The sequence below is a fragment of the Spermophilus citellus genome (genome assembly GCF_964194105.1).
Source record: "Spermophilus citellus genome assembly, chromosome: 9".
Taxonomy (NCBI): domain Eukaryota; kingdom Metazoa; phylum Chordata; class Mammalia; order Rodentia; family Sciuridae; genus Spermophilus; species Spermophilus citellus.
The window spans coordinates 25891303-25963391 of NC_138191.1; the positions used below are offsets into that span (position 1 = coordinate 25891303).

At 33.9% G+C, this 72089-nt stretch overlaps 1 protein-coding gene across 1 annotated transcript; it reads left to right on the plus strand.

Moving 5' to 3' along the window:
• The first annotated feature begins 27716 nt into the window (after positions 1-27716).
• Positions 27717-30672, plus strand: LOC308655717 (septin-11-like). The gene has a single exon (XM_081305898.1). The coding sequence runs from the start codon at positions 27905-27907 to the stop codon at positions 29021-29023; it is 1119 nt and encodes a 372-aa protein (XP_081162024.1). The 5' UTR covers positions 27717-27904; the 3' UTR covers positions 29024-30672.
• Positions 30673-72089: the final 41417 nt, after the last annotated feature.

Below are 72089 nucleotides of genomic sequence, written 5' to 3' on the forward strand. Positions count from 1 at the left end.
CTTATTAACATTTTCACAGGCTGTGAAATGTTGGTCGTGTAGTTATAAAATTATATTTAAATATATGTATATCAATAAATAGAATGATTGATAGGTTTTTTAAAACTTGGCTTGGCCAGTCTTTAAAAGTTTTTTTTCCTTTTTCCCCTGTATTCTCAATTACTATTTCATGCATATAGTTCTTTATAAAGTCCACTTAAAGTACTTGAGGATAAATAAGTTTCAGTAACACAGCTGATATTTTTCATCTCTTTAAAGATTACAATTATAGTCACATATAAAATGATCCAAGAAAGTCTTTAGTAAATAAATTTAAACTTTGCATTCTGTTGTTTTCCAGACACTAAATTATTTTACTAAATTTATTTTTGGAATTTCTTTTTTTTTTTAAAGAGAGAGTGAGAGAGGGTGAGAGAGTGAGAGAGAGAGAGAATTTTTAATATTTATTTTTTAGTTCTCGGCGGACACAACATCTTTGTTGGTATGTGGTGCTGAGGATCGAACCCAGGCCGCACGCATGCGAGGCGAGCGCGCTACCGCTTGAGCCACATCCCCAGCCCTATTTTTGTAATTTCTTATCAAATACTTCCAATTTAGTGTCCGACAATGCTAAGGAATTTTAAAAAGGCACATGTATACACACTACAATTTCTTTTTATTATTCACATCAGAGAATTTTAAAAAATTATATTGTTGGGTAACAGTGGTACCCCTATAGTGAACCACAGATAAATTATCACAACAACAATACATGGTATTTTAACATGGGGATATAAAGGCAGCTAAGTTAAATATTATTTAATAGTTTTTTGCAAATTGGAAATAATACCTGGCAGCAGGATTTGTCAAGAAGTTATTTCAAGATATTGTTGGCAACACCATGACTTAGTCGGCATGGTGTTGCTTTGAAGGAAAACATTGACCCATATATTTGATGTCAACTAACATTCCAATGTTTGGTAGAAATATGGGTCTCCATTGAGTTGATTGAGCAAGGAGCATCTTTCAAAGGAAAGAAATTCTTAAATCTTATTAAATTTTGAATTATTTCATTTAAAGTATACATCTGAATATGGCTATTAAATATTTCCACCTTCTGTTAGGAATTCATTGTTTGTCTTCTCCTGCTGTGATGTAACTTAAAAAGAGTGAACTATTTTTTTCTGTGTTTTGTTCAAAACTCTAACCTTAGTATGTAGACTATGCCTAGCTAATAATTGACTTGCAATAAATACCTGCTGAAACAGTGAATTTTATATAAATTAACAATTTTTATAGCCCTTGAATATTTTCAGTTCTTTTTTCTAACTCTTTCTATTCTCCCTTTTCCAAATTGAATCCCTTTCAGACTTGATATATCCAGTGAACTGTAAACTTAAGCCAAGATTTCTGAAACTATTGTCTGAAATCACCTATATAAAATCACCAGAAAGATTCATTTAAAAGTGCATGCTTCTGGCTGTTGCACCATACCTACTAAATTAGACTCTCTGGTGTTCAGGAATCTATGAAAAGTATATCAAGGGGCTGGGATTGTGGCTCAGTGGTAGAGCACTCCCCTAGCACAGGCGGGACCCAGGTTCGATTCTCAGCACCACATAAAAATAAAGGCATTGTGTTGTGTCCATCTACAAAAAAGATTCATATTCTCTCTCTCTCTCTCTCTCTCTCTCTCTCTATATATATATATATATATATATATATATATATATACCTTTTTTAAAAAAAGTATCACAAGTGATACTTATACCATAAATAATTTGAGAATTACCACCCTATCAACAGGGTTCAGAGGAATTTTACTTAAGTGTGTCTCCCATTTTCCTTCCCATGAACTGGGTTCCTGTATACTTAATATAGGCTTTTAGAGGAATATAAGGAATGTTGACCACTTAGGTCACACTCAGCAAATATTGATTGAGAAACTAGCTGTGAATAAAAATTAGAATCCTAGATAACTTTCATTAAAATCTGATTTTAGCATATTTTTTTATTAAAATTATCAAAAATATTAATATTTTTATATAGTATGAAGACATGTATAAAAATTGTTCATGCAGCATACACTCAAACTCTTATTGCTTCATATTATGATTAAATTTGAAGTAGTTAGAAATATTTTCATTGGTCTGTGAATATGTCTATCAGCAATGAAGTCACTAGAAAAGATTGACTCATGTCTTGAGACAAATCTGCATTTATGTCTTTTCCTATAGTTTTATAATTTTGATTTTCATTGCATGAACATTTATGCACAATTTGGACAGTGGAAACAAGGAAAGAGCTTGATATTCCTCTATTATATCCTACCAAAGGGGTGTTATTTGAAGTTCAGATTTTTGTCATCTGAAGGTGGGATCTTCATCTTCAGTGCTATTAATATTTGGGGCCAGAAAATTCATTCATTGTTGCAAAGGTGTAGGAGACTCTTCTGCATAAAGCAGATGTTTACCAGAGTCTCATACCTCTACTGACTTTGTACCAATAGCATCCACAAGTTGTAGCAATCCAAAATGTCTTTAGATAATGACAATGTACTCTGTAGTAAAAGTTATCCTGTTGAGAATCAGTGATCTACAGGATTTGATGAGACTTTATTATTCCTGGGACATCAACTGAACTTACATTACAAGACATGTTGTGAGCTTAGGTCTCCTTACAGGCATAAAATAGATACACTGAGGCCAAATTATTTGTGCATGAAGTTGAAACACTAAAATTAAATACGATTTATTTGATTCTACTTATTAAGAAAAATGAGATCCAAGGCCATGTATTTGTATTATAGAGTTAACTAGAAAGGAGGTAGTTATCCAACCATCAAAATTTGTATTGTTAGCCAAATCAGATAACACTGTAAGAGCCAGGGTTATTCATCATCATTATAAACATTAAAATGATCTGAATTACACTACCCACACATTAATTCTATCTAATTATGTGATGATTGGCAAAGGTAGTACAGGCAATGGCTCTGAGTCATTAGGCTCTTGAGGAACTGGAATTTTCACTGTGTGATCAAGTTGGCCCAATACCAGAGGTTTACAGAATAATGGTAGAAGGTTTTCAGATTAATGGTAGGTGCAGATTTATATTACCTTGATGTAGGAGCCACCATTAAATAGAATTGAATTGCAAATAATACCAGTCACAAGATTCAGGGACGAAGTCATGATATCAAATTGAAGCTACGATTGTCCTTATAAATACATCCAAAGGCTATGTGCATAATGATTATGGCAGTATATTTTAATACATTGCCAAATAGTAAACTCAAGTATGAAATCAATGTGTTTCATAGTATCTTTATGAAATGAGGCCCAGCACTGAAATACTGGGAAAGACAAAGCACTCAAATCTGATTTCTGACAACTGACTGGTTATTTACTCTTCTCTGAGTATAAATAATATCAGACTGAAATTATCACTGTAACAAAAATCAATATTTGACAAAAGGAACAATCATTGCTAATCGTATGTTGGTCTCTTTATGCATATGAATAAAATTAAAGGTCACTGGAGCAACAGCCTAAAATTAGATCAAAATATGAACAATATCAATATATACATATATGTTTATAAATAGATATGTGTGTGTGTATACACACACACACACACACACACACGTTTTTACAACTAAATTTTTAAACTAAAAAGATTTTTCAAGGTCTTTATTGAGCATCAATCTTTATAGAAATTTACATCATTACTGAAAAGTCACCTCAAAGTAAAAATTACTCACTTCAATAGCATAATCAAATGTTTATATAGAATTTGTTTTTTTGTCTGGTTTCCTTCTTCAAAATATTATTTTCAAAACTTCTTTGGATAATTATATGAAGTTATTGACATTTATTATTACAATGTTGGGAGAGCAGGAGAAAGATCCGAATGTAACAACAGAAGCATGAAATTTAAATTTAGAAAGTGAGACACAAATTTTTATTCCATTCCACTATTTAAAGATCTAATTTGTGTCAATTTTCTGAACTTTATTTCTTCATTTGTAAAATTAATTTTTGGAAGAAGTAAGTAGCATGATGAATGTAAAACACATACTCCAAAATTGAATGTATCCTAAATACACATTTTAAATAAGACAATGCAGTTCTAATTTACCCACCATGCTTTATTTTGCTGGCATGAAAATAGATGTGGCAAGAGCTCTATGAGAGGCATAAGGACCTAACACTATATTGACACAGTAGATATTCAATAACTAAGATCAGCTAACACATACTGGGAACAAGACAACATTTATTAAGCAGAATTAGTGTTCACAGATATAAGAAATGTAACAATTACAATAAATTATTGCATTCAAATTATATGCCAGAAATGTTCTAAATTCTTTGAAAAGGTTACTATATTGTAGAGATTTGTTTTTTAATTCCCTTTTCACAGACGAAGAATCTGTGACAAAATCTTCCCTAGCCAGGTGCAGTGGCACACACGCCTGTAATCTCAGCAGCTCTGGAGGCTGCGGCAGGAGGATCATGAGTTCAAAGCCAGCCTCCACAATGGTGAGGTGCTCAGCAACTCAGTGAGAACCTGTTTCTAAATAAAATACAAAAATAGGGCTGGGGATGTGGCTCAGTGGTTGAATGCCCCTGGGTTCAATCTCTAATATCAAAAAAAAATCAAACTTCTCTAATATCTTATGTTTTATATAAAGGAGTCGCAGAGTTAATACTAAATAGAATTCATACAGTTATTTACCATTGTATAATTTTGTTTTTTTAAAACTTTTAAAAGTTACAATTCCTCCTAGTATTGATTAAAGAGCATTCCAAACACTTTTATTAGAATAAGTTATTCTCCATGTATGTACATTTAACACCACTCTACTGTTGTATATATCTAAAAAGAATGAAGAAAAACAAAAGAAATTGTGTTATATATACATAATGTAATATTACTCATCCGAAAAGAAGAATGACTTCATGACTTTGCTTGTAAATGAATGGATCTGGAGAAGACTATCCTGCTAAGTTAGACTAGTCAATCCCAAAACAACCAAAGGTTGAATGTTGTCTCTAATATGTGGATATTAACACACAACAAGGTGGGGAATGGGAAGAATAGAAGTTTAGTGAATTACGTGAGGGAAATGAAGGGAAGGGAAGGTGAGGGGATTAGAAATGGGAAAGACAGCAGAATTTGTATGGACATAACTTTCCTATGTACATATAAATATGCCACAGTTAATCTCACTATCATGTATATCCAAAAGACTGGGGCCCTAATTAGAATAATATAAATTCCAACCTCATATAAATATATCAAAATGGTTTCCACTATCAAATATAACTAAACAAAACCCAATAATTCACTTTTTAAAAATATAGGCAGAGGGGCTGGGGATGTGGCTCAAGTGGTAGCGCGCTTGCCTGGCATGCGTGCGGCCTGGGTTCGATCCTCAGCACCACATACAAAACAAAGATGTTGTGTCCACTGAAAATGAAAAAATAAATATTAAAATTCTCTCTCTCTCTCTCTTTAAAAAAAATATAGGCAGAAAATGAGACAGTTCATTAAGAGTACATTAGAATATATGGTACTATTTTGGACAGACACCAACAAAAAGGAAAAAATAAACTTTTAGTATTTAGAATACATATATTGTACAATCCATTAATTGAAGAATATTTTTCCACAGTATAAAGTATCTTTAAATATTTTAGTAACTTATAATATTTCATTATTATTAAAATGTATTAATTAGTAAGTACTCCAAAAGTAGATATATGAGAAAAAAATATGCAAATACAAAATAACTCACTTTTCCATGTGAAATTAAAAACACAAAGGATAATCAGGAAATGAATGGACCAGAATAAAAATTCGCATCAATTTATTAGTCCACAAAAATAAAGATCTGATTGCTAAGCTAAAGACTACATGGTATTCAAAGAATTGTATATCTTTATAAAAAAAATGCACACTGTAATTTTTCTTTTATGTCTGTTGGAGTTTATTTCCTTAGTGTGTTAAAGCTTAATAGCTGGTATAGCTGCTAAACAATAGTTCCTAAAGATGTGGAATCCCATGTTGGCACTCAGAAATTTTGATTGTGTAAATCTATAGAAGACTTTTGGAGCAAATAAAAAAGATTATTGGACTGTATTACTTTTGTCCATAAAGGCAAGTAGTATTTTCCTCTTTTTTAATTTTTGCAAAAGATACTTACAATTAGTATACATATTCCATGTTGCTTTTGGAACAAACAAAAAATAGAAAACCAAACATACAAATTTTTTTTTTAAGTTTTACAGAATCTGGACCCTGAGGGATAGTTTTTTTTTTTTCTTAAGTGCATTCATTACACCTCTGGACACATGGATTCTTTAGACTATATATAAATGTCTAAATGTCTACAAACATTTAGATTTTTTAAAATCAGGGGCTCTTTTGTTTGTTTGTTTGCCTTACTGTAAAAATTCTTAGAGAAGTGAATGTTTCTTCAAGTTGAAAATGTTCTTGTACCTGTCTGATAGAATTGGCAAAACCCACACATGAAACCGCGAAGAATGAAGGGCTATTAGAGTTCAGAAACTTTTCCATGTAAGTTTTCCTGTGGGATATTCCCTTACTTTTATTAAGAAGAGGACAGAAGTATTTTTCTAATATATTCCATGATGTATGCTGATATTTTTGCCTGCCTATTTAACTTTATTGTCTTCAAATCTTGGTTATAAAGAACAAAGTTTAGGGGTCCTACCCTAATACAACTAAAACTTCAGATAAACATGTTGCATATGATACACCTCAGTATCTTATGAAAAATTGGTTTTAATCTAATTATTTTTAGGGAAATTAATTCTGATTATGACACATATGCTATATAATACTCACATCATTGCTTTTTCTATTGCTATTTGAAATGTGAATATACAATGAGATAATCATAGATGTATCAGAGAAGTAATAGACTATAAACCCATTCCTACAGGAGGATTATTTGTCATGAGCATTATGTCTCTCAGAGCAAAACAATTTCATAAGAATTAGATATATATTGTCTAATTTGATTTTCATAGTTGACTCCATTTTATAAATGGCATAGTCGCCATGCATTTTTTCTGAAATATTGGCTGAAAGGAGTGCAGAAGAAAATAAATATTTGAATGTTACAGATCAGCATCACATAAAACTTAAAATTGGACAGTATGACCCTCTCAATTGCTTCATTTACTCACCAATCCTCTGCTGGAGCACTATACACTGATTCCACCCCTTCTCCTCCAGGCCTCCAAGTGGATATATATATATATATATATATATATATATATATATATATATATATATAAAATTTGTTTTAATATTGGGTACTGAAACTAGGGCTTTGCATACACTATGCAGGTATGCAGGTGCACTACACTGAGCCGCATCCCTAGTTTAGCAAACTATCTCCTACATTTTGTTCTGCTTTGAAATGTATTTTTTAACTAAGATATGTATGTAATTTTAAAGACACAATCAGGTAGATTCTTAAAATAGTTTACCAAATAGTGTATGTATTTTTAAAATATCCCTCCAAATTAACCTATACAGTTTTCAATCTTTATATAAAAGCTTAACATCTTCCCATTTTTCTAATTCTGACTAATTACAAATCAAGTAATTTTTACCATCACCTCTTCTTATGGTAAAGATAGTTAGTGGAAACCTATCCACAAGCCCTTTAGAGCACATATTTTTTCATTATTTTTTCATCTTTAGACTAACATTTAAAATGCAATATAAACTCTTTAATCATAATAACTCTCATGTTAGTTATTAATTTCTGTGTAACAAATTACTCCACAATTCAAAACTTAAAAGCACGTATATCTATCATTTCACATTTTCTGAGGGCCTGGATGTGTGAGCAACTTAGTTGGTTATTTCTCTCAAAGGGTTTCTTACAAATTGTGGTCAAGGTACAACCTGCAGGGGCTGTAGTGATCCAAAGTCTTGACTTGGCTTGACTTACAGTCACCTCCATGGTGAATCACTCATGTGGCCGTCCCCAGGGAACTCAGGTGCTGACTGACTTGTGTTGGGAATGCAGAGACTTTTACCACCTGGACCTGTCCTGAGGCCCTTTGGAGTGTCCTCGCAATGTAGCAACCAACTTCCTCAGAGTGAATGATGCCACAGAGTAAGACAGATGTGTCAATGTCTGCTATGACCCACTTTTAGAAGCCACCGTCATTTTCACCATTCTGCTTGTCAGAACAAGTCACCCAGTAACAGCCCACACTAAACTGGAGGTGAATTAGGTATGTCAAAGCCTTCATGGCCATATTTTAAGACCTTCATAGAACATATTACCTATAATACTCCAGTCAATCCTCTAAGGTTTATAACCGAGAACTTATTTAATTCTCATTGCAACTTTATGTTGCATTATGATTAATCTACATCCTTATTCATAAGGAAATTGAGCACAAGATTGTTTTACATTTCGATCTTGGGTTCATTGGTTCTAGAAGGTGTGCTCATCTGCTCTATAGTGACTCTTAACAGTTATGTTTGACATAATCAAAATGGGCCTATTTAAGTTACAGGAGCTTTTTTCTTTTTTATTCTAAATCACAATCCCTTAATTTTCAATTACTTAGAAATTTTATCATTAAGAGCTTATAGAAAGATAACAAGGGTAAACTTTTTGAACTTAAGACAAATATTCTTTTATTCAATATAGTCACCTTAATTAATTATAATTTCAATTACTTATTTCTTCATTCAGATATACCCTGCTCTAAAACTTAGGATCTATGGTGGAATGCACAAAGTCATAGAAATTCACCTGTGCTATGTGACTTACATAAATAGAAGTGTTGATCTCATAAGTAAAACAAATGTTAAAGCCATTCCAATATGATTCCAGAAAGCATCAGTTCCTTTGATTCCTAAATATACATAAATAATTTTCCTTATTAACTAAGAAAAATTCAATTAATACTGGCAGAAATATAAACCAGTACATCTATACCAGGGACTAACTCAATATTATTAGCTTATTAAAAGGAATAAATTATAAAACATTCAATGAAGATACTCCTTATGTCATATTCAAATAAAATTAAGAAATTGAGAAAACGATGTATAAGTTAAATATTCAACACTGAAAGCATATATAAACTATTTAAAATTTACTATTTTATGGGAAAGTAATTATTCCAGGGGAATGGTCTTGCTTTTATAGCTTAAAGTGCTCTGGAGTGGTAAATGGGGTAAAGGAGACCACTAGTGAGCTCTGTGTCCTGGGAATGTGAGGTGAGAGGTGTTTTCCACTGATTATTGTTTGGAGCTTGAGGAAGCAATCATCTGTGTGATTTTGTCCTCCAGCCTCATTCATGTGCATTAGTGTTGACAGAAAAGAGGGAAAAAATTAATTTTCTTTATCACCTGGTAGACTATTCTCAACACAAAATGTCAGTCCACTTAAACAAAATGTTAAATGTCATCAAACACCAGACCCACTGGTCTAGCAGATCCCAAAAGGAGGACTCAGCTTTATTGGTCCAGAACTATTTTTCTTGATAAATGAAAACTATTGATTTATTCTTCCTCCTGGTGTTTGTCTCTCTCCTGCCTCATACTGAAGTGAAAGCCAGTCTGAATGAGAAAAGAAATTCCGCTCCTCTCTAGCTGGGATGTCACACATTCACAATATAAAAATAAATTGTTCACAAACCTCTATTTCTGTTGGTTAGAAATTGAATTTTGATACCTTTTTTCCTGAGAAAATTTGATATAGCTAAATAACTTCTGTTCTTCTCTGTATTATTTCAGTCATTGCCATTTATTGATGTGATTGAAGTTAATAAATAACTATGCTTTGCTGAAAATTGAATTCTATTTCTATTTTAGGATTTTCTGAATATCTAAATAATTCAAAGCATACAAGTTATATAATTATTTACTATTTTTCTGATTGGCTTTTGTCATTGACCAGTATAAAATATTCTTTGCATCTTGAAAACATTTAGTGAAAAAAGGCACTAACTTTAGGATTGATGCTGTAAGCCTGTTTTTACCCCTAGCCACATATTGCCCTTTGGTTTTACTTTAAAACTATTAAATTAAATAAAAACATAGTTTCTTAATATCATTGGTGCTCAGTAGGCACACCTGGCTAATGGCTTGCCATCCTAAAAAATACAATGTAGTAAACATTTCCATCATCCCAGAAAGTTAAAATGCATAGTGCTGTTTTCTCCATTTACATCTGAAGTCCTAATGATTTAGAAAGAGTAATTCTAGTTCCTTGAAAAATATTACATTTTATTCTATTTTCCTCCCTGTTGAAATAAATCCCTAGTTTGAATTTATCATGTCAAAGAGTTAAAAGCTAAACTTAAAAATGCATGCTAATTTCTGTCTGATTTTTTCTGAAATGTTTGTTAACATTATTAAATATTTAATTACCTTTTGTTGTTGTTGTTCTTAACAGAGCACAATACCAGTGGGAAGAGAAAGTAAATATCTGGCTCATTTTATAATTTCTTAAGAAGATTTTACTTAGATGCAACAAACCATTGCTTATGTCGAATATAGCAAACTATATTTGCCTAGATATATAAAGTGTCCCATTGGAGCTGGGAATGGTAGTTCAAACCTATAGTACTAGCTACCTGGGAGGCTGAGGCAGGAGGATTGCTAAAACTCTGGGGTTCAAGATCAACTTGTGCTACATAGTAAGACTTTGTCTCAAAAAAGAAAGGTGTTCAGTTGATAAATACTACCTATTGAACTAATACAAATATTTTGGAGATAAAATTAACTGACTTTTTATTATCTCATAATAGCAAGTTTGCATTCTCATCCAGAGATTAGTATATTAATAAAACATATGTATATAATACTTCTTAATAGGTACAGTATATGTGTGCCTACTTTCTTATCCCAGTTCTGACACTTCATAACTACAAGACCTGAAAACAATTACTTGTCTCTCTAAACTTTATTTTTCAAAACAATAAATGGGAAAAATATTACTTCCAAACAATATCAGACAGTGTCTGTAAAACACTATCACTGTGTCATATAATAATAATTATTTTTATCAAGAGTAGTAGTATTATCACAATACTTAAAAATAAATTTAAGTAAAATTCTTAATCACATTAAGAATATTCTTTATGGTATTATAAAATTATGCAAATATCCTAGACTTTATGAAACATTTACTTAAGACAAATTTGGAAATGAATATATATCTATAGATTTTGTATAGAAGATTAGTTTAACATATTTACTAATATATAATGAGTAGAAAATGATTAAATTAATAGCCTCATGAAAAACCTTCCCATCTCATGGATATTATAGCAAAGCCATTCAGTCAAAAGTTCAGTCAACAAATATATCATTCGTTTTTTGTGTTTTTAATCCTTTAATTCTGTCTTTATCTTCTTTCTTCAAATATATTTTCACTTCTCACATTGGTCTTTTCTTTTCTATATAGTTAAAACATTGTGAATTTTATAGACATTTCATACTGTAAGTACATATTTTCATATTTATCTTTCTACCCATGCAATACTTAGTTTAGTGCTTTCCTGATAATACTTCTTCAATAGACACATTTTAAATGGGTCAACACATTAAAAAGGCACCATATTAATTAGCTTTTTTTCCCATAACACTAAAATTCATTATTGGAAAAAAAAACTTTTTTTTTTCCTCATACCTTTAGTGGTCAGCTGAATTCCGTATGTATCTGTGGAGAGTCGTGACTTCCATGGGTATATTATTGATCTTGACTGAGCTTACTCATCTGACCTGAGTCTGGTTTGGAACAACTAAGCTCATTTAGCTTTGGCCTACAAGTCTGTCACCATCTATCTGGTTAGTGTGTGTTTGAATTCATGATGGCTGAGCAAGGAACCAAGGCATCAAAAACAAGGGTGAGAAGCCTCTTGAAACTTAGGCTCAGAAATGGCCCAATGTCATTAGGTATTCCATTTGGGAATAAAAAAAAAGGCACAAACGCCATCCTTTCTGATGCAACATACTGCAAAGCCATATTGAAACCATTGGGTAGCCAAACACAGTGGTCCACATGTGTAATTCTAGTGAGGCAGGAGAATCCCAGGTTTGAGGCAAGCCTCAGTAACATAGTGAGACTGCCTCAAAAATACAAAATAAAGAAAACTGGGGCATGTAGCTCAGTGTTAAAGCACCCCTGGATTCAAGCCTCAATTCACACACAGAAAATAAAAAGAAAAAAAAAAAGAACAATAATGTCAAAAAAAAAAAAAGCACATGATTACAGGGAGTAGGGTAAATAAAGCCATTTTTGGAGATCATATACTGAAGGAAGATGCACTCTGTACTCCTCTCTGACCCACTCTTTCCCCAGGAAGCTGAAGTTATAAAATCCATTGAGGGAATCGTAACCCACTGGATGAAAAATTCACTGCTCTCATATCTTCATAAATACTTCCTCTATTTAACTTTCTCCAATTATCTCATGCTAAAACCCTGAGTGTTACAGGTGCCATACAGCTTTTGAATCAAAGTTAAAATATTTGTTGCCTTCTGTTGTGATACCTTTATTTTAAGGAAGGAATACTAAGTAATAAAAAAAAGTCTAGATTTTTAAATGCATTCACAAAGGCACATACATACATGTTTATGTATTGTAATACTCAAAAATTTAATAAGTGACAAGAAATACTTAAAAGTGTTGCTTAAATTTGAATTTTGGGTAGTATGCTCATTGTTCAAATAATTTAAGAAAATTTAGTTTCTTGGATTCAGATGTCAGTTCCTCCCCTTGATTTGTGAGTACTGGAAAAGTCAGTTTTCTTTATCTCTGAAGTGGTAGCAATAAGATTACTTATCTTAAGAGCCTAGCATAAGAAATATTTGAAATAACAGGTATAAATTATTTAGAAGAATTCTGAAAAATTTTAAGTATTTAACCTATTATGTCCCAGGTTTTTACTTCTGTAAATATTTCAATTAAATTGACATGGGTACAATAAAATTGGTTGGAAATAATAATCTAGTGTTAATATGTTATTATATTAATGTAATTAATATTGTTGCATTATAATATATTAATACTGTCGCATAGAATATATTACACATTAATTTTATATATAATAAGAGTATGTATTTTCTATTATATGTTACCTATTCTATTTTATATGCTACATTCAAGTTTTTATAAGTTTTCCATATGTGGAATGATGGAACAAAATGGGTTAATAAAGAGTCCATACTAATAGGTGTGAAGTAGCCATTGTAGTGGAAGTCAAAAATAGGAGTACATCCTGAGAGCTTCCATTTGAGTATATATAGAGATTATAATAAATGTATATGTGTGTATAGAAAGAGAATACTTAATATTATTTAAGAGCTAATGCATTTATCAATTTGTAGTCAGAATTTAATCATTCCATTACTATATTTTAGGCATTCCTGAAAGAAAATCATTGCAATTTTTAGAATATAAATATGTATGTATGTTTCTATATGTATGTTCCTTTACTTTTATCTTTCTGTTTAAAGCTTTGTGACTAAACAACAAAGGGCCTCATTTTCTAAAGCATTGTGGTTAGTCTTATACAAGTCTTTGCTAATTTTATAAGTAAGAGAACATGCCTTGTGTTGCCTATGTGCTGCAGGGAGATGGTTTGAACTAGGTACACCCCAAGTTCCTAGAAGAAGCTTCTTTAATTGTTTTTTAATTTGATGCAAAACATTTTTCCACATATTTATTAAGTAGCTGTATTGTCTCTATGTTGAAGACTGCTTACATCATTTGCCTCTTTGGGTGTTATATCAAATGTCTGTAGCATTTGAACTAATTCTTACTTTCACCTTGATGCTTTCATACAGTCATTTTCTGACTTTGATGCTAGCCCTACCTTCTGCAACTCATGCATACCTCACTAAGCCTCACTGAACCTGAAAGGTCCTTTTAGAAGCCCTGCTCTCTTCATCATTACCACATTGCTATGTAAACATCAGTGACAGCCTGCTGTTTTATTCCTTGAATTGTGCTGATATCATTATTTTCTTTCTGGGACATTGTGTTTGAAGTTCATGGCAAGAGGAAATGTGTTTTCCTTTATACCTTCTCATTTCAAATATGTAGCATCTTTGCTATTTGAAGAACCAAACTGTATTTATAACTCCTTTAGTTAAAGAGGAAATCCAGTTGTATAACTAAAAGAAAATTTGGCTTCTTTGATTATTTTTTTAAAACATACATCTCTAGAATCCACACCTCTCCTGCCCTCCAGTTTTATTGAGGGGGTTTCAGGGAGGTTGGCAGAGAGTTGCACCCAGTTTCTTGACTTTTCAGTGACAGAAAGATTACATCAGACTTTCAGCTCCCCACTGCACATTATAGTAGTAAATTGCCATTCCCATGCTGATCAGTCTTAATAAACCCTGTTTTGACAGATTTTTAAGGTTAGGGAGATTTATCCTTATCTCCCCAAGTTCTGGGATCTAGTCTGTGTAAGGGTCACAAAATTACCCAACTCTGGGGTAACTTGTGCACTTCTTATAGTCATTTCAGTTCTGCATTTCTCCTGACAGAAAACAGGTAGTTTGTTGAAGAATGTGACACATTCTGTCCATTTAAACCAGTCAGGGATTCAGGTAAATTGCTTTTTAAAAGATAAAGCATATGGGAGTCAGCACAGTGGGAACAATTTATAGAATTATCTTCTTAGCCCCATGAACCCATTGCTCTAGTATGTCTGTTCCCTATCATTTCTTATAAGTTTTCTCTACACAAAGACCAAAAGGGACACTCTATATTCAGACTAAGAGATTTGTCTGTCTTCGGGGTTAACTCACAAGTTGACATTCAACAGCACCTCCACCCAGTCCTGCAGATACTGCCAGTGTTTCCAATAGCTAAATGGGAATCTATCATTATATCATAAGATGAAAATGCCTCGTAGGTCTAAAGGTGTAATTAATGTTTATTATGCCCTCACTATTTGCTAATGTTGGGCCAGGCTTTCACTTACTGTATTTAATTTACAACCTCCCTTTAAGGAACACACATATTCAGCAGATAAGGAAATGAGCATGAGAAGGATTGATTATCATTCTAAAAACAATGAATGCAAAATTCAAATTTGTCTTATTCCAAAATTTACTTTTTTCTTACTAATGCACATGTCCTAAAAGTAAGATACTGTATAGAAACTTAGATACTTGTAACAAATTATCCCACAATATTGGGATAAGTACACACATACACACACACACACACACACACACACACACACACACTGGAGATTAAACTCAGGGGCATTTGACTACTAAGACACATCCCCAGTCCTATTTTGTATTTTATTTAGAAACAGGGTCTCACTGAGTTGCTCAGCACTTCAAGGTTGCTGAGGCTGGCATTGAACTTACGTTTCTCCTGCCTCAGCCTCCAAAGCCACTAAGATTACAGGCATGTGCCACTGCACTAGGCAATACTGTGTTCTTGAAAGCAAATTTGGTACGAAATAAAAGAATTGTTGACTATCTTAAAAATGATGGTAATGATCATAACCATGATGAACTACAATATTAAATACTGCCCTGACATAGGTTCTGTTGTATATGCTTCATAATCTTGTCCACATATCACAAAAACACTGCTATGCCCACATTACAAGCTGAGGAGACAAGCATTTACGTGTCTTGCTCAAAGTCAGGTAGCTGGTAAATACCTCAACAGAAATTAAGAAGTAGGATGTAATGACCATTGTGTAGTATAATTCCATATAGTAATTTATATTAAATGTGTTACTCAAATGCATCAAAAAGGCACATCCCGAGCCATAAAGCATATCACACTCATGTTCTTCACCCAGTTTAGTGTCTTATTCTTTCAATATTTCCCACAATGCTTTTTCTTCTCTCATTTAGTTGAACCTATTGCACTGTCTACTTTGCATTTGTTAATGAGTTGTTTCTATCCTCACAAAAATCAGAAGTAAAATCTGCACCAAAGTACATATGTGTCTCAGCCAGTGAACCTCAGTGTGCTGATTGGCTAAGACATTTTCGGGTTCTCCTTAGAAAACTGGCTTACTGAAAATGCCCACCAGAGGAAAAACAGTTGGAACTTGCTGTACTGCACTGAATTCTAAGGCAGACTAATCAATCTAATTCCGTCTAAACCTATTTACCCTGTCCAGGAGATCCACTAATGAGGAATGCCAGTAACTCTACTTCTTGACACTGCTTTCCAAAAGTGAGTTAATGAACCAATTTAAAGGGACATGCTTGACATTTGCAAATTAGTTTAACTTGCTTGTTGGGTCAGCTTTGAACAGCTCTGAACTGATATGGTTGTCATTCTATCATTCTGTCATGTGAGATTTTTATACTCCAGTAAACTTTAAAAAAAATCTTAATAATTTAATTGGCTCATATTAGCATCTAGTATTTTGAAAATTTCTTGATAATTTATCATGCTGAAGTTTAGAAATTTGAATGTTATTTCTTCAGTCTCTATAAAAATATTGTCCAATTTAGTGATTTTGCTAATTTCCAATTAATAGGAGCACCATTTTTGCTCACAAGTGTATATTGTCAGTGATTATAGGTAGTTCCATTGCTTTCACCAAAACTTGCAGACAGTGGGGTCTGATGTTTTTAGTGTTGATCTCATAGGGAAAAAGATGTGACACATTTTTAGGTTTCTAGGCAACATAATATGTCTGTTCTTTAAAATCTACCAAGAAGAGTCAAAAACAGCAAATCAGGTTATTTTTGAAAAGGTAATATAGTTAATTATAAAATAAATATGTTCATTTGAAATATAGGCAACATCTACTAAGAAATTTATGCATTTACAAACAGAATGTAAATCGATCTATTTTACGCAGCAGGCTAAACACTGGCTATATAAATGTGAAAGATAAAAACAGGATACTTTCCTTCTGGTGCTTATTTTAAATTGAAGAAAAGGACCCTCAAAAAATTAAGTGTGGGGCTTGGAATGTAGCTCAGTGATACAGCACTTGCCTAGCATACACAAAGTCCTGGTTTCAGTTCCCAGGACAACACACACACACACACACACACACAGTATAATAAGCAAAATTTCAAAAATTTTCACATGCATGAAATAAACTATATATAGTAGAGAATAATAATGAGAGACAAAAGAATTCTATTATTACTAATCTACTTAAATTAAATTGGTGTATAATACCAAAACAGTGAACCAAGGGATCATAGAAGACAAGGTTTGGGGTCTGCCATAGATATGGAGGTGAAACTGAATTCCATGTAAAGAGTGGAAACTAAAAGGATACATATTTTGTAGAAGGCTTTACTGGAAAACAAAAGGAAGACAACATGGATATGTGTCTGTTAACTTGGCCTCTAAGTAGAAAGACAAATAAAAAACAAAGCCATTACCCTGAGATTGTATATACATAGATCCGCTTCCTGATGGCTTTGTGTCTCTCTCATTTTTACACTATTTTTGTAATCCAAGAAAATTTCAAGCTGTTAAATTGACTTAAAAGTGAGATGATGGATTGTCTGTGGATGAATGTACCTTCAATTCAGCCTCCACAAAATTTCCACTTATGAATGATATGAATTCAGTTATAAGTCCACAATCTAAAATGAATAATCCTCTTTTAAATGCCAGGAAATAATGATTATATCATGATTTCAACAGAAATAATATCTGAATTAGCTCAAGTAATGAGTACATATTAATAATTTATTATATAAACTATTTAAAAATATGTAATCAAGGAAATAAAAAAGGATAAGGAATAGGCAGATGTGAAACATAATCAAATAGAATTTCTAGTCAGTCATAAAAATTGAAGACTCAAACCAATATACAAGGCCCTGAATTTCATCCCTAGCACTAAGGAAAACAAAAATAAGTCAACAGATGGATTGTTCCCTAGATTCACAACCAAGGAATATAATACAAAAACAAGATAAATTTAAAGATATAATCAGAATAAGAACAAATGAAAAGGAAATGAGGAAATGTAAATAATAGGTTAGAAGACAATTGCTAGAATTAATACATAATAATTAAGAAATTGGTGCAGCCAATTTGGAAAGCAGTATGGAGATTTCTTGGCAATCTAGAAATGGAAACACCATTTGACCCAGCTATTTCTCTTCTTGGACTATACCCAAAGAACTTAAAAACAGCATACTACAGGGACACAGCCACATCAATGATTATAGCAGCACAATTCACAATAGCTAAACTGTGGAGCCAACCTAGATGTCCTTCAGTGGATGAATGGATTAAAAAATGTGGCATTTATACACATAGATTATTACTCAGCATTAAAAAAAGAACAAAATCATGGCATTTGCAGGTAAATGGATGTACTTGGAGAAGATAATGCTAAGTGAAGTTAGACAATCCCATAAAAACAAATGCCAAATGTTTTCTCTGATATAAAGGAGTGACTCATAGTGGGGTAGGGGGGCAAACGGGAGGATTAGATTAATTCTAGATAGGGAAGAGAGTTGGAAGGGAAAGGGAGGGCAAAGGGGATTAGCAAGGATGGTGGAATATGATGGTCATCATTATCCAAAGTACATATATGAAGATTTGAATTGGGTGTCAACATACTTTATACACAAACAGAGATATGAAAAATTGTGGTATATATATGTGTATTAAGAATTTTAATGCAAAAAAGGTACATGTATATTGGCATAAATTGATGTGAACACACTTTATATGCAGAGATATGAAAATTTGTGCTCTATATGAGTAATAAAGATTGTAATGCATTCCATTGTTTTAGTGTGTTAAAAAAATTAAAAATAAATAAATAACTGAAAAAAAATCAAAATAATGGAGAAAAGATGAGTTGTTGCATGATTTTTAAATATATACATCTGATTTTAATGCTAAAAAAATCTGCTTAAAATGGGCCCAACTCCTGGCCTACAATCAGTGTTCAAAAAATGTGAATTGAAATAAATTGCATTCTATAAACAAACAAACATACAAAAAATGAATTCAGAATGAAGACAGTTATAGTTGCTTAAAGTGATGGTGGCCAGGTGAGGTAGAGCATGTCTGTAATCCTAGCACCTCTGGAGGCTGAAGCAGGAGGATCACAAATTCAAATCCAATTTCAGCAATTTAGCAAGGTCCTAAGCAACTTGGTGAAAATTTCTCAAAATAAAAACAAAAACAAAACAAAAATTAAAAAAAAAGTGGCTGGGGATATACCTCTGTGGTTAAGTGCCCCTGATTTCAATATCTGGCACCAAAAAAAGAAAAAAGGTGGCTAGACTTCTAGAAAGACTCAAGTTTTCATATTTGGGAAGTACAAATTCCAACCAAGAATTTTGAAAAATCTACATATAATTATAATGAAACAAAATTTCAAGACAGCAATGAAAATGAGTAAATCCTAAAAGATGTTCAGTGAAGCAGGGACAGGACTAGAATAAGGAAAGACAGACACTCAGGGCTCACAGTTTCAAAAGGCACTCACTGTCACACCTTGAAAATGCAGAACTGACTGTGGTGGGTGCTTTCTCCAGTGTGCCTTTACCAACCCAATAAGGTGGCATTCACCCTCAGGTCCTAGGTGACTCTACTTGTGTAAGACCTCAGAATAAGTGCATCCTTAACTGTTCCTTTTGGCCAGGGCTGATTCCATCTGCTTTGTTTTATGAAACCTGCTGTCTTTATAGTTTCTTTGTCATCCGTAACTTATTACTATTTACCGATTGTTTCATTTTTGCTTTACTTCGATATTTAATTAATATTTATAGTAAGATACTAAATTTTTCCCTCAGTACTTTTTGCCTCCTATAAATAGTGTTTTAGTTAGAATTATTTTAAGACTTTTGGTATTAAAATATCTTTGTTTCCCTTATCCATAAAAATGTAGGCCATTCCTATGCTTTGATTAAAAATAAAGTATTATCTTGCATGGAAATTTTAAAGTGGACTTTGAGGCTCTGGTTCTATGATCTCCTATATAAGACCAAAATTTTCTTACATGAAACATTTTTATTTGTATCAACCTATAGGCAATATATTTATGCTTCAAGAATGACTTCTTATTTTTGACTGAACGTGGAAGTATAGAAGATTGATTCTGGGGAAAATAGGCACCTGTTAGAATTGTAAACAGTTATGTTCCACTCTCGTGTTTATAACTAGGAAATCTGATTCATGGTCTGAAAAAAACCCTGCATAATCTCAGCAAATTTTTTCATATAAGGATGGAGCTCTTTTATCCTATTCTGTGGAAAATAGACAAGAAAATCTACATTTACTAAGCAAGTGTTAAAACACAAACGTGGATTAGAAACTGTTAGGACAGAGAGAGAGTAGGTAATATTCTAAATAGCTGATAGAAGAAGATAATAGTGGATCATAAATAACTCTTTGTGGGATCACAGGCTTCTTAGAGTTTCTTGGAAGGAAAAGTGGTATTTGATTTACTTTCTAAAATTAAAAAGAAAACTCAGGAAGGAATCTTCAATGTACCATGCAGAGAAACATGAGCACCTATACATGGACTTAATATTCCAAAGGAATCTTTGGAAAATGGGAAAGCAGAAATGAGGAAACTTGATTCAGGAGGAGTAGAGGAAATGGTCACAGCACAAGTTAAGGATAAGGGATAATGCAACTTTATATTACATTAGAACAACTTTTTAAACTTCGTAATCTATCAACTAAGATTCATGCAAGTTAAGGTTATGAAGAAATCACTTTCATTAATGAAACTTTTTTTATTTTGTATTTTGTTTTCACCTTGAAATTATAATCTAAGTACATCAGAAGAGAACAACATAATTATTAATACTGAAATGTATTTGCAGTCATGAAAGAATTTAAAAATCTTTGTTTTACTTTTTAAAAATACTAAAACAGCTGAATTTTATTGCTATTGATATTAAACATTAAGTAGTCACATTTTTAAAAAATAGAAAATAGGATAAAATTTAAATTCATTTAATAAGAGCTATACTAAATACCTTTTTATAGTACTTTTAATGTACATTCAAATTTTTATGTGTTAGATATTCTAACTGGATTTTAGTTATGAATAAAAATTAAGTTCCAACCTTGTGCCAGAAGTCTTTACGACCTGGGAATAAGGAACTGAAAATGACCCAGGTTTAAATTATAGTGAAGGGAAGAAAATAGTAACCAAAGAAATAAACAAGAAATATTTAGATCTATACAGATCATAAAATATTTGATAGTGAACGATGTGAGGGGTTTTGTATTTTCTGAATAAAGGAATAAATAAGATATAACTACAAAACCGTACTCATGAAGAAAATTTCAAAGAAAGAACTCAAAGTACCTCCTTAAAAGATGGCAAGATGACCACTGTCTCTGGAAAACTGCAAGAAAAAGAAAAAGTATTGAGAGATATCCTCAGAGATAGAAAGTGTAATAGATCCTATGGAACTTAATGAATCTTAAGAAAATGCATTATAAGGTGTGGATAATGTTAGACCTTTAAGCAGCTAACTTTATTTAATACAGAAACACACAGGGGTACACCTGCTTACACATTCAGCTGATCAGTAGAGGTAAGGAGTAAGCTGAAGGGTGATAACTGTAGAAAGGACACAGCTAGAAGGCTCTTACTGTAGGTGAGTTAAAGTGAACTGTAACTTTTGCTATGGTGATTTCTCTGGAGACAAAGTCGGGAAGTAGTTATATGTAGTTTTTGTGTATTTGTATTTGCTACTGTGAAAACACTGATGCAAATCAATTTGGGGAAGTTGTTGAGTATCATAGAGAAAATCAGATAAAAAAAATGAACAAACTTGAAAACACAAATTAAAAAAGAAGGACGAAACATAGTGCAATCTTATTTTCTCTTTATCTTAGTTGTGACAATTAACTTTGGGCTCTCATTTCAAATAAGATTTTAAAAATGTGTCATATGAAAGATGTCAAATAGAGTTCCTAAGTATCCAATTGAACTCTACTGAATTTTGTTGGAGCCTAAATATTTAATGTCAACTTTGTCCTTACTATTAAGATAATAGACTTTTCTATAAAATTCTAAGTTGTTCCTATTGTGGTGAAAATTATTTGCATTTGTTTTCAAAGATCTTTCTTGTAATTTAGATGCTAAATTTACAAATAAAGATAAATACATGCAATATTCATATTTAAAACTTCACAAAATTATTATGATCCTTTTTTTTTTCTTAATAGCAGGGATTGAAGCCAGGGTCACTCAGCCACATGCCACATCCCCAGGCCTTTTTAAGGTTTATTTTGAACAGGGTCTTGTTAAGTTGCTTAGGATCTTGCTAAATTACTAAGGCTGGCTTTGAACTTTCAATTGTTCTTCCTCATTCTCCTGAGCTTCTAGGATTACAATATGCACCAACACATGCAGTATAAGTGCCTTTGTTTATTTAAAGTGTGTATCTACCCTCCAATAAACATATAATTATTTTTGTTTACCAATTTAGTAAATGTTATACAATTGCTGAAATAACTAAGTCTGTTATTGAGTGAAAACTGGTAACATTAATTTATAATATGCAACCACTGGCATCATTGTTAATATCTATTTGGTGCATCAGTGTTCTAGGTACCTGCAAACACCTACAAAAGTTAAATATCCATGCTTTGTACACTTTGGCATATAATTAAATACCCTGCCTTTCTAAATCCTACATTTGATAATAAAACATCATATCTATCAGCTATTTGTTTGTTTTGGTCTCAATTTCTGGTATCTTATACTTAGAAATAATGAAAAAGTCATATATGTTTGTGTGCCTAGGCATGTGCAAGCACACACCTATGTGTACATTGGCATATCTTGGAGACACTGTCCTTTAATTCCAGAAAAGGGTATAAAGTCAGTATCACAAGAGTTGTATGTATATTTTGTATTCCAAGAGAATATACATTCATATTAATCTATTCAATGTGCTATTACTATGTCCAAGAAAAAAAAAGTGTGTTCCTTAATTAAGAATATTTTATTGATTTGAAATTTAATCAATCATCTGAAATTTAATTAGCCATATCTTTACTGCTGAAGGTCTTTACCTCAAATTTTAATGGCTGCTGACTGCTATAAGTTTGGGTGGTTTTGACAATTTCTTAAAATGAACAAATAATATTTGCTACCTTAATTGGCTCTTCCTCCACAAAAGATATGTTTCACATACACTGCAGATTCATATAATTTCAGATATAGTAGAATTTATTTCTAATTTGGAGTTGATCCTCTAAAACCATTACCACTTCTTTATTAAATCCTTTGTTGTTATTTCTGCAAAATTTATATCATCATTAACAGAAGTAGATTTTATCTCATGAAAGAAATTTTTTAGTTCATTCATAAGGAACAACTCTGCATTTTTTATTTTATCATAAGATTGCATAAAGTTAAATGACATCTTTAGGCTTATTTATAATTCCAGTTTTTCTGCAACTTCTACCTTGTCTGTAATTATTTCCTCCCATGAAATCCTGAACTCCTCATAGTAATCCAATGAAAGTTGGAATCAACTACTTCCAAACTCCTGTTAATATAGATAGTTTTACCTCTTCCCATAAATTACAAATGCTCTTAGTGGCATCTAGAAGGGTGAATCCTTTCTGGAGGTTTTCAATTTACTTTCCCAGATCCATCAGAGAAAACACTATCTATGGCAGCTAAAGCCTTAAGGTTATGGTCTGGATATGAAGTGTCCTCCAAAAGTTCATCTTAAGCCATGGAGCAATGTTCAGAGATGAAATGATTAAATTTTGAGAGCTGTAAGGTAATGAGAGGCTCAATCCATGTGATGGATTAATAATTGGGAAATATTACTATACTGGGTGGTAATGGCAAGTAGGACGAAGGTTGAAGAAGCGGGTCACTGGGAGCAATGCCCTTGGAGTTATATTTAGTCTCCAGCTCTCACACCCTCCTCTTCACTCCCTCACTGCTTCCTGCATGTCATAAGCTGAGTATCATTCCTCTGCAGCACCTTTCTTTCATGATGTTCTCCCTCACCTCAGGCCTAGAGCAATGGGGTTAGCTGACCATGAATTGAACCTCTGAAAATGTGAGACCAAAATAAAATTTTCTTCCTCTGAGTTGTTCTTCTCAGGTTCTTTTGTCATGAAAGGAAAGCTGACTAACACTGCTGAAACATAAAAGTATAAGACTTCAAAGTCAAAATTACTCCTTGATCCATGGGTGATAGAATGGATATTGTGTTATCAGGCATAAAAACAGCACCCATCTCATTGTACATGTCCATCAGACTCTTAGGTGACAAGGTGCATTATCATTTAGTAATATTTTGAAAGAAATCTTTCTTTCTTAGCAGTAGATCTTAACAGTGGGCTTGAAATATTTAGTAAATCATGTTGTAAGCAAATGTGCTGTCTTCAAAGCTTTGTCAATCCATTTATGGAAAACATGAAGACTAGCTTTTTTGTATTCTTTACATACCCTGGAGATTAGTGCTCTATCTGATGTGTGAGGGGTAAAAAATTGCTCCCCAACTCAAAAAGCTAAACACCAAAAATACAAACAACCCAATCAACAAATGGGCCAAGGACCTGAACAGACACTTCTCAGAAGAGGATATACAATCAATCAACAAATATATGAAAAAATGCTCATCATCTCTAGCAATCAGTGGAATGCATATCAAAACTACTCTAAGATATCATCTCACTCCAGTCAGAATGGCAGCTATTATGAAGACAAAAAATAAGTGTTGGCGAGGATGTGGGGACAAGGCACACTCATACATTGCTGTTGGGATTGCAAATTGGTGCAAGCCAACATGGAAAGCAGTATGGAGATTCCTTGTAAATCCGGGAATGGGACTACCATTTGACCCAGCTACTCTCCTCAGACTATACCCAAAGGAATTAAAAACGGCATACTACAGGGACACAGTCATATCAATGGATATAGCAGCACAATTCACAATAGCTAAACTGTGGAGCCAACCTAAATGCCCTTCAGTGGATGAATGGATTAAAAAATGTGCATATATACACAATGGAATATTACTCAGCATTAAAAGAAAATAAAGTCATGGCATGTGCACATAAATGGATGACATTGGAGAAATAATGCTAAACCAAATGCCCAATGTTTTTTCTGATATAAAGAGGCTGATTCATAATTGGGTGGTGAATGGAGCATGAGAAGATTAGATGAATTCTAGATAGGGAAGAGGGGTGGGAGGGAAAAGGAGGTGGCAGGGGATTAGCAAGGGCGGTGGAATGTGATAGACATCATTATCCAAAGTACATGTATGAATTGGGTGTCAACATATTTTATATACAAACAGAGATATGAAAAATTGTGGTATATATGTGTATTAAGAATTGTAATGCATTCTGCTGTCATTTTTTTAAAAAAATCAATATAAAGAGATATCAAGAAGACTAGATTTAGTATAATTCTTATGGGCCCTCAGATTTTCAGAATTGTTCAGTTAGTTTTGTTTTTTTTTTCCCCTGCTGTGAACAAAAGACCTGAGAAGAACAATTAGAAGAGGAAAAAAAAAGAGGAAAAGTTTATCTGCAGGCTTACAGTTTCAGAGGTCCCAGTCCATAGACAGCCAACTCCATTCCATACCACAAGAAGCTTGTGGTAGAGAAAAACAGCTTAGAACATGGCACCCAGCAAGCAGAGAGATTAGGTTCAGCCACTGAGTGTGTACTTTAAGGAATGAGCATAGGGACCCACCTGCTCCAGCCACACCCTACTTGCCTACAGTTACCACTCAGTTAATCCCTTTCAGGGAATTAATTAACTGATTGGATTAAGCTTTCATCACCTTTAAAATTTCTTGCATTGTCTCACATGTGAGCTTTTGAGGGAAACTTCACATCCAAATCACAACAAGTATGGGAAAGGACCATTGACTTCAATGTAATGTCACCAGCTGCAGTAGTTCCTTACAAGATTCAGCTGCCCCTTGAAGATTTGAAGTCAGGCAGCATTGACTTGTCTCTACATATGAAAGATCTAGATAACATCTTCTTCTAATATAAGGCCATCAGATATATTTGAAATGTATTGTGTGGATACTTGCTGTTTCAACCTGTACCTTTATATTGTGGAAATGGCTTTTTCCTCTAAAGCTCATGAACCAACATGTGCTAGATTTGAACTTTTCTTCTACAGCTTCCTCACCTCTCTCTGGCACCACTGAATTGAAGAAACTAAGTAGGCCCTTTCTCTGAATTAGATTTTTTTGTTAAGGGCTGGTTTGATCTATTGAGACCAATAACAGAATTGCCACATTAGGAATAATTCTGTTTTTCTTTCAAGTCCTTAATGTATTCACAGGTATAGCACTTCTTTTTTTAAATATTTTTTAGTTGTCAATGGGCTTTCATTTTATTTATTCACATGTGGTTCTGAGAATCAACCCCAGTGCCTCACACATGTGCCAGGCAAGTGCTCTCCCACTAAGCCACCACCCTAGCCCCAAGGTGCAGCACTTCTGAATTTCCTTCAATAACTTCTCTGTTTTTTGCATTGCAACCTGAGGCCTAGCTTTAGGCCAGTCAAGGTTTTTAAAATACCTTCTTCACTAAACTTAAACATTTCTGATTTTTGACTTGAGGCGAAAGATGTAGGATTCTTACTTTCCTTGAAAACTTAGAGACCATTGTAGGATTATGAGTTAGGCTCATTTCAATATTGTGTCTTTGGAAATAGGGAAACCCACAAAGAGGGAGAATGATGGGGGAACATGTGGTAAATCAGGCAGAAAATATGCAATAGTTGAGTTCATTGTTTCGTATAGGTATAGTTCATGGCACCCTAAAAGCAATTACATTAGTAACATCTAATTGATCAGAGATGACTTTGAAACAGTTACAACAGTTAGCAACTAACTTATAACAGATACAATAATATTGAACAAGCTTGAACCATTGTGAGGATTAACAAAAATGTGAACAGAGATGTGAAGTGAAAAAACACTGTTGAAAAAATGGTGCCAAAATACAAAATACTTAGAGCAGGGTTGCTTGGAACCTGAAGCACAACACAGAACACAATAAAGCAAGGTATGCTTGTATGTAAAATATGCCATTCACGCTTCCGTGGATTCTATTATACTTTTCCTTCTGAAGATTCTTTGTTTTGAACTTGTACTTATTTTTATCAAAGCCCCTCAGACACTTCCTTTGTGAATAAATTACCTGATGCTTTTGCCTTGTCCCATCTACAGATCTAAAAGCCATTTGTGCTTTTTCCTCTCTCCACAAGATATTGTAACTTTTTATTTACATTTGCTTCTTTGCTTCTTTATTATATTATGGCTTCATTAAAAGCAGAGTTTTTTCCTCAGATTTCAGATAAAAGACATAATATGAATGAAAATTTATTGAAACAAATTATTCTATAAAAACATTATTTTAGGAATAGTACTTCGTGTATATCTGAGTTTAAAATTGTGTAGTTTATCTCTTCCTTCACAATAGAAATTTCTTCAGGTACTGTATATGAAAATGGTCTACTAAAATAAGTGGAATGTATTAAGTGATGGGAAAATACTTATTATCTATTGCAGAAACAGGTATTCAATCAGTCCAAAAAAGTTATTTGTCAATATGTAATGTTAAGTTTCAGTTAATTGGAGCAGATGCCGCTGGCTGCGAGCGGGAGCCGAGTGCAAGCAGAGCGCAGCCGCGAGGGAGGCGCGGGGGAGGCGAGCCCAGGCGCTAGCAGCAGCATTGAGTGTCCGTCCGGAGCACCCAACCGGAGCCGGAGCCGCAGCCGCGATGGCCGTGGCGGTGGGGAGACAGTCTAATGAAGAGCTTCGAAACTTGTCCCTTTCTGGCCATGTTGGATTTGACAGTCTCCCAGACCAATTGGTCAACAAGTCTACTTCTTAAGGATTCTGTTTCAACATCCTCTGTGTTGGTGAGACAGGCATTGGCAAATCCACATTAATGGATACTTTATTCAACACCAAATTTGAAAGTGACCCAGCTACACACAACGAACCAGGTGTCCGGTTAAAAGCCAGAAGTTATGAGCTTCAGGAAAGCAATGTACGGCTGAAGCTAACCATTGTTGACACCGTGGGATTTGGAGACCAGATAAATAAAGATGACAGCTATAAGCCAATAGTGGAATATATCGACGCCCAATTTGAGGCCTATTTGCAAGAGGAACTGAAGATTAAACGTTCTCTCTTCAACTACCACGACACGAGGATTCACGCCTGCCTCTACTTTATGGCCCCCACGGGACATTCACTGAAGTCTCTGGACCTGGTCACCATGAAGAAGCTGGACAGTAAGGTGAACATTATTCCAATAATTGCAAAAGCAGACACGATTGCCAAGAATGAACTGCACAAATTTAAAAGTAAGATCATGAGTGAACTAGTCAGCAATGGCGTCCAGATATATCAGTTCCCTACAGATGAAGAAACGGTGGCAGAGATTAATGCCACGATGAGTGTCCACCTCCCGTTCGCAGTGGTTGGCAGCACCGAAGAGGTGAAGATTGGCAACAAGATGGCAAAGGCCAGGCAGTACCCCTGGGGCGTGGTACAGGTTGAGAATGAAAACCATTGTGATTTTGTGAAGCTACGGGAGATGCTGATTCGAGTGAACATGGAAGACTTGAGAGAACAGACACACACCCGCCATTATGAGTTGTACGGGCGCTGTAAGCTTGAGGAGATGGGATTCAAGGACACTGATCCTGACAGCAAACCCTTCAGTCTTCAGGAGACCTATGAAGCAAAAAGGAATGAATTCCTGGGAGAATTGCAGAAGAAAGAAGAAGAGATGAGACAGATGTTTGTTATGAGAGTGAAGGAGAAAGAGGCTGAACTTAAAGAGGCAGAGAAAGAGCTCCACGAGAAGTTTGACCTTCTAAAGCGGACACACCAAGAAGAGAAGAAGAAAGTGGAAGACAAGAAGAAGGAGCTCGAGGACGAGGTGAACAATTTCCAGAAGAAGAAAGCAGCAGAGCAGCTACTACAGTCCCAGGCCCAGCAGTCTGGGGCCCAGCAAACCAAGAAAGACAAGGATAAGAAAAATGCAAGCTTCACATAAAGCCTGGCAAGCCAAGGATGTTCCCGCATTCACCTGCTTTTGCAGTAATAGTGTATCTCTGCCATCTGTGTCCTTGTTTTATTTTGTTTTGCCCTTCCCCAAACACCAATAACTCTTAACTCATTTTGCTGAATGTTGTCGGGTGGTGGAAAACCATAGAACAAGGGAATAACAGCAAAGGCTCTGTGCAGCTGGACTTTTGTTTCCGGAAATTAAATGATTTGCCCTTTATGCCTGTTCCGAATGGCAGCGGGAAGCATGCCTGTTACTTGTATGTCGCTTTGGATCGAGGAAAGTGGGTAAAATGCTGCCTGTACATCTGATGTGAAAACTTCTCACCGCCTCAGCAGCTGAACTAAAACCCTGAATAGCCATGACAACAACTTGCATTTTCTTGATTGTTCATCTCCATGATTGCACAATCCCGAACTCCCTGTTTTTTTTTTTTTTTTCCACACCAGCCCCAAACTAAGATAGATTTGAACGTAGGCAGAAAGGTGGGTGAGCATCATAGATGACTTTTACATTTGCATGAATTTTTGTCTTAATGGCTAACATTATTGGCTTGAGCTTGTGGTCTGTTCCAACTGTCTCCCCTCAGGGGTTGAGACTGCATCTGAACACCCACTCAAAGCCTGGCCGAGTTGGCACCGACTGGTGTAAGGAAATGATGATCATGTTCACGTTGGCCAGTGTGTTTTTCATCCTCCCTCCGATCAAGATCTCAAAGGTCAGGTCCTATATCACTGATTGTAAAAGAATCTTCCACTGAGGAGGATGGGCTTCCCACAATCTATTTACAGTGAGGACCCTTTCCTACACTTGCTCTCAGCAGGCTGAGGCACTGGACATTGGTACTTGTAATAAAACCATTCACTAAGCACGAGAGAAAGTTTCACAAATACTTCACATAAGAAATTTGCTATAAATTGTGTGTGTCATCTGTAGCACAAAGTTGAAAGGACATCATCAATTTAAGGTAAAACTGAGAAGGCAGGCAACAAAACCCATGAGTCCAAAAAATAAAAAGGAAAGAAAAGAAGTTCAACTTCACTGCCAGTTTCCTTGCTGATGTTTCAGATCCAATTGTCTTGAATGAAATTTCCACACTTGTCCCCTCACCATGACTGACTCTACCTGCCCTTGGTGTCTCAGGCCCACCGTCTCATCCAGGGTTGGGACTAACTCATATGCCAGGACATATACTACCTTCCTGATTGGTATGGAGAAGGGCATATCTGATCTCTTTTCTGTGCCAGTCCTTTCGCATGCTTATCTTTGTATATGCTTGTTCCCCTGATCCCAACAAGATCCTCCCAGCTTTCTAACCCTGTCCTCTCCTACTTCTTACTTAAAAGGATAACATTTCTCATGAACCCAACACTTTACCTCTAGGTTTCCTCTCTGACCATCGCTAGTTGCATATTAAGTTAAACAAGATAGAATATGCTGCACCTCCCTTCCCCTGACACACACTTTGTTTTTAAAGTAATAAGTATTTGATTACAACAAAGATCCCCCCCAACCTTCTCTTTGTCCCCAGTCATACTGAGGGGAAAGAAGGGACACTCTCCCATGAACCTGATGTAGGCTTAATTAGGCAAAGTAAGGAAATGAGTTTCACTGGAATGCAAACTAAGCTGGAAAAGACCCTGCCAACTAGACCAGCAGCAGTTATGGTCTTCACAGGTTGAGAAGCTACTAGACCATCATTATTGTCTTAGCTTTTGTTTGTATAGCAGTTCTGAAGCTGGCTGTCCAGCACTAGACAGCATGCCGACTCTAACCATGGGCTGCGTTTGCTCCTATGCTGAGCACTACACAAAAGCTTGAATCTTTGTGTCATATGCTTGTTCCAACCACTGCTTGTGTGAGCATTTTTGTGCCTTGTAACCAGAAAACATACTTTTCAATTCTATTTCTCACATCCCTGAAAGCTTTTAAATATGAGCCTAGCATGAAAAGCATCCTGCTGACTTTTTGATTCCAAGATGATTGATTGGATTGATTCTTTTTTTTTTTTTTGCATTAAAATTTACACAGCAAAATGAATCAGATGGAGAGTCAGGGAATAAAAAGTCAAAAGAAACATATAGAAGCTTTTTTCAAAAAAATGTGTTGCTTCTGAACTTTTTTCTACCACTGCTCCCCAGCCCTGTTTAGTTTGTTATTGCTGCTCTTTTTCTTTCTGTATCTGTGCCTTTTTTCACAGTAGTCCTTGGCTCTGCACGGAATAAATGATATCCTCAAATCTAATTGGATGTGCTTTCGCCTTTGCATGTAAGTATAGTAGTGAGAAACCTTCCAGATCTTTCTAACGCTTTAAAATTAGAGAAAACAAATGGGATGGATGGATTTTCTTTTTCCTTTTTTTTTTTTTTTTTTTGAGGGGGTAGGGAGAGAATGGTCTGAGTAACTTTTCTTCTAAACAAATTAAAAATATCTAAAGTGGCCATGTTTCCCCCCCCAACAATGTACATGTTTTTCAACTCCTTGATTTCAATGTGGAAATCGGAAATCCTGATCCCAGCCTCTGTTCTGCACAGTATCATGGGCATCATTGGATGTTACACAGAGTCCTTGACTATGTATAATATATATTAGATATATATATATATACACACACACATACATTTACACACACATACATTTCATATATACACACACATACATTTCATACCCCTAAGAGATAAAACATCTTCATATATATATATATATATATATATATATATATACATACATACATATACATATATATGTATATATATATACACACACATATATATGGTTTTAAACTCTCTTTAAAAAATGTGTAGAAAACCAAGGAAGAAGATAAGAAAGTAAAAAACTTGCACAATGCTATGAACCAACTATACATGAGACAAACTTTTATTGAGCACTCCACCCTATAACAACAAAAAATATGTGTTCTTCCTAAGTGCATATGACATATCCTCCATAATTGACCATAAACTATGCTAAATGATAAGCTTCAAAATTTTAGAATGATTGAATATAATATACAAATCATGAAATTCAAACACAATACAATTAATTAGAAATAAGTAAGAGAATTTTTTAAAAAACAACAAATATATGGGGGATAAATGCAAACTCCTAAGAATATAACATTTCTATTACTATTAACAATTACAATTAACAATTAAAAATTGATCATCAGTTAGATAACTTGTAGGAAATAATGGCAAAAATCTAGTAAAGGATTAACCATTTCTTTCTGAAGAAGTGAACATTTTCTAAAGTTAGATTCTGATGCTCCTGCTAGCTGGATATATTAAAAATGACCAAATCACACACTTTAAATTGGTTAAGTATTATGGTCTGAGAAATCTATCTCAATGAAAAATTTTAAAAAATTTACTTGAGAAATCTATCAAAAAATTGTTTAAAAGTTTTTCCTTGGTATTGAGAGTTTTCTTAAAATGGAATGGACATTAGAATGGATTCTGGTTTCCAAATAGAAATATTTGTAACTAAATTTGGGAATTAATTATATTAAAATTCATGTAGATAAAACTTTTATTTAGTGTTTGTTATGATGTAGATTATACAGTATTTAATTTATACTAGATAAAGATAAAACATTGCATGTTAAAATACACATAGTATTATATAAGGTTATATATATGTAAAATATAGCAAGTGTCTTATAATTCATGAATATTATAGGACATTTCATACCCCTAAGAGATAAAGCATGAAGTTAAGTAAAAACTAGTATTTTTTAACATTTATCAATTATATGAATTTTATAGTGATAAGAACCATGTATGTTTTTGCATGTAATGTTATTTATATGTTAATCAAACAGGACTCCATGATCCATATTACAATCTATGTTTATCAATTGCTGATTAATTCTAGAAGATATTTAATTTTTAAATGTTAAGAATATGTTGTTAAATAATATACATGTTCAAATAGGCTGGTATGCTCATAATTACTTAACCCTGGATATCATAGAAAATATTCTGAATAGATAGCATTGCAATATAAAATACTAAACTTAGAACCAGAGCACATGATTTTAAATAGTAGATCACTGCACAATTATTAATTAGTATTACAAATTTGAGATACATTTATCTTCAAAGCAATTTAATGCAAATTAGAGCAAATGATTAAAGAGCAGCATAATTATATCTAGCTTGTGACCTACCAAAGATAGAAAATGACACATGAGATTAAAACTGGAGGAAAGAAATAAAAATTTTAACCCAAACTACTGTCTCCATAATTCAATTACATAGCACTGTCACCAGCTGTACTCTCCACTTTATGCAGTTAGAAAGCTTCAGTGCCATACATATTACCTACCATAATCTATGTTCAAAATCCCAAGAGGAACTCATCAGTGCTTGTACTCCCACTCTGGTGGTAAGCCACATTTTCCTTGGTGATTGTATCAGAATTTGTAGGTTTAACAATAACAGCAAGGTGAATATTAACATTGGGGACAGTAAATTATGTTCATCTTCATAATTTCTTTTTTGAAGGTTACATTCACCCTTTAGTAATGCCATAGATTCTAATAAATAGCCAATTTGTTTGTACCTATAAATGGTTTAATTTTTCCCCTCCTCCTAAACATATCCTTCATTGTTTCTTGTCCCTTCAAAATTTCTTCTATATTAATCATGTTTCAACACTAGGTCTCCTTTCTCTACATTTCTTGTACTATGGAAATTACGACACCTAAAATGATTTAAAGCTAAGTAACAGTTCTTCATATATAGAAGGGAAAAAGAGAGCAAAACTAATTCTAGGAAATTTGTCACATGAATTGCTTGTCTTTGAAGTGCCCTTTCTTCACACAGGATTTGTCTCACTGTCTGCAGTCTACAATGTAATGATTCCTCATGTGATAGGTATTGTACATATATCCATCTCCCAAATCTCTCCTTCCTTCAGCATTACATATTATAGTTGCATCTTAGTTACCTCTACCTTCTCCAGATGCCCCCATTTAAAAACATTTATTGTATAATTCATTTAAGCAAAGTGATCTGATTAAAATGATTCTCATAAATTTAATTTGATTTGAGGGGACAAAGATCACATTTCTTTACACTGACAAATTAGAATTAATTCTAAATATATATATATATATATATTTCATATTCTGAAAAGTTCCCTGAGAATACTTCAAATTTTCAATGTACTTGGATGATCCTGGATGCAATTGACTTATGAAGAAAAATTTAGACCCATACTTTGAGTCTGGAAAAGATCTCACCATTACAGGTAGAACTTTGAGAAAGGTTCCAGTTCTGTGCCTTTAAGGCAAAACACTTCTTGCTATACATGAGAATAGAGGGATTGTTTGCCATAAGCTTTGCAGTGAAAGAATCAGTAACTTCAGTCCTGAACGTGGTGGTGAGCTCCTTTATGGTATCAAGCAAAATGTCAAAGAACACAACCCTGTGGGCATGGTGGCTCAAGCCTGTAATCCCAGCAATTTGGGAGGCTGAGGCAGGAGAATTACAAGTTCAAAGCCAGCCTCTAAATTCTTATGTGAATACATGACCAGTGTAACTACACATCACATACAATCTCAAGAATGGGAAGTTATACTCCATGTATGTATAATATGTCAAATGTCATATATAAATAAAAAATAATAATTTTTTTTAAAGCCAATCTCAGCAGTAGTGAGGCCCTAAAGAACTTAGACCCTGTCTCAAAATTAGAAATATATAAAAAGGGCTGAAGATGTGGCTCAGTGGTTAAGTGCCCTTGGGTTCCGTCCCTGATATAAATAATAAATAGATTAGTTAAGTAATTATAATAATAATAAACAACAATGATAAATATTATATTCTCAGATGCTGAAATCCCAGATGATAAAAATTTCAAATGTCTAAAATTATTAAGATCTAAAATGCCCCCAAACACACTTTGAAATATTACATTTCTAAATGTTGAAATCCCTAAGCTAAAATCCCACAAACCATAATATCAAGAAGAAAAGGATATGCAAGAGGTAGAAAGCCAAATTCCAAGGAAGAATCTGGCACAAAATATGTGATGAAAAGAATTTCATTTTTAAAAAAGGCACCATAGGGCTGGAGTTATCGCTTAGCAGTAGAGTGATCACCTAGCATGTGCAAGACCCTGCGTTTGAACTTCAGCACCACATATATATAAATAAATAAATAAATAAATAAATAAATAAATAAATAAAACAAAGGTATATATAAAAATAAAAAAGGCACTATTAGTCTGCAATGACATTGCTTCTAGCTGATGAAATTTTAGTAGCTTTTAATAAATTAAAGCTACATTTGCCTGATGAAGCCAGTAAAGTCACTAACTGCTTCAAAAACAATTATAATCAGGATAGGATAGGAAGACACTATTTACAGTGGTTTTGTTGTTCCATCACTAGTATTGTTTCCCCTGAATTTGTGGTTCTATATAAGTACATGTGTACTGGATTTGCACATATCCAAGACAACACAGAAGCATGCATGGCACAGAAGATGGGGGAAATTGAATGGGAATGTTCAAGTCAGTGTATGCTGTATATTTAAATTTCAAAAAGAGCGACACCAACTAGAAAAATGACATAAATTCATTCTTCAAGGAGAGCCAAGACCTGAAAGAAAAATAATAGTCATAATAATAAGCTATTCATTATGTTATAAAATTTCAAAATAATTTATTGATCATGAAAGTCATCCAGCTCATTTGTATTACTGTTTTAGTTGGGGTTTTTTTGCCACTTAAGACCTGGAAAAAGCAATTTTAAGAAGAAAAATTTATTTTTAGGCTCCCAGATTCAGAGGTCTCAGTCCATAGAAGGCTAGTTCCAATCCTTGGGGCTTGTAGTGAGGTAGAATATCATGATGTAAGAATGTGGTAGAAGAAAGTGGCTCACATGATGAAAGCAGAGAGAGAAACTGTGCTCAGCTCACTAAATATATACTCCAAAAGCACATCCCCAAGGATTTGCTCCTCTGGCCACACCCTATCAGCCTACTATCACCACTCAATTAATCCCTGCCAGGGGATTAATTCACTGATTGGGTTAAAACTCTCTCATAACCCAATCATTTCACCTCTAAACCTTCTTACATTGTCTCATATATCAGGTTTTGGATGACATCTAATATCTAGACCTTAACAAGTACTTATCTGTTATTGCCAGTAAACTATCCATATAATATACTTTCCATGTGTTGAAATGTTGTGAGATTTTAAATTTTATTCTATTTTGAACCTCAGAATTATTATTTTTTGAATAATAGCTATCCTTGTTATTTTACCTTTGCTTCTTTTCTAACAGGGTTGGCAAGAATTGTGTGAAATCTTCTGGAGAGTTGTAATGTGCCTTATTTATTTATTCATTTATTTATTGCACCTTTGACTTTGCTAAACGAATTATCACATTATTGACTTTGAATCTGTGTGTCGTAAAAATGTTGAAACTTTCTCAGTGAATCAAAAGTTATCCTATTTGTACATTTCATTTCTCAAGAAATTTTACCTTTCAGGTCCTTTTCTCTATTTCTCTCATGGTATTTATGTCCACAGTTATAAAGACCAGTACACCATTGCCAACCATAGTAGTATGTTTATTCATTTTGGTTTTTGACCTATTTCCTAATGAATATGGTTCATCTGCTCATAACTCTTATACCCCTGACTCTATCATTAGAGTCCCTGAGTCTTTATGCTTACTAGAATATGTATGCTGTTATTGTCTATTTTACTGTATGAGGTGGCCTGGGAAGTATTTTTTAATGTTTCTATAATATATCCCCTGTTAAAAATGTAAATATGTCTTTTAAATAATTTAAAAATTATTATCCATAATTATATTTTTGGCATTTTTTATCTTTGGGGGATTTTAATTTTAGAGGTATTAAACTTTAGGCATTTTCATCTCTCTAGATTTCAACATTTGGGATATTTTACAGTATTCAAGAATGTAACTTTGGGAATTGTGGCTCAAACCCTCTATGTTGTATGACACAAAAAGCCTTTACTCAGAGAAAGAAGCAAGGAGGCAGTTTTGACTGCCCAGTGTTGTGATAGTACCTCTACTTGATCAAGAGGAAAAGTGGACCAAGTGAAAAGGAAAGATAAATGTACTTCTCAGAAGTGGCTGCTAATAGATGCATTAGTCCATAGATCTGGACTAATAGTGTTTTATGTATTATTTTACTTTCACACGCTGGTCAGTAACTCCTAAACAACCACTTTGAAGAACTGTTTGGGTGTTTGATTTAGAAAATGATTCTACCATAACCACTATAGAATGAAAGAAACACATCTCTCTAGAAACAAATTGCATTACCTTCAAACAACAGCAAAATGAAACAGTATCCAGAACACTGCCTTATAAAGCTTTGTCTCTCTGAATGAATTATGTGATAAAAATAAGTGAATATACAAATAATCCAGTCAGGAAAGTTTAAAATGCTAGGAGAAAATAGATAAGTTCTATTCCTAGTATATTTTCCTAACAGGAGATGCTCACTAACATCTGTTAGAGTTTAATAAACAGTAAAATTTGGCAGTCCATAAAGTTTTAATTAAATGAGACAGAAAGAAATTTGAGACTTGGTAAATTTTCTGGATTATTGATGCCTAAAATTTATGAAAATAAGGAATGGAATCCTGGATAAATGTTTTAGTGATGTGTTGCATTAAAAATGCCCCCCCCCCATCCAGACTTGGTATACAGTCTTGCAAGTGACAAAGGAAAAACATTTCCTTTTCTATATGAAGTAGCAATTTAAAGGTCAATAGCAGTATGAGTGATAGTCATCATCGCCTTTTTAGCTAAATAGGAAATAGAAAGTGTTTATTTTTTGTTGGAAAGGATATTATCTTTGATAGAGGTCTAGAAGAACTATGATGAAATGTAATTGAAAAAATGGAATTTCCTACAGTTTCTTGAAATACTGACATTTGATCCAAAGCCACCAACTTTTCCTAGGAAACGATGCTACTTAAGTAAGAAGAGAAAACTCTAAGTCTTTAAGATAAACAAAATGATGTTAAGCTTTGTATCATGGCAGAAAAATTAGATTTAAATGTCTAAACAATGGTTTAAAATACAAGATATGGCACTAATTATTACTGGACACTGGGTAATTTGCTTATCAAATATGAGTTTCATTTTTCTTCTCTGGAGAATAATACCCTTTGGGGTTGTTGTTCATTCACACAACAAATAAAGTAACAAATAAAAAATGAGGCACTTAAATAATGTACATAAATGCAACACAAATAAGAGGAAAGCATGAGGTATGTAAACGAGATAAAGGAAATTAAGTACCTACCACAGTGTCTAATAAGTTATAGACACTCAGTGAACTATTAATTAATTAGCTCGAAAGTTATTATTGTGAACTGCTTCAAGTTGTCTCATAATATGAACTGTTGATATGAACTTCTCTAGTATTTAAATATATATTAACACATTTTTTTCTATTTCTAAAAACAATTGTGGAAAAGTACACATAATTTAAAAATGACCATCTTAACCATTTTAATTGCTATTTTTAATAATGCCAAAGTACAAACTATTTAAGCTTTTGGAAGAATCATGAGATCTTGTTTGTGATTACTTTTTGTATGTGTTTGCTATAAGATGAAGAACCCTCTTGGGTTCAGCTTCAATTTCCCATTCTCGTAACTTGCATTTCTACCTTCTTTAACCATTCAAATTAGAAATGAAAATGAGATAATCATGCATACTTATTTCAATCACTACTGACATATGAAAGAAATTAACATTGTTAGGTGCTTTTGTCTAAGAGTTAGAATAACACTTTGAGTTCTTCACATTGCAGATTAGAAAACCAAGGCCTACATCTATTTAGATATCTGAATAACAATAAAATTATTTAGCACTAAATATAAGGAGCAATGATTTTTAGTTAAATATTCTTTCTAAAACTTCACCATAATTTAATTTTAAAAAGTTTTTCAATGTTATTTTTTCTTCTCAGAATATTTTTTCCTCTTTTCTTTTCTTTTCTTTTCTTTTTTCTTTTGGTGATTTTCCTCTTCAATAGCAGTGAGAGAAATTTCTAGTGGTTCTTATTGTTGTTTTTAATAAGACCAAGGTAACAATTTTTATATTTTTTCACATGCTGAATGATCTAAAAAAGAATATTCAAAAATATATGTGTTTTTCCCTGGAAAACGTTTAGCTTTATCTAATGATAGCCTCTTGGATTATTATATTATGTTTGTGTCATTTATCATAGATTTATCTGCCTATATAGAAATTAATGTAAAGAGCTTCTGTTTGTTGGACCAGAGCTCTAATATCATTATTCAATCTGTGAGCTGCTACCCATTTGAATCAATAAGAGGCTGAGAAGTCTTGACAAGCTATATTTTTTCTAATATTGATCTTGATGACCAAGCTGGTGCCCTAGAGTCTAACCATTGATTTTGAAGGGGAGGCCTGTCAAATTGGAGGCCAATTTTGTGCTATTAAACAGATCAGGTCTTGTAATTAAAGAAAATGTCAGGCTGTCATATTTTACAAGAGGGCCATGGGAATATTTTCACGCAGTTTTCAAGCAAATTAGAAAGCATGCAGACCTGCTGGAGCTAAGCACATACACCAGCACAGGCTCACACAGAAACTAAATCAATATTCAAATGGTATGTGATTCATTGGCTTTCTATTTTCCCAAGACTCAATGATTTAAGGAATAATTTATGATTCCTGGCTTTAATAACATGCACTGCTGCATCAACTTAAAATGCATCAAACTCTTCTGAAAGAAAGTAACATTGAAATGAAAAGCTAATTTACTGTCAAGATAATGGAGAATATCCAAACTATACTCTGTAGCTTTGGCTTCCTCTTCTTTCCTTTTAGTATGAACTGTAAATCATAGCTTCTTACTCCATTTTTATGACACATTCATTTTATTCTTCTATCAATTCAAGAAAGTTTTACAGAGAATTACACATAAGAAGATGTTGAATAGTTCACATCAATGTAGAAGAAACAGACCAATAAATAAATTACACATCCACTGTAATATAGGCATAGATACATTGTAAGTACTTTTAAAACTAAGAAGTAAGTAACTTAACTAGGGATATTTAGGGAAGTTTTCACAAACCATATTGAGCTGAGTTTGGATTTGATACATAAAAAAATTGAGAGTCTGAAAATTCTTTAAAAAATGTGTAAGGGTCTCATTGTGTTATAAAACTGAATTATGAGGCTAAAGATAATAAACAATTGATAATAATAAAATATAGAACTTTTAGAAATAGAAGGCAACATGTTAAAGTATCAAAATTAGAAAAAGAGCATAAAGAAAATACAAATAACTACAAGCATCTAGGAAAATATTATCTCTTTAGATATTGATGTTTTTCCAAACTCTCTCTTTTTTGAAATTCCTATTGCAACTTAAGTTAGGTGTTTGAGCCATGTGCCACGAAGTCATTCATTTTCTCTTCTCATTTTTATTTTTTCTACCTGGCTTAAGTTTGCATATTTGCTATTGACTTCTCTTCAAATTCACCAATAATGTTTTTGGCTGTGTTGAGTCTGCTGTTAAACCTATTCAGTGTCTGCATTCAAGATATGTATTTTATCATTCCAATTGATAGATTTAATTTTCATTGTTTTATAATTCTCCACTATAATACTTTATCACTTATCCATTTTCCATATTTTATTTCTTTCCTTAATATCCAACAATATTTATTTTCAAATTATTTTCTGCCATCTACAGATTCAATACCCAAATCATTTGTGTATCTGTATATTTACTATTTTATTTCTATTCTGTGATATTTTTCCTTTTTCTTTAAATAGATCAGAGTTCTACTGTTTTTGTAGGCCTCTCTTGGTGCCAAACTGGTCTACTATCAGTTTTGTGATATTGCATCTATGTTAGTTTTGTTTTGCTTTGCTTTGCTTTGTTTTGGCTTACTCTAATGCATCACTTATATTCTTATGTCATTTGTTCTTCCTCCAAATTACCCATTCTTTGTGGAATTCCAGTGGAAATCACTGGCTATCCATCAACATCTCTCCATTATGGCTAAGCCAAGGACTAATATCTTCTCATCACTCAGATACCCCTGATCCTTTGCTTGCTCTCAGCCTCCTAACATCTGCTGCCTTAAGAAACTTAATAGATCCTTAAGAAACTTCTAAGCCTAAAGTGCATAGTCCTTGTGCATTTTCATCTGAGAAACTGGCCAAGGATCTAACCAAGGATCTAAAAAGTTGTGGGTCTTTTTTTCCATTATATAGGAGACTGTTGTGTCAATCACAGCTATTGTTGTAGTAGCCCCAACTTCCACTTATCAGTGTTTCTGCTCTCTGTTTGCTATTGCATACATTTAATAAAGGTCAGAAAATGTATCAATGTATAAGTAAAAGTGGTTCTCATTTTATGCATCTTAATTATCTTAATTTTAAGGGTGTTGATTTTTGAGGTGATTATTTTTGGGTGGATACATATAATAAAACTGCAGATTATACTCAAAGTACTCCAAATATGTACAATTTACATATGTAGATTATAGTTCAAATATTGTAAATGCATGCACACACACATACACATATGCATCTGAAGCAAGAGATGCTAATGCTACTTGATAATTTATGGCAAAATAATAAATCAACACAGTAACTTTTAAAGCAATTGTTAAGTGAATCAAAACAGATAAAATGTTTCAATTTCTGAGGAATCAACCCCCAAGGAAATATTATGTACTATAAGCAAAAGTATTTTCAGAATTACTTTTACAACAGTATTATTTAAAATCTTGAAGAACTTGATTCAAGGACATAACTAAAAAGATACTCCTAAATAATGGCATTGACATGTAATGAAGTATAAAATGCTATTAAGCTGTAAACATATTCATAATAGTTTGCCATTTTTCTCTTCTTTGTATTTTATCTGTATTGAAGTTTATTATATATATTTAAATGCTCGTGTCAGCTTTTATTTGATTTTACCTAAATACCAGACACAAAAGTCTTAAAAGAGGAAGAGTCTAGAGATAATAAACAATTTATAATAATAAAATATAGAGCTTTTAGAACTCTCAGCCTGCGGTTAGCTGACTCCATTGATGTAGGCCTGGCGAGAGACAGAATTTCATGGTGCAAGTGTGTGGCCTAATAAAGCTGCTCAGATCCTAGAAGTTGGAAGTATACTGAGAGACAGAGAAAGGTACCAGGGAGAAAATATAGTTCCTGTGGTATTCCCCCAGTGACTTTCTTCTTCCAACCATACCCTACCTGCCTACAGTTTTCACTGTTTCCCAGTAGTCCAGTCATATTATCAGTCCATCACATCCATGAATCATTTGATAAAGATAGAGCCCGTAGGATCCAATCAGTTTCTAAACACCCCATCTCTGATCTTCACTGCACTGGGGACCAGGCCTAACACATGAAACTTCCAGAGCCATGCCACAACAATATCATTGTCACATTCTGATTTCAAGGTTGAAGTGATCTCATAAAATGATTTCTTAGAGATTAAGAAAACTTAGCCCTCAATGACTGGGGGTAAGGGAGCCCATTCCACATCAAACCATAGAGACATTTTCATCATGGTAAAATTGGGGGGTGCTGGGCAGTGGAGCCAGAGAGTAGGCTGTGGGTCAGTAGCATAGACAAATTAGTAGATCTTCATGAGTATATAGTTATTTTCTCTATGCTTTTAGAACCATTTCCCATTTTATCTTTTTAACAATTTTCACCAACTATGGTTCTTTTTCTATGGAGAAGGTCCAAAGATCATGTCACAATGCCATTCTGGAATTTGTCCCTCGGGTCAGAGACTGCCCATGAGTACTTTGCTTTAACTAAATGGAACATACTCTAACCTTTTCCAGAGGTATAGGTATCAAAATGTTAAATTTATTTTCAAGTGTTTCTTGAAATGTAGGCCTTTTTAAAAAGCCTCTTTTTAAAAAAAATAGTTAACTATTTTATTTTGAAGTTTATTCCAGTTGCTTTGAATCACTGAAGTATTTTTAATGCAGTTAAAAAGTAGCTTTTCATTCTAATAAATTTTCACTAATTTTTGGAATGGAAAACTTGGAAAAAGTCTCTTAAAATAAATAACATAGTCATATTAATGAAATTATGTCTCTGCCTTCCTGCTAGTTTTATTGTATTAATAATAACATTAATCTTAATCATCTGCATACCATATTCCACTGACTATAGCTACCTAACTACTATCTCTTAGGCATATTTACTATCTGTTGATATAATTTGCCAAATTCTCTGCAGGTTTCCATACCACCCCCACTACTCTCCCAAGAGGATACAACAGATGGCTGTTTGTTGACTGCAACTGCCTTTTAGCCAGGAAAGAATTTTCAAGTGGCTACCGAATCACTTCTTAGCTGTGATCAGCCTGTTCATCTTTGAAGTACAAAAAAATCTATTTAAGAAAATGTTCCACAGATACTTGAGTACATATTTTATATCAGTCTAACAAAGAAAAACAAAACAAATAAACAAAAAGAAATCAAATATTATATAACAGGAGCATACCTATTATTTGTTTCCTCAAAAATTGCAAATGAGTAACAATGTTGTTTGAGAAGGAAAAAGATATAATGTGAAGCAACTAGGTTAAAGACAACATATGTTGTTTTGAAAAATTATACTGCCTTATGTCTTTTGAGTTGAGGCAAATTATACATCCTCTTATGAGCCTAGGATTTATCTTATGTTAAAGATCATAATGATTATTTGTTTGTGGGGTCATTGTGAACATTAAATTAATAGTGTTTCATACAATGCAGAAGCTGCAGGAAATACCATTTTTTCCTTCTGTGGGATACTTAATAGTTTCTACTGTAATACCTTTCTCTTTCATTCAGGAGAATGGAATATAACGTATTCACAGTTAAGATGATGGCTTTACTAAGTCTGCCTACACAAAATTGCATCCTGTTGACAAATTATATAGCCTTTCTTTAGCTCTGTTTTGCACTAGATTACTGTGAGACACACTACAAATAAAGCACAATTTTTTAATATTTTGCAACATTTACTAAGAATTCAGAAAATATTAGCCTTTGTTATTTTATTCTCAATTTATGCTAATATGAGGGGTAAAAGAATTTAGAAAAATCATGTGTTTTATCCTAGGTCCCAAAGCAATTAAATGATCAAAATAGTCAGAAGCCTGGAGATGTAAATGCAGGTATTCTATTAAAAAGAGAAGGAAACAATATTTTAATAAAGATGGTCATTCTATTAATAGACTGGACATAAAGAGTTGTTTTAGCAGAAAAAGCACAAAAGGAAATAATAAAAATAGAGCATCTATAACTAGTTGGAATTCCAATACACTTAATTTTCTATAGAAGAGTTTGCCTTCCTCTCAGGTATCATGTCACATTGCCAAAGGGATCAATAGGCTTTTTGTTTTGTTTTGTTTTGTTTTGTTTTCCCCTAGCACTATTATGTTTTCTAGGATAATAAATTTAAGGAACAGAAATCAAATATAAGACAAATAAACTTTAACATTCAGTAGATAAGGTCACGCCAACCAAATAATTTAACAAATGTAGGTCATGATTCCAGAGTAAAAGAAAATTATCTTGAAATATGTAAATCATTGTGACCCACTTTTAGCTTGAATTATTTGCAGTTTCACACAGATATTCACTACTTTGGTTATAAAGGTGATCTTATTATTCATTTTTAATTTGAATCTTTAATATCTAAGAAAAACATGCCCATCCACTTATTTATTCCAGAATCATGACTTATTAGGAAAGCTAAAAATGTGCTATAAATGTGTTAAATCTGGAACATCAGAAAAACTCTTGCCTATTGAAAGAGTGGACAAAAATTACTTATTTAGGGTTTTATGTATATCTGATGAATTCAACTTACCATAGAATATAGGAATTTCAACATTTTACTTTGCTTCAAAGTATACATGTCAAAGATAATGTTGTCATCTTTACAAAAAGGATTGATTCACATGAAGTTCATATTCAGTAATTGTATATTTTATAATTTTATAAAGGCCATTTAATAAGACCCATTTAAACTTTGTAAAGAGTTGAGATGATTTAGAAGCAAATATTTATTCTAATAATTTACATTTAAATATAAAAATTGTCTTTGCAAAAATGCACCATGCCATTATTTTGTGTAATTTCAGCTTTATTCATACCCTAGAATTTGACCCATAAAGAAATTATCCACAAAAAGATATTCCATGATGAGTCCATACTAGGCTCCATTAGGATAGTCCGCCCCTAAGGTATTCAGAAACATGAGTCACAAAGTAAATTTGAACCCAAATCATTCCAACAGAAACATGTGAGGTGTAAAACCATTTGACCAGTTCAATCAAGTTTAAAGATCCAGGTTGTCAACAAATATTTGATAAATGACTAATTCCAGTTTCAAAGGTACATTTGTTTTCCCAGTGGTATAGCATACATAAAAATTTAAGACAGAAATTTCCAAACAATCCTTAATCTATTTAATTAGTAAAACTCTAATTTTTTGTTGCTATCCAAATGTATGTAAAGTACTTTAAACAACAGAAATATCTGAGCCACTTATAATTTCTCTAAATCTATCTCATTACTAAGCAGATACAACTTGATTGATAAGGTAGGTCCTATTATTCTTCCACTTGAAGGATTTTAAACTATTTCCTCTCTTTCATAAAAATGGATTTTTCATACCATGTACAGTTATTCATATAGCATCATATTCCAAATAATTATTTTGATTTATTTACTGATTGTAAAGTTTAGTTTTAATTTCATCATCAAATGACAGGTTTTTGAGGGTTTTATTACTTTAATTACCATGTTATAATCGTACATATTTATGGGGTACAGTGTGATATTTTAATAGATCTAAATATATGCCAATCAAGTAGAGTAATTAGTTTTCCATTTCCTTATGTTTCTATTTCTTTATGTTTACAGAGAGAGTTGTTACTACCTGTGCAGAAATAAAACTGCATCTTTCTCTAGGGCAAGTGGCCACTAGATTGAAAGGAAAAACACAAGCAGTTGATTGGCACACAGCCATAGGAATGGGTCAATACAGCAACTCCTATTCCAACTATGTTTATTAATAATGGATGTTTTGAAAAGAGAGTAGGGAAATAAAAAAGGGAGAGGAGAAGGAGGAGGAAAAGGAAAAGAGAAAGAAGATGAGGCAGGCAACAACTGTCAGGATATTAAAAATATCCATAGTCCTCTAGGGTTCACACTGCAGTAGGAATATAAAAATATATTCTGGTAAAATGAAAAGGCAAATGGCTTCAGGGAAGAGGTACATTTGTTGTAGAGTAGGGTTTTATAACATGGTGGATCCTCATTCAGTAGGTCTGGGGTGGAACTAAGATTCTGCATTTCTAATAAAGGCCTAGATGATCCTTATATTGCTGTTCTACAGCGCATGCTTTGAGTAGCAAAGTAATAAATGGTGGGGTATATATTGCTGTTTAATCCATGTGGAGTGAGGCATACTCTCTACAATGTGGAATGATGAAAGCATTTGGTTTGGTAAGTAGTTTAATGAGCATAGGGACTATTAGATAATGAAATTGGAAAAAATGGGTGGTAATAAGCAAAGATTTTGAACATTTTTTGTTGACAGAAGGAAACCTGTGGGTGCTCTGCTCATAAGTGTGGTGCTGTGTTTTTTGTTGAAAGGAAGCTATACAATTATAGTTCAAAGACAGGACAAATTAAACAGAGAAAGAGGAAGAGAAAAGCTGTTAGGAAACCACTGCCATTGTCTGAGTAAGAAAAGCACCGGGGTGAACTTCAGTATTGAAGATGGTAAAGGAGGTCCAGAATTGGCATCTATATCTGACTCATAATCACAAAATACAGCAAAATACTACATCAGAATGGTTCAAATTAAAAAAAATCAGCGTCCAAAAATGTGTTTCGTATTTTATTTTATCTTTCTTAGTATTTGTCAAAGCACCGTGTGGACAAAGCCATATGAAAAAAAAATAGGTAATATTTAAAAAGTGAATGCTATGAGGTGGTATGAAAATCATGAGATTAATAGGAAAATAAGTTGTCCATGTGGGTTTATGGATTAGATCTTAGAAGCATGGAAGATAAATGCTATAAACATGACCCTGATGTTGATTACTTGAAGATGAAGGGGGCTGAATTCATTAAAGACAGTGCAAGCCAGTGATATCTTTTCTTACCTTATTTCTTTTAATTAGAAATTTACTCATAACCTTTGCAAGAACAATTTCAATAGAAATGTCCAAATGATAGTGAAGCAAGTATATTTGTATATCTCATGGGAATGTGTGTATGTGAATTTGAAAAGTGGACTTGGGAAGGTAAAGCCCATGATGTTTGGTCTTTTAATTAGATGACTCAGGAAGCATACTTTTTTTTTTTAGAGGAACTGTTGCTGTTTTCTGATGATGACAGATGTCTTTTGAAAAGATATCCATAAGCTATCCTCCAAGGTCATCCTTCTATAGGATGCTGACAATTGTTTAGTAAATGATCATATCTACCATTGAAGCTAATGATAACTGCAAATGATGAATTAATTGATGAGACCAGACAGTTTGTCAATGTTCAAATCCCTGAAGTCCATCCCTAGAAAAAGGTATCTTCCTCCTGCCTCTTAGGTAGTATGGCATTGTACCAATATCAAATTGGAAAGGCAAGGTATGACATAATTTTCTGTAGATCCTTGTAAAATATTCCAGAATTTCTCAATGACTGGGAAATCATTTAATTGATAAATCATTTTAAAATACATTGAAAATCTTCTGAAAACTCATAAATTATGAAAATAAACATTAAAGTTTATTAAAGTTGTGTATCTCTCACCTATTTAAAGAAATTTTCAAATGTGTTCTACTCTCCAGGTGATTTTGAGGTGGGCTTTGGGGAATGGATTTTAATTCGAGCCATTTTCTCTCATGTCATATATATTTATGAATTTCAGAAAGCTGAACCGTAATGTTCTAAGCACCTCAATTAGTCTTCACTGTTGAAATCACACTTTTTAGCAAAGTTGAAGAAATGCCCTTTTATTCCATTGATGTGGAGCAAATCCCTCTGCTTCAATTAAGAGCAATTGGAGGGAATAGTGATAATAGAAGTCCAGCTCCAAGCAGGGCATAAGGAAACGATGATGGGCTCTGGCACCCAGCCATGCTGCCAGCCTGTTTTTCATGGGTGTTACTTCACTGACAGTACCTTCGTGACATTTGTACCTTGACACCAGAAGTGCTAACAGCTGCAGTGCCCGTGGTGGGACGTCAAGAATCACCTTTTTCAGCCTTACTTGCTCTCAAAGATTCTCAGGATTCTCAAAGAATACAGGCTGTGAAAACTGCCTTCAACCTGCTATCTTCTTTGTGAAGATTTTTTTTTTTTTTTTTTTTTTTTTTTTTTTTTAGTGGTGTGTGAAAAAGCAGCTTTACTCCATAGCATTGGGTTTAAGGGAGATAAAAGTTTTTCGAGACAGAAGACACATGTGGCAAATGTGAGACAAATGGCAGTAACAAGGTTGGACTGGGAGTTCATGGTTTTTTGAAATGAAATATATTAACAACCAGTTCTATGCTCAGTTATTTGCTGTAGGTAGCCCTTTTGACCCTCCTCACTGAGGAGGCAAAAAAGGACACTGGAAGAAAAATTCTAGTTATCTTGAAGTTGAATGGTATTCTTAACTAATAGTGACAGATGTAACAGTATGACTTCTACTGTCTGCTACTAATGGCAGAGCTTCAGGCTATCAGGAAATGAGGAAGGTCAGGAGACAAGTGCATAAATGTGAGAAAGGAGTTCAAAAGACATAATGGGTGAGAGCAGTTGTATAAAAGTTTATTTTGGGAACTTTTCCAGCCTGTCTTGATGTGTTCAGGGTTATTCTTGTTATATCAGCGTGCTGCTAACATTTGGACATCCTAAAAGAAAGACACCACTACCTACAGATGCTGTCAGGACCCACAAAGCACTCACAGCTATTTTTGTATATTAAAATTTTTTATCATTTTTATATTTCTACAGTTTTTTATCTTAGAAATGAGAAAAATGTCTCAAACAAAACTAACTTTCCATAGTTTGAGCACACTTAGGGGATACTCTGTAACAACTTACTATGACAAAACTTCCTATGAGTGTTTCAATCAAAAATAGTTTTTTGGCAGGTGGAAAGTTCTTTACAAAAGTATGTATTTTTATTTCATAATAACAGGTTTACCTTTGCACTTTTCTGAAAATACCCTATTTTAAACCCCAAGTAGAAAACTTTGTCTTTTTGATATTTTAAACATTCTGTATATGCAAGGAAAGTATCTTTTAAACAATTTAAGTGCCCACATATGTAATAGACATATTTGAGGGAGATAAGATTCTATTGATAACTTTAAGTAAATAAAACCCAAGGAAAAAACCTGAGAAGGAGAGAAAAATTATACAATTACAAGTAATTCAAGTACTTTTGGCTGTTAAATTTTGTTTTCTTCAATTGTAGTCGGAGGTCCAGAAAACACGAGGGAACAAGGAACAAGGTGATTTTATATAGCTAATGAGTGAGTAGAATTCAGTATGCCAACTCCCAATTTTAGGATTTTTCCTAGTGCACCATTCCTGAACAAGCTCAGCAAGCCAATTTTTTTTCAGCATTTATATTGTGGTTTATGTTAAAATGAAATCCTCACTGGAGAAACTATAAATAAATTGATTAAATATGATGGTGTCATCTCACAAGAATTTCAAAAACTTTTAAGAATTAAATGCATTTTTTTCATTTAAATCTCAATTGGGCAATTGAAGAGAGAAACACATCTTCCAAAACGTCCACAGGGAACTCTGCAAATTTTTTCCATTTCATTGCTAATGAGCCATTTTCACCTGACTCCTGCTTCCATCACTCCCCCTTGAAGAACCAGCTGTCAGTTTCCACAGTTGAGCAGGTTTGGTACCAGACAGGTGGCAGCAGGGTGGGGAAGAAATCATGTCAGTGGGATGTAGTTAATCTGGAATTAGGATGATACACCTGGTATCATTAAAAATTGACTGCACATCATGAATGGTTAACTACAATATAATCAACACTTACATTAAATGTTAAAATTTTAAATATTCTTGAACGATCAATAAGAACATGTGGCAGTAGTTGAATATTTGAGCAGTTGCCTACACAGAGTTAGATCAATGATGTCCATTTAAAAATGACAGATTTTTATACTCTCTTTATAGAAAAAGTGGATTCTACTTTTATGAATTTCGATAACCTTTTGTAGGCCATAGACTTTCTGTAAAAATAAAAACTTCTTGAAATCAGCAACAATGATTCAAAGGCTACAATGGTCAAATGTATTTGGAAGTGTTTTGTAAACTATGATACTAATCTGTTATAAGTAAGGAAACCAGTGTTATCATTGGTTTTTATCACATGGATTGTTTTTAATTTTCACAACTTGGAAAATTTCCTTGATGCAGCAAACAATATCCATGAGCATTTGATACAACTCATCTACTTTGTCATAACTATGAACGTATGTGCTTAATTAAGTTCCTGTCTTGCTCCAGCCTAGAAATCCTCCCTACTGAAATCCTCCCTTAAATGCTCAGCAATGGACTGGATGGTCTCCCTTTGATCCCACACCACCTAGTCAGCGTCCTATTAGAGCACTTACCTTGTAGCATTGGCACTGGCTCTTCATCATTCTCACTCATGGGACATAAAGTGCTTATGGTCAAGGTCCTCATCTTGTTTACTTTTGAATTTCCAATGATCAACAGAGTTCATAGCACATAATAGAGATTCAAGACATTATGTGTGTACTATTAGACTCAGTGGGATGCATAAAGTACAGAAACAGGAAAAAAGCCCCCATATTAAGTGTTTTTTTCTGATTTGCTATTTTAATTGCATTTTGGCTACAGATAAATAAAACTAAACGGTAAAGGAAAACAGCAATAGAATTCAGGCAGAGAAATTCATTGCCACCTGTAAGGGGGAAAATACTAATTTAAACAAACAAAAAAAAACAACAACGGAGAAGAAACAGATCTGAGATAGACATACAGGTCAAATAAACATGATTTTGAAAAAAATAATAGAATTTGTGGGTGAGAAAAAATGAGATTTTAGGAATGGCTTTAAGATTTGTGTCTTACAAAGCTGGGAGATGGTAGAATCACTCACAGACTGAAGACTCCTGGCAGTGAGGTGATTATTGTGGCTGCTATAATGAGGGGTCACAAAGGAAAGCAGACACAGTTCCGGGTTTCATGTTTAGACATGTTAATCTTGTCATGACACTGAGAAAAACAAGCAGGAAAATCTTAAAATAAATTTGAAAGCATTCTGTGTTTAAGTTGTATATTGAAGTTATGGATTGCCTAGGAAGATAGCAGAGAAGGAATTAAAGAAGGCCAGGATCAAATATTGATGAATCCAACACTTAGGAGCCTGATAAGATACAAGAAAATAAAAGTAAAATATTGAGAAAAGTAGATAACAATAAGTGGAATTTAATGTGAGATATAAAAACAAAGCAAGTATAGGGTATCTTGTCTGTAGAATTGGGTTGCACTAAGTAAGAATAGAATTCAGCAAAAGATGAAGTAGGTTGTGATGTTGAGAAAGTGTGTGTGGCCATTTGAAATAGCAGAGCTGTTCTTGGAGTCACTGTGTTGTCAGTACATAGTGAATAACAATTCAAGGCTTAGTTATAAGGCTTTTGAAGGTATTCATTTCCCTAGTCATCCATACATTAAGAATAGAAAATTATGAACAGATTCTACTAAAGATGATCACCCTGGAATAAGGCCAAAATGTTTTTCAAATCTAATAAAAGAGAAACAATTACAAAAAAGAAGACATATATTGGAGATAATTTTAAATAGAATCATTTAGGAATGTGGAAAAGAAAAAAAATATAGTGTGGTTGGATATCTTTTATAAATTCAAGATGAATGTAAGGGCTTATGTTTCTTTATGTAAAGTAAAATCCATTTTAGATTTTTTTTAAGTTTCATCAAAGCCATCCAAGATAAATTAATGTTGACTGAAAGTGAGTGAAGCAGAGTTGTGAATAATGGGGTGATTCACCTTTTTTTGAGTAAGTCCCCAAGTAAAAGTTCTTAAGGTATTAGAGTAAAATTGAATGTGATTTAAAAGGAATAGAGAAAAAAAGTATAGAATGCCAAAGTTCATAATCTTTCTTTTTTTTTTTAGCTTTTTTTTTTTTATTGGTTGTTCAAAACATTACAAAGCTCTTGACATAGCATATTTCTTACATAAGCTTTGAGTGAGTTATGAGCTCCCATTTTTACCCCCAACGCAGATTTCAAAATCATATCAGTTACATATCCCCATTTTTACAAAATGCCATATTAGTAACTGTTGTATTCTGCTACCTTTCCTATCCTATACTATCCCCCCTCCCCTCCCCTCCCCTCCCATCCTCTCTATCTACCCCATCCACTGTAATTTATTTCTCTCCTTATTTATTTTCCCATTCCCCTCATAATCTTTCATAACATGTAACTTGAGATATAACAACTGACATACTGACATATGTAAAACTCTGTTTATTAAGATTTTTATTATAACATTTTAGTAGGCATAGGATCAGAAATCATTATCCCCAGAAATTATAAATAATTTACTTATGATAAATAGTAAATTTGTGTCAGAAACCTGAAGAAATTTGACTTGGACTCCAATTGAGTAATTTCTATACCACAACAAGCTCTCTTAAAAACAGTCATGAGCTTATTAATAAGACAAAACTGAGAGATTTTGTTTCTTTGGGGAGGGAGGTGGTAAATGATAACAATCACTACTGTTAACACTTTTCACAATAATTTCTTCTTTTGCTATATTAATAATTAAAGTGGGATAATAATAATTGTTGATATTTATTACATGCTCAGTATGTACTGAACATGTTGGGAAGCTCATTTAAGTATTAAGTACCTCTTTTAAATTCCTCAATATTCCCAACAGAGAGAAAGGGGATGCACTGTGTAATTGTAAGAAGCAGTGATAGCAATGGGAGAACAAATTCTGACTTCCAAAGACTTCTTCCTAATGATACCCCAAACAGAGAGAAACACAACTCTTCAAATCTAAAGTCAAATATTGCTGTTCTCTTAAGTCACTCTCTGCCTACCAAAGTTTGTAAATTAAAAAAAAAGTAAAAGAAAAAGGAAAAAGAATACACACACACACACACACACACACACACACACACACACACACGCATTTCTTTTTCTTTTTAAATTTTGTGTGCTAAGCCACAGAGTAGAAGTTTATAATTCCCAAAATGTTGAGAAAGAAGAAAAAAATAAAATAAAATAAAGATTGAAGGAGGAAAGAGATGGAAGAAGGAAGGAAAAAACAAGGAAAGCAATTCATAGTTCTTTTGCTTCTAGTCTCCACAAAAATGACACCAGCTTGATTGTTAAGACATCAGGATATGTTACCTGTTTTCTCACATGATTTTGTGCACAGAGTAATCCTCAAAAAAGATTTAACTTTCAGTGTCACTTTTAAAAAGTCAATTGTGTACTCCAATTTGGATTTGGATTTGATATCAGAATTAAAAGCCAGGGTTAAAAATATATCTGATGTTGACTCATATGAAATTGCTAACACCTTAGTGTCAGGAAAATGAAAGTTTCCTGTGGTTCCAACTAATATAAGATATAGTCATATTATCAATGATCTTGGTGTGGACTATGCAGAATTTAAATACTTTTTTCAATCTTATTAAATATGCACCTGAGATTTCCCTGACTCTTGGTATAATCTTAATATGGAATTCAAGTCCATGACCTTCAGTCATTAATGTAATATTACAAAATTTCTATTCCAGTTTAGTTATTTGACGTGTGTGTGTGTGTGTGTGGTTATGCTCTGTTTTTTATACTGGAACATTTACAAATCTATCAAAGAATAAATTCTATTCAAGTACAATTTTCATTGAATGGTTAATTTCATGGAACAATGAATTTTGTTAATATTAAAGAAAACAGAGGTGGCTCACATATGTAAATTTTACGGGTCACCAGAGAACAGGCACTAACAGTTCTGAAGACATTTTAAAATGTGAATAACTTGTAAGCTTTTATGAAGGAACACTACACATTTTAAAACTTTTAAATGAAATGAATAATAGAATAAAGTTACACATGCTAAGTATAGCATGGGATTATTTTAAAATAATTATGAAGACAAGAAGAGATGAAAATGAAGGTATGAATTAATATGTTAAATATATTAAGCTATTGTAATTTATGAATGCTTACAGTGATATTGTTCTATATTTTATTCAACACAAATATGAAAAAAATAAATCTATAAGTATTTGTGTAGGCAAAAAAAAAACAGAATAGTGATTCTCTGTTTAACTAAATAGAACTGATATGAAATATTTAATAAAATGTGGTTTTGGTCAATAAAGAAAAAAGTGAAAAGGGGCCATTTTAATCACAATAATCTCATTTTTAAACAGGTGTTCTTAAAAGATTGCCATTTAATGCCATTCAAGATCTACAAAGCATGATTTCTGCATGATCCCTACAGAAGGATTACTTTACAGAAACCAGTTCCTTGTTCAACAGAATAATTTGGACCCTATTTCAGAAAGCAGGTACTGTTTTCTTTGTGTTAAACTGTATTTAAAACTAAAAAGAATGTTGAAGGAAATCAAAACCATAAAGCCCTTGTGGCCCATTTATATGGCTTCTCATTTATAGAGTTGCTTCAATATGAATAAAGCTTAATATGTTATGCACTCAAATTAAGTATGTTTTATCTTTGAATTGTAAACATTTTAATGGTGTCGTAAACATAAATACTATCAATATTCTAAAAATGTAAAAGTAAAATGGTAAAATATTTTGTTTTTATTTGATTTTAATTTGACATGAGCATAGCAAATATACAAAATAGTGTAAAATTACAGAAAATAGTAATAAAAGCAATACTCTGGAATAGCCTCCTACTTCGTGATATTTTCCTCAATGTGCAGTGTGTTAGTGGATATACTTTGTGTTTTCTATGATGTGTATCAGTTTGAAGACTGCCATTAAGTAAAATAAACAGGAAGTCATTATCCAAGAGAGGTAGAGTCATCTCCACCACAAGGAGGGTTTCTCCTGAAGGGAAATGACTTAGATACTGTTTGTGCAGAAATTTCACTTTCTTACATATATAATGATCAACAAAAATCATTAAATATTAATTATACATATTATGAGGACAGTTGACTGTTGTGTGACTTAATAATAGTCCTTTAAAACAGATATGGGAAGGGAAATTGCATGGAACTGGAAGGTGAGCCTCAGGGTTATACACAATTACATATAAGAGGAAAGGAGGAGTAGGAGGAAAACTATATAAGTGGAAGAAACGATTTATAGTAGAGGGGATGGAGAGAGAGTAGGGGAGGGGAGGGGAGGGGAGGGGTGAGGGGACAGTGGAGAATGGGATAGACAGCAGAATACATCAGTCACTAGAAAGGCAATTTGTAAATCAATGGAAATGTAACTGATGTGACACAGCAATCTGTATACGGGGTAAAAATGGGAGTTCATAACCCACTTGAATCAATCTGTGAAATATGGTATGTTAAGAACTATGTAATGTTATGAACAACCAACAATAAAATAATTAAAAAAAAAACAGATATGGGGACCAATAAATATCTCAAATTAAATCCACTCTGTGTTAATTAACTATAATACTTATGATACTTATTGTTATTATAAGTATTAATTATAATACTTATGACAATCCAAGAAGGTGGTCATTTTATTCTTCATTTATAATGATCTATACTTGTTTTCTAATTATTTATAAAATAATGACAATATCAGTTCCAATTGCTAAGATGTCACAGCTGTCCTCTAATTTGTCACTTTAATTCACATTAATTGATTCAACATGTTGGAGGATATTTTTCTCAGCTTATTCTATGTTTTCAGTGTCTGAAGCTTGGGATTTGGGGTAAAAGAAGAAAAGAAACTAAATCAGAGTTTGAGGGTGTTTCTAGGTCAGAGTATCAGGGTCTAGTACATTGAATTTTACTTTCTACTTAGTAACATCCAAATTTCAGCAGGTCATTGCAGAAAACTTTGCACTTCTCTGCCTTTAATTCATCCATTAAATCATCTTAATTTACTATCCTGATTCAAGCACCTAACTGTACTAGGTATTCTTAGGTTTGTGGAAAAAAGCAATCATAATTTTTCTTCTTAAAAAATTAGAAAACAGGGGAAGAGAAAGGATTTGGAAGGGAACAGAAAGTCACTAACAGTGTAATCCCCAAACCATGGAAAAAGTGAATTTCTCATAAATTGGTACATATTATAAAAATGTTAAGACATTTTGTTACAACGAGAATGGCCTCAGAATAGATATTATGTACAAAATTAAAATAATAATTTGTATTAGCTCTACAAATATCAGCATCTTGGATAGTGTTATTTTCTGTACATAAAGCATTTTTCCTTAACTCTTTTTTTTTCTTTTATATTTTCTTTATTTTACATAATAAAGTAAGTTCTCTGTTCTCCAGAGTCATTCATGTTGTCACAAAATACAGAAATTCTTTCTCTTTTAAGACTGAAAAAAAATATTTCAGTTTCAAATTATTCATTGTAAGTACACAGAAATACAATAATTTTTGTGATGTGCTTTTGCATTCCATGACTTTATTAAATAAATTCACGTATTAATTCTAGGGGCTTTTTTTTTTTGTAGATGCCACAAGATTTTGTACATGGACAATTTAATTATCTCTGAGAATTAGAATGAACTTCCTACTCATAAATTTTTTTAATATAAACACTGATGATGTCACTCCATGAGTGTATGGAGTCTCTATGGAGGGCAAGGTTTGGCTCCTATGTACGTCCAAAAATGCTGTATTAGTGAGAGAAGACTGCCTGGACTTTTATTGTGGTTGCAGAGTGGGGCCAGGGTGAGGGTTCCCGCATATGGATCAGGGATTGCAGGGTTTGAATTTGCAACTAGCACAGAAGGAAGTGGGCTTTCCCATTGTGTTTCCATATTTGAGGCCATGGGAGAAAAAGTGAAAGGTGGTGCTTGAAAGCTATTGTCAAACAAACACCAAAATTTGAGTCAAGTTATACAAACACATAAACACATTGCCTGTAAGGACACTTTTATTTCTTTCTTTCCAATCTGTCTTTTTTTCCCCCTTTTTTATAATGGCTCCAATTTTCAGTAGGATGTTAAATAGGAGTCATAAAAGCAGAATTCTTGCCTTACTCCCAAAACTAGGAGGGGCTGGGGTTGTGGCTCAGCAGTAGAACTTTCACCTAGCACATGTAGGGCACTGGGTTCTAGCCTCAGCACCACATTAGAAAAAAAAAAAAAAAAACTAGGAGAAAGCATTCAGTTTTTATAAGTTATATTATGTTGGCCACATAAGTAAGAGAAAGTACATGGTCTTCCCAACAGATGCATGCAAAATAAAGACAATATTCACATTCTTTCATGACAGAACCTCTCAGCAAACCAGAGATAAAAGGGAAATGTTAGTCTAATAAAATGAGTTTGGAGTTTTTCCTTCATCTTCAAATTTAAAAACAGTTTGAGGAGAATTGACCTTCATTTTTCCTTAAACTTCTGAGAAATTCACCAGGAAAGCCCTCAGGTCAAGAGATATAATTTGTTTTGTTTTTTTTTCTATTTTATTTTTTTTAATTATTTTTTTTAATATTTATTTTTTTTATTGGTTGTTCACAACTTTACAAAGCTCTTGACATATCATACTTCATACATTAGATTGAAGTGGGTTATGAACCCCCAATTTTACCCCAAATGCAGATTGCAGAGTCACGTCGGTTACACATCCACAATTTTACATAATGCCCTATTAGTAATTGTTGTATTCTGCTACCTTTCCTATCCCCTACTATCCCCCCTGCCCTCCCCTCCCTTCTTCTCTCTCTTCCCCATCTACTGTAATTCATTTCTTTCCTTGTTTATTTTCCCATTCCCCTCCCAACCTCTTATATGTAATTTTGTATAGCAATGAGGGTCTCCCTTCATTTCCATGCAATTTTCCTCATCTCTCCCTTTCCCTCCCATCTCATGTCACTGATTAATGTTACTCTTTTCTTCCTACTCTTCCTCCCTGCTCTGTTCATATTTGTTCTCATTATATCAAAGAAGACATTTGGCATTTGTTTTTTAGGGATTGGCTAGCTTCACTAAGCATAATCTGCTCTAGTGCCGTCCATTTCCCTGCAAATTCTATGATTTTGTCATTTTTTATTGCTGCATAGTACTCCATTGTGTATAGATGCCACATTTTTTTTATCCATTCATCTACTGAGGGGCATCTGGGATGGTTCCACAGTCTAGCTATTGTGAACTGTGCTGCTATGAACATCAATGTAGCAGTGTCCCTGTAGCATGCTCTTTTAAGGTCTTCAGGGAATAGTCCGAGAAGGGCAATAGCAGGGTCAAATGGTGGTTCCATTCCCAGCTTTCCCAGGAATCTCCAAACTGCTTTCCAAATTGGCCGCACCAATTTGCAGTCCCACCAGCAATGTACAAGTGTACCCTTTTCTCCACAACCTCTCCAGCACTTGTTGTTGTTTGACTTCATAGTGGCTGCCAATCTTACTGGAGTGAAATGGTATCTTAGGGTGGTTTTGATTTGCATTTCTCTGACTGCTAGAGATGGTGAGCATTTTTTCATGTACTTATTGATTGATTGTATATCCTCCTCTGAGAAGTGTCTGTTCAGGTCCTTGGCCCATTTGTTGATTGGGTTATTTGTTATCTTATTGTCTAATTTTTTGAGTTCTTTGTATACTCTGGATATTAGGGCTCTATCTGAAGTGTGAGGAGTAAAGATTTGTTCCCAGGATGTAGGCTCCCTATTTACCTCTCTTATTGTTTCTCTTGCTGAGAAAAAACTTTTAAGTTTAATTAAGTCCCATTTGTTGATTCTTGTTGTTAACTCTTGTGCTATGGGTGTCCTATTAAGGAATTTGGAGCCCGACCCCACAATCTGTAGATCGGAGCCAACTTTTTCTTCTATCAGACTCAGAGTCTCTGGTTTGGTATCAAGTTCCTTGATCCATTTTGAGTTAACTTTTGTGCATGGCGAGAGAAAGGGATTCAGTTTCATTTTGTTGCATATGGATTTCCAGTTTTCCCAACACCATTTGTTGAAGATGCTATCCTTCCTCCATTGCATGCTTTTAGCCCCTTTATCAAATATAAGATAGTTGTAACTTTGTGGATTAGTCTCTGTGTCCTCTATTCTAAACCATTGGTCCACCCGCCTGTTTTGGTACCAGTACCATGCTGTTTTTGTCACTATTGCTTTGTAATATAGTTTGAAATCTGGTATCGCTATACCACCTGATTCACACTTCCTGTTTAGAATTGCTTTTGCTATTCTGGGTCTTTTATTTTTCCATATGAATTTCATGATTGCTTTGTCAATTTCTACAAGATATGCCGTTGGGATTTTGATTGGCATTGCATTAAACCTATAGAGAACTTTTGGTAATATCGCTATTTTGATGATGTTAGTTCTGCCTATCCATGAACAAGGTATGTTTTTCCATCTTCTAAGATCTTCATCAACTTCTCTCTTTAGGGTTCTGTAGTTTTCATTATATAAATCTTTCACCTCTTTTGTTAGGTTAATTCCCAAGTATTTTATTTTTTTTTTTGAGGATATCGTGAATGGAGTGTTTTTCCTCATTTCCTTTTCAGAAGTTTTGTCGCTGATATACAGAAATGCCTTTGATTTATGCGTGTTGATTTTATATCCTGCCACTTTGCTGAATTCATTTATTAGTTCTAGTAGTTTCTTTGTAGACCCTTTTGGGTCTTCTAGGTATAGAATCATGTCGTCTACAAATAGTGATAATTTAAGTTCTTCTTTTCCAATTTTTATGCCTTTAATTTCTTTCGTCTGTCTAATTGCTCTGGCCAGTGTTTCGAGAACTATATTGAATAGAAGTGGAGATAGAGGGCATCCCTGTCTTGTTCCGGATTTTAGAGGGAATGCCTTCAACTTTTGTCCATTCAGAATGATGCTAGCCTGAGGCTTAGCATAGATAGCTTTTACAATGTCAAGGTAAGTTCCTGTTATCCCTAATTTTTCTAATGTTTTGAACATAAAGGGATGCTGTACTTTGTCAAATGCTTTCTCTGCATCTATCGAGATGATCATATGGTTCTTATCTTTAAGTCTATTGATGTGGTGAATAACATTTATTGATTTCTGTATGTTGAACCATCCTTGCATCCCAGGGATGAATCCTACTTGATCATGGTGCACAATTTTTTTGATGTGTTTTTGTATTCGATTCGCCAGAATTTTATTGAGGATTTTTGCATCTAGGTTCATTAGAGATATTGGTCTGTAGTTTTCTTTCTTTGAGGTGTCTTTGTCTGGTTTCGGAATCAGGGTGATGTTGGCCTCATAGGATGAATTTGGAAGAGCTCCCTCTTTTTCTATTTCCTGAAATAACTTGAAAAGTATTGGTTTTAATTCTTCTTTAAAGGTTTTGTAAAACTCCGCTTTATACCCATCCGGTCCTGGGCTTTTCTTGGTTGGTAGTCTTTTGATGGCTTCTTCAATTTCATCCATTGATATTGGTCTGTTCAAATTGTGTGTATCCTCCTGACTCAGTCTGGGTAAATCATATGACTTAAGAAATTTATCAATTTCTTCACTATCTTCTATTTTGTTGGAATACAGGATTTCAAAATAATTTCTAATTGTCTTCTGTATTTCTGTAGCATCTGTTGTGATATTGCCTTTTTCATCCCGTATGTTAGTAATTTGAGTTCTCTCTCTTCTTCTCTTCGTTAGCATGGCTAAGGGTCTGTCGATCTTATTTATTTTTTCAAAGAATCAACTTTTAGTTTTGTTAATTTTTTCAATAGTTTCTTTTGTTTCAATTTCATTGATTTCCGCTCTGATTTTAATTATTTCTAGCCTTCTGCTACATTTGCTGTTGTTTTGCTCTTCCTTTTCTAGGGCTTTGAGATGAAGTGTGAGCTCATTTATTTGTTGGTTTTTTCTTTTTTTGAGGAATGACCACCAGGCGATGAATTTTCCTCTTAAAACTGCTTTCATTGTGTCCCATAGATTCCGATATGTTGTGTCTGTATTTTCATTTATCTCTAAGAATTTTTTGATTTCCTCCTTTATGTCTTCTGTAACCCATTGATCATTCAGTAACATATTGTTCATTTTCCATGTGATGTAGGATTTTTCCTTCCTTCTTTTATCATTGATTTCCAGTTTCATTCCATTATGATCAGATAAAATGCATGGTATTATCTCCACCCCTTTATATTTACTGAGGGTTGCCCTATGGCATAATATATGGTCTATTTTTGAGAAGGATCCATGTGCTGCTGAGAAAAAAGTATATCCATTTGATGATGGTTGATATATTCTATATATGTCAGTTAAGTCTAGGTTATTGATTGTGATATTGAGTTCTATAGTTTTTTTATTCAATTTTTGTTTGGAGGATCTGTCCAATGGTGAAAGAGGTGTGTTGAAGTCACCCATAATTATTGTGTTGTGGTCTATTTGATTCTTGAACTTGAGAAGAATTTTGTTTTATGAATGTCGCAGCACCATTGTTTGGTGAATAAATATTGATAATTGTTATGTCTTGTTGGTGAATGGTTCCTTTTAACAGTATATAATGACCTTCTTTATCCCTTTTGATTAACTTAGTCTTGAAGTCGATTTTATTCGATATGAGGATGGCCACTCCTGCTTGCTTACGAGAACTGTGTGCGTGGTATATTTTTTCCCATCCTTTCACCTTCAGCCTGTGTATGTCTTTTCCAATCAGGTGTGTCTCCTGGAGGCAGCATATTGTTGGATTTGTTTTTTTAATCCATGATACCAGCCTATGTCGCTTTATTGGAGAGTTTAGGCCATTAACATTCAGAGTTACTATTGATATATGGTTTGAACTTCCATCCATGTTTGATTGTTTATCCTTTTTTTTTTTTTAAATATTTAGTTTGTTTCTCCGTGATTATCTTTCCCCTCGCCCTCTGTCTTTACTGAGGCACTTTCCACTGATGGTTTTGGTTATTGTTTTTCATTTCTTCCTCGTGTAGTGTTTTGCTCAAAATGCTTTGCAATGCAGGTTTTCTGGCTGCAAATTCTTTTAACTTTTGTTTATCATGAAAGATCTTTATTTTATTGTCATACCTGAAGCTTAATTTTGCTGGATACAGAATTCTTGGTTGGCATCCATTGTCTTTCAGTGTTTGAAATACATTGTTCCATGACCTTCTTGCTTTCAGTGTCTGTGATGAAAAGTCCGTTGTTAACCGTATTGGTTTACCCCTAAATGTAATCTGTCTCCTTTCTCTTGTAGCTTTTAATATTTTCTCTTTGTTCTGTATATTGGATATCTTCATAACAATGTGTCTTGGCGTTGGTCTACTGTGATTTTGTGTGCTCGGTGTCCTGTATGCATCTTCAATTTGTATATCTGTTTCCTTTTTTATTTCTGGAAAGTTTTCTGTAATTATTTCATTCAGCAGGTTTCTCATTCCCTTGGTTTGAATCTCTGTACCTTCTTCTATCCCGATGACTCGTATGTTTGGTTTCTTCATGTTATCCCATAACTCTTGGATGTTTTTCTCGTGATTTTTTACCAGCCTTTCTGAGTTGGCTAGACTCTTTTCAAGATGGTATATTTTGTCTTCATTATCTGACGTTCTGGTTTCTACTTGTTCCACTCTGTTAGTGATACTCTCAATTGAGTTTTTAATTTGGTTTATCGTTTCCTTCATTTCTAGAATTATTGTTTGATTATTTTTTATAATCTCTATCTCCTGATAAAGATGCTTAACTTCTTCTTTTAGCTGTTTATGTAATTGATTCTCAATGTGTTCTTTCGCTGCTTGAACTTGCTGTCTTGTATCCTCTTTAAGGTTCCATTCCATCTGTCTAAGGTGTTCCTTGAGGTCTTTATATGACCATTTTTCTGATGTCTCTAGGTCCTCCTGAATATTTAGGCTGTCCTGCATTGTTTGTACTCCTTTTCTTCCTTGTTTCTTGAAGCTGCTCATGTTGCTTCTTGTTCTGTTTGACTGCTGAGTTACTGTTTATTCCTATAAATTTATTTGATGCTAGGGAGGAAAGGTATTAGAAGGGAAGGGAAGAAGTCACTAAGTAGAATGAGAGTAGGCAGGTAGAATTCAAGGAAGGGGGGATAGGAAAAATGAAAAGACAAAAGAAGAAAGAAATAGGAACTAAAAAAGAACAAAAATTTAAAAAAATAATAATAATAATTAAAAAAATTAAAATTAAGATTAGAAGAGAAAGAAGAAGAAAAAAAAGAAGAAAGGAAAAAAAAGAAAAGAAAAACAAGATAGAAAAATGAAGATGAAAGGAAAACCCCAATCAAAAAAAAAAAAAACTAATAAATGCCGTCTTAGAGTTTGATTAACTTCTCTTCCGCTAGGTGGCGCTATGCCCACCAGGTCAAGTCTTTCCCGTCAGTACGCGGGAACCAATCACTGTGCAGCAGCACCTCCCAGACTGGGCGAGTCTCCAATCCTGAGTGCCTAGGGCCTCCTCTTGTGTCCAATCACTTCCACTTTTCCTCTAGCCAGGCCCCTTTCACCACAATACTGGCTACAGGCCATGTCTGCTGCTCCCGGGAGCCCTGTTTTCATGAACGACTGGGCTCACTCCTCCAGATTGCCATTTCCTCAGACCCTAAGTTTGTAGAGCTTGGTGCTGAGAATCCTCAGCAAATTTTACTTGCCCTCCGGTAGCCACACCCCCGTAGCTGGTGCAAGAGACCTCAGCAGTCAGCCCTGGCGGGAGCGGCAGTCCCACACCACCTCTGACTCCCTCGGGCTGGTTGTAGCACTCACGGGAGAGCTGGGAGGGGCCCTTAATGTTTCCCCGATGCGTGGAGAGGGAAAGCCAGGGGTCTACACACCTGTAGCAGCAGGCTTCAATGAAGTTATCTCCTCCGCCGCAGCCCTGCGACACCAGCCCTCCGGCACAGTGGTGTCCTCCGCAAATGGCGACAGTTCGCCTCCCCCTGCCGGGCGACCAACGCCACAGGCGGGTCCCCACTGTCTCTCTCAAGCCCCGCCTGGACCCTGCGGCCACTACCCACGAAGGCCCGGCAGGCATCCACCTCCGTAGGATGAGAAGGGCTGACCAGCCGCCTCAGCCGGATGGCTTAATGCTGGTTCGCAGCTGTCTCTCTCAGCTTTTCAGACGCGGCGGTGCGGGGCACAGAGCACAGAGAGGCTTACTCACTTCCCGCCGCCATCTTCCTCATCTCGCTATTTCGGGATGATGGCGGGGTGCTGGCTCGCTCTCTCCGGTGTGTCTCAGCCTCGGGCTCCCACGCCTCTCTCCGCCGCGGCCTCTACAGCCAGCGCTGCCCTGGTCGCTCTCTCCGCCCCCTGCGTTCCCGGCTTCTAGCTGCACCGCGGCCCGGTCCGTGTCTTTCTGGCTCGCGGCTCCAGCGGCGCCTGGGGCCGGGGAGGCGACGGCCCGTCTCCGGCAAGTACCGCAGTCCCCGGGCCCCGAGTCCCAGCGGCCACAAACCGACACTTCTAATAGACCTACCAGATCCCGGCAGGACCCCTCTTCATGGAATTTTGCTAGAACTTCCTCAGTGTGTAGACTGCCGCTGTTCCAAAGGGTCTTTTTGATCTCGTTAATGTGTCGACATTAGAATCGCTGCTTCCTCGTCGGCGGCCATGTTCCCTTCCAAGCTTTCCTTAACTCTTAATGATGGAAGTATTTTAATTAATCTGACTCCATATTAAATTTCGACTTCTGAGATATCTGTGAATACTAGAAATAAATTAAATTTAGGCACCTTCATTGAATTTTACAATGTTAGAAATAAGTTGTGTGTGGTGCTTGTGAAATTCAAAGAAAATCAAGTGAACACAGCATAGCAACTGTAGGGTAGGGTTTTAGAGGCCAGGTTCACTTCCAGATGTGTGATGTACATGCAATGTAAATTTATACTAGACCTATCAGCAGATGGAAATAGAATGGAGTAAATACCTCTACCACCTCCGAACTAGTACATTCTATCAAATACCAACTGAATTGTATTAAATTCATGTAGTTCAACAGAGCTCTAATTAATTTTTGAGAAGAGGCTTTTTCTGTCAACCTATTAGTAAATCCAGATTTCAAGTTGAGGATATGGAGTTTATTCAACTGTACAGGGAACCTATGGAAGCTTGTTGGCAGACTATAGTTCACTCTTGCCATGTCACCCCTGTTATTGCTCTGTGCAACTAATTGAAAAACATATTGGTAGCAAAGGAGACAATTGAAACAGATGAGACAGATTGAACACTGCAAAAGGACGTAAGTGAATTACAATTGATGAATCTGATGAGAGTGAATTCATAGTGTCACTTTAAATAGAGCCCCATTTCATTCATGTCCAGTGCGTAATCTGTCACTACAACCACTAAAAACTTTCAGGGGAGACACTGACAGTTTCATTTTGACACAACCAACTAAATTTCTGCCATAATAAGAGGTAACATATATTAAAAGGGGTCCTGAGTTCAGCCTCTTACAATGAAATGTTTCCCTCAGTACCTTGTACAACTCTCTGCAGTAGGCATTGGCTCAGTTCCAAGAGGAAGAGCTTCTTTCCATTAAAGAGGAGCCTGCTTGACTCTTGGTTTATAGATTTTCACAGTTAGCAGGCTTCTCGTCACCCGATGAAAGGAAACCTCTACTCCTTAGTATCAAAATAATTGGAGGGTACTATAGTTGAAAAGAATAAAGTTGAAATATTTCAAAATGTAATTTTCATCATTAATGGTCATGAAAAACTTGATAGAAAAATTTTAAAAATCTTTGCATGAGTGACTGCCACACACACATGCATATTAACAGCACAGTTGCCTGTTAAAATGTTCAAAATGTGGTATTCAGGGTTGACATCTTACGGAAATTTCCATGGAGACAGTTTAAATACTATAAAGAATTTTCTAAGGATAAGAGTATCCACAGACACCTTTCAAGGCAATATGTCCAAACCAATAGAAAAAGGCATTGATAATTCTCAGGATAGGAGATGGTACAGTTTCTTACAAAACTCTCATTCAATAATAAAATATTAATTAATTTTGAAGTGATTGCTATAAACATCTGTATTTTGTCAATTGTAAAATTAGTTATTTATTTTAACTATATGTGTAGTGCTTTTTAGAAAAAAAATTGACCTTTGAAATATTTTATTGGAAATTTTTCATATGAAGTATATAAAATGAGTAGAGATGTGAACTAAAATAGAATGCATAAGCAATTTATCAAAAGGTAAGAAAAATTATTGTACAATCTGAAGTTACATAAACTCCCTAGGCAGAATTTATCGCTATCTGCAGTTTGTGGAGGGATCTTTCATTGGCTATCAGTGGATTATTCTCTATATAAGTCTATTCATAGAAGACATATTGAAGAATTAATATTTCTCAATTTGGAGTTCCTAAGGGAATGAAAGAAAACTGTTTACCCAAAGACAGAAGGAGAGGAAAAACAGTATAAATTTCAGTGTGATAATATGACATGTTTTATAGTGCAGAAATGTTTGCAAGCATGATAGAAGGTGTTCATATATTGTAAATATTCAAACACTTTGATTAATGTGAATTTATGAAAAATATTTCATATATGATACTTACCCAGTAAATACTGCAACTTGTTGGATTTTTATATCATGGAAAGAACTCATAGAGCAGAAATACTTACATTTAATCAGAACTGTGCTTTCCTGCCCTTGTTAAAAAGACAAGGAAGACTGCCTGTGGACAGCAAATCCCAAATGAATTTTCTGGAATTTATTTTTAATATAAGAAAATTTTCATCGAATTCTTACATGCAAGCAATGAGATAGTCTGAATCCTAAGTCACTAACACTGAAAGGCTCCCCTACAATATGTAAGGGGCTTTATCTCTATGAGTAGATGGGCCAAAAACTTATTCTGTCTGTACTAAACCTGGTACACAGGGCAAATTCCACACAGACAAATAATTAATGAGATACAGACTCTTCTCTAAAAATCTATCATATTTACAGAGTGCATTGAGGAAGTTAGGACAAATCGAAATATTATAGGCTTTGGAATAAGGCAGACCTAAAAATTAATCTAAATTTGAGCTTTATCCTAATTTTTATGAACCTAAAGTTTCCATCAACTAAAAGTGAATAATGGGGGCTGGGGATGCGGCTCAAGCGGTAGCGCACTCGCCTGGCATGCGTGCGGCCCAGGTTGGATCCTCAGCACCACATACAAACAAAGATGTTGTGTCCGCCAAGAACTAAAAAAAAGTAAATATTTAAAAAATTCTCTCTCTCTCTCTAAAAAAAAAAAAAAACTGAATAATTCCTCATTTTTGCAGGGAGTGAGAAGTTGAAATAAAACATCTACATTTACGTATACACATGGCCTTCAAGAAAGCAAAATAGTATGGAAGGAGGCAAAAAAAAAGAGAGAAAGAAAGGGAGAGGAGAGGAGTGAAGGAGAGAGAGGAAGTAAATACATGTGACCCCATTTCTTGTGACTAATATTTGCATCCTGGGAGTTCTTGTGAGATATAAGAATAACAGAAAATATTATAATACTATCATAAATGTTACAATACTGACAAAGTGGAATTGTGAAACAGCTCCCTTTGGTAGTTGAAATATTAATTATATAGTACTTTGCTGGATTTGGTGTTGGTATATTGAAGCATTTCCTAATTCTCATGTTCCCCAGTTCTATAGAGGCCTGGGAGCCTAATACCTGAATTTCTCATATCATTTTCCCACATTATTCTGGATTTGTATGTCACTAACTGGGACACACGTAAGATAGGGAAGCTGTAGGGAAGCAGAGTCCTGCCACTGTCCTTCCAGCTATTGGGGCTCCAGAGGCTTGCCTTGATGTCACATGTCTCAGTGCTGGGAGCTGTGCTCATTGCTGCTAGTCACTTAGAGTCCCTGTGATGTCTAACTCTTTGAAAGCTAGCAATTAATCTACAGTTTCACTATGTTCTTTCTTGACATCTTCCTTCAGCAATTCTAACTTTGTAAGACCTAATATCTAAATTTCTTTCTGTGTAAAATACCTTGATTTTATCATTTTTTCTGACATAACCTTGACAAAGAGAAGATTCCTAAACACACACACACACACACACACACACACACACACACACACACTCACACCAAGTAAACAAGTAAATGCAGAAGTCTAAGATGGTACACAAAAAGAGAGGTATGTTATTCAGAAGACTTGGTTTCAAAAAGGTCATAACCCTCCCTCAGCTGGAGTTATCTTGGTGCACCTTCACAAAGTTAATCTAACATAATTAAGACAATGTGTTAATAGGATACGTACAGACCTGAGGCAGCCCTCTGGAATAGAAGAGAAAGCACAGAAATTTTTTTCATTTCTGTATAAAAATTTGATCTGAAAGTGAAATGAAACTGCAGATCAGTGGAGAGAGAATGTCCTAGCCAATAAATTGTGCTAGTAAAATATACTGTTCATAAGTATAAATAAAATTAGATCTCTCAGCATGCCATAAGTAAAGAAGGAAAAATAACCCATTATATTTAAAACTTTAATTTTGAACTTTAAGGAAAAAAATATTATATAACTCAACATGGAGAAAAAATTTTTAAACAAAGTGTGTGAGTCAGCTTTCTATTACTATAAAAATACCATAGGTAATCCACTTATAAAGAGAAAAGGCTTATTTTGGATCACAGTTTTGAGGTTCTAGACCATTTTGTAGATGCCTCTGAGCCTGTTGCAAAATAGCACATCACTCAGTAGAGCACCCAACAGCACAACCACTGGTCCAATGATCAGTAAGTCAAAAAGAAAGAAATGAAAGACTAGAGTTTCTATATCGAATTCAAGGGCATGCTCCTTAGTAGCAAAAAGATTTCTCAGTGGGCTCCAACTCTTAAAGGTTTTATTACCCACAAACAGCAACATGGCCTGGAGACCAAGCCTTAACACATGCGCTTTACAGGGCATTCCAGATCCAAACCATAGGAAAAAAAAGCATGTTCTATAAATGAACAACATAAAAAGTGTGTTTAACATTGAAAATAAAATAGAACAACTCAATTTTCCTGTAAATTAAAATGTAAGTTTACAAGTTTGAGACCAGCCTGGGCAGCTTAGTGAGAGATCCTGTTTCAAAAAAAAAAAAAAAAAAAACACAAAAGAGGGGGTGTGGGGGTACATTCTGTGTCTTTTTAAGGAATACTGTTCAAAATTAAGAAGTAGAAAACCCTACTAATGTAGGGTGAATTAACATTAATGAATTAGGCTATTAGTAACAAAGAGTAATGTAAACAATTTCTTTTTTTGTCAATATTATTTTTTAAAAAGCATAATGATTAAAACATTCTACAATGACATCTCCAATGACTGGATTGTTAAACATGAAATGTGATAGTTAATAAATTATTTTTATCAAATAATTTTGATAGGGATATAGCTGTTGTAACAACACCGTTAAACTATATACTACATAAAAATATATATTTTTTTATTTATATATGACAGCAGAATGCATTACAATTCTTATTACACAAATACAGCACAATTTTTCATATTTCTGGTTGTATACATAGTATATTCACACAAATTCATGCCTTCTACCTGTACTTTGGATAATAATTATCATAAGATTCCACCATCGTTAATAAACCCATGTCCCCTCCCTTCCCCTCCAAGCCCTCCACCCTATCTAGAGTTTGTCTATTACTCCCATGCTCCTGCTCCCTATCCCACTATGAATCAGCCTAATTATATCAAAGAAAACATTCGGCATTTGTTTTTTTTTTGGGGGGGAATGACTAACTTTGCTTAGCATTATCTTCTCTAACCCCATCCATTTATGTGCAAATGCCATGATTTTATTCTCTTTTATTGCTGAGTAATATTCCATTGGTGTATATATGCCACATTTTCTTTTATCCATTCATCTATTCAAGGGCATCTAGGTTGGTTCCAAGGTTTAGCTATTGTGAATTGTGCTGCTATAAACATTGATGTGGCTGGAGTATGCTGTTTTTAAATCCTTTGGGTATAGACTTAGGAGAGGGATAGCTGGGTCAAATGGTGGTTCCATTTCCAATTTTCCAAGAAATCTCCATACTGCTTTTTATATTGGCTGCACCAATTTGCAATCCCACCAGCAGTTTATGAGTGTACTTTTTTCCCCACATCCTTGCCAACACTTATTGTTTGTATGCATAATAGCTGGTACAATCAATCAACAAATACATGAAAAAATGTTCATCATCACTAGCAATTAGAGAAATGCAAATCAAAACAAGTCTAAGATTTCATCTCACTCCAGTCATAATGTAAACTATTTCTAAGTGATATTTTTATGTGTTAGTAAAGTTTAAGAAGTAATAACCTAGAATTATTTAATGTGGAATGCTATCTAATGAATGGTATTATTTATTTATCACAATAACATTTCTTTTTATTTTGAAAATATTTTCATTTTTGTGCATTGTAATTTAGACATTGGTACCACTTTATGCTTTTTAGTGATTAGTTAACATAGGTAAGATATAATAAACTGTCAATAAAACATCTCTGGTATCTTTTAAATTGTACACAGTGGCACAAACTCTTTGCTTAGTCAATTGTATTGTATGACCATGATTGGGAGTGCCATTTTAAAAAGTTATGATTTCATTTTAATTCTTGTTTAAGAAAACTGATTATTTACTTTAAAAACCATTTTTAACTTAATTTATTTTGACATGTTAAAAGAGGGGGGGAAACAGAATGCTTTCCAGTTTTTATTACGTGGGATTTAGGAGAATTTTTGAGGATATGATTTTATATAAGATAGAAGAGATAATTCCATCAGGAAAATGAAGAAGCTTAAGATTTGAGTCTCCTGGTAAATATTTGCTTATAGATTCTCATTTTTTATTCCTGGCTCATAGAATATTGGAACTCTAAGGATTAGCTTGATCATTGCCTCATAGACTTATTGTGTAGACAATTATGTCTATTATGATAAATGCTTCATACTATGTATGTGCTTCTCAAACAGGTTGATAACCAAAAATACCTAATCATTTCATAATTATATCATGAATATAATTTTTAATAACATTTAAGATATGATATTAAGCTAGTGCTTTAAATAAAAACTAGTGAAGTATATAAGATTTTATCTGGACTAAAGAAGGAGAAAGATTACCCTTGTGTCTACATGTCACTATAGCTAATCATATTGTCCTATGACTTCAGTGATGCATAGAAATGAATATAACAGAGATGAGTACAGTAGACTTTTCCAAAGACTGAGTTTTCCAGGTCATTTAATCCCCTCTACTGTCTTCAAAACTCTCCAACAGAGTTAATCATAACAGATTTTCACATTATTGTTCTCATAGTAACCTGTTTTGGTATAAGATAAAAATTCTATATTATCAAAGTAATGGGTAAAAATACAGTGATCATCAACTCACCAAATTTCTGACTCTGTACCCTGCATACCTTGTGCCTCTCTCTCTCCAGCACACACACAATGTATGTTGATGCATTGTCTCCTTTTATTAGAATATATGGACCATCAAACAACTTAGACGTACTTCATAAGTAGCCAATAGCTAGAAGGATTCTGTATAAAATATATTGGGTTAAATGTTTTTTGGCAATATATTAAGGTTGTGCTATATAATAAAGGTAACTGCTACACACACAGATGCTTGAAATGTGAATAGTTTGAACTGAGATGTGTTTTGAAAATAAAATACAACACTAATCTCCAAGGCTCAGTTTTTAAAAAAACTCTAACATTTAATTGATAATTCATTGTATTTCATCATAAATAAATATTTTATCTTTTGATTTAATCAAATAAATTATTATAATTACTTTTTTCCTTTTCCTTTCTTATGTTTGATTGATAGAAAATTTAAAATTATACATATATTGCTTATATTTGTGGCTTGCATATTTGTGTTGAGTAGAGCTGGCCTA

Coding starts and splice junctions, on each gene's coding strand:
- LOC308655717 (XM_081305898.1), top strand. CDS start 27,905: ATGGATACTTTATTCAACACCAAATTTGAAAGTGACCCAGCTACACAC.